This window comes from Chiloscyllium plagiosum, unplaced genomic scaffold (genome assembly GCF_037043375.1).
Source record: "Chiloscyllium plagiosum isolate Xiang-an unplaced genomic scaffold, Cpla_swu_hap1 HiC_scaffold_27, whole genome shotgun sequence".
NCBI lineage: Eukaryota > Metazoa > Chordata > Chondrichthyes > Orectolobiformes > Hemiscylliidae > Chiloscyllium > Chiloscyllium plagiosum.
In genome coordinates this window covers 38,769,370-38,841,458 of record NW_028270165.1, presented here as the reverse complement: position 1 = coordinate 38,841,458, position 72,089 = coordinate 38,769,370, and the positions used below count along the sequence as shown (strand labels likewise).

At 47.5% G+C, this 72,089-nt stretch overlaps 1 non-coding gene across 1 annotated transcript; it reads left to right on the top strand.

The window, feature by feature from the left end:
• The first annotated feature begins 51,712 nt into the window (after positions 1-51,712).
• Positions 51,713-51,784, top strand: trnam-cau (transfer RNA methionine (anticodon CAU)). Its single transcript has one exon. It is a non-coding gene; the product is annotated as a tRNA-Met (tRNA).
• The last annotated feature ends 20,305 nt before the right edge of the window (positions 51,785-72,089 follow it).

The following is a 72,089-nucleotide window of genomic DNA, read 5'->3' as shown; positions in this document are numbered from 1 at the left end:
CTGGTCTCCTTCCTATCGGAAAGATGTTGTGAAGCTTGAAAGGATTCAGAAAAGATGTACAAGGATGTTGCTAGGATTGGAGGATTTGAGCTATATGGAGAGGTTGAATAGGCTAGGGCTGTTTTCCCTGGACCGTCAGAGGCTAAGGGGTGACCTTACAGAGATTTATAAAATCATAAGGGGCATGGATAGGATAAATGGACAAAGTCTTTCCACTGGGGTGGGGGAGTCCAGAACTAAAGGGCATAGGTTTAGGGTGAAAGGGACCTAAGAGGCAACTTCTTCACTCAGGGGATGGTATTTGTATGGAATGAGCTACCAGAGGAAGTGGTGGAGGCTAGTCTGGATGGACATATGGACAGGAAGAGTTTGGAGGGATATAGGCAAGTTGCTGGCAGGTCGGACTTGATTGGGTTGGGATATCTGGTCAGCATGGATGAGTTGGTCTGAAGGGTCTGTTTCCATGCTGTCCATCTATGACTGTATAACTCCAAATGCACAATGTGCTGGCAGTCAATGCAGGCAGCCAATACATGTAATATTTTGTAAATTCCACTTTGCAAATCGAAGCGGGCTGACTCAAGATTGGGATACAGACAGACTCTGACCTCATTCCTTTCATGCATTATCTGAGCTGAGATGTCACCTTTTCTTATAAAACCTTAAGTTATCTCGAGAAGGAGCCTGACAGGAAGTTCTGGGACTTGCATATTATTGATACCTGCAACCCATTCTAAAAGATGAAAGACTTAACAATCCAGGTTTGTTCAGTATATAATTTCAGTGGCAGGACACTGTAATGTTTTTCCATAAATTCTGTGTCTTATGATCTTGTACGCCACAACCAACTGAATAAGACGCAGCACTCCGGAATAAACTTATTGGACTGTAACTTGGTTTTGTGTTATACGTAACCTTGTCCAGGTTGGGGTGTATTCGCCATGTTAAATGACCCATAGTGTTCTGTTTTGGACGGGTTCAGGTGGATTGGCAGTGTTCAGTTACCCAAATCGTCGAGGGATGTGCAGGTTAGGGTGGATTGGCTGTGCTAACTTACCGATAGTGCCCAGGGATGTGCAGGTTAGCATAGATTGGCCGTGCTAACTTAACCTACACACCCCTGGGCACTATGGGTAAGATGGATTCACTGTGCTAAATTCACTCTTTCATGGGCGGCACGGTGGCACAGTGGTTAGCACTGCTGCCTCGCAGCGCCAGAGACCCGGGTTCATTTCCCGCCTCAGTCGACTGACTGTGTGGAGTTTGCACGTTCTCCCCGTGTCTGCGTGGGTTTCATCCGGGTGCTCCGGTTTCCTCTCTCAGTCCAAAGATGTGCAGGTCAGGTGAATTGGCCATGCTAAATTGCCCGTAGTGTTAGGTAAGGGGTAAATGTAGGGGTATGGGTGGGTTACGCTTCGGCGGGTCGGTGTGGACTTGTTGGGCCGAAGGGCCTGTTTCCACACTGTAAAGTAATCTAATCTAATCTAATTAAGAGAGTGGTATGTGCAAGGAATGAGCTGCCAGAGGAAATGGTGGATGCTTGTACAATTATGACATTTGAAAGGCATCTGGATGGAAATATAAATTGGAAGGGTTTAGAGGGATGTGGGCCAAATGCTGGCAAATGGGTCTAGATTAATTTAGAACATCTGGTTGGCATCGACAAGTTGGACTGTTTCCATGCTGTGTATCTCTGACTCTGGCTTGCCACATCTGTACGTTCAGTTTCTCCCTGATGTCGGTGTTAATGCCTTTGATGTCTCATTTTGCTCTCTCCTTTCCAGGGATGTTAACCATTTCATGTCTGGTTGTTCCTCAAGAACGTGCATTGCAGGTTCACCCTGAACTGACACTATTTTTTGCGCTTTCCAATGTCAGACCTGCTCACTCTCAGCGGTGGAGTTATCCAAAATTCAGAGAGATGTCAGTCTTGACGTTTTTGAGGTTCTGCCCCTGGAAGATCCTGAATCCACACCTTCAGGAGAATTAGTTAGAGCGGTGTGAGAACAGAGGGAGAGAGAGAGAGAGTGTGTGGGATGGTGCTTTCAATTTTCAGTGTGGAATAACAAAAGAAAAGAATGCTCTGCAGAAAATAGAATTGCTTGTTCTGAATTTCTATCTTGCACTGACAGTCATGACTTTTGTAATCTCTTTTTACAAAGCATTTGATGATCTGAAGACACAAGTTTCAAAATCAACAGATGAAGGGCTGATGCCCGTAACATCAACTTTCCTGCTCCTCGGATGCTGCCGGACCTGTTGTACTTTTCCAGCACCGCACTGTTCAACTCTGACTCTCCAGCTTCTGCAGTCCTCACTTCGACATCAATGTCCGACAGTCACTTAATCCATCAGGACAGCAACAATTTTTGACTGTGATTCTGTGAGAAGGAGCAAAGCCTTTTGGTTCCTGTTGGAGCACGTCTTCAGCATCAATGCGACTGGATGAGAGACCCTACTGTTGCAGCGCACTGATTGTGGAACCGGAAGCAGTTATACGGCCTGGAAAGAGGAATTCATGGCAGGGAGGGGCTGTACATGCGTTTGTGTGCAGCAGAAGCTTCTGCCATGGAGAAACCCAATGGACCCCGCCCCATGCAGAAACCGTGGAAGTGTGCCGACTGCGGAAAAGGCTTCTGTGTCCCTTCTATCCTGGAGACTCATCGGCGCAGTCATACTGGGGAGAGGCCATTCACCTGCCCCGAGTGCGGAAAGGGCTTCAGCTATGCCTCCGACCTTGTGAGGCACCACTGGGTCCACACCAGGGAGAGGCCCTTCTGCTGTCCCGAATGCAGGAATGCCTTCAGCAATTCCTCTGACCTGGTGAGGCACTAGCGGGTCCACACAGGGGAGAGGCCCTTCAGCTGCCCGAGTGTGGAAAGGGCTTTACCCAGGCCTTGACCCTGCTGGCCCACAGGCAGGGGCACACCGGAGAGAGGCCGTTCTTCTGCACTGAGTGTGGGAAGGCCTTCAGCAATTCCTCCATCCTGCTGGCCCACCGGCAGGTGCACACTGGGGAGAGGCAGTTCACCTGCTCTCAGTGTGAAAAGGGCTTTACCCGCGCTTCCCATCTGCGGAGGCACCAGCGAGTTCATGTGCCATCGCAGGGGGATTAAAGGAGGGATAGCCAACTGCCTGATTGACTGGACTATCAACCCAGTTCCGGGGACTGCCAGGTTTGAATCCCGCCATGGCAGATGGTGGAATTGGATTTTGGTCAGAAATCTGGAGTTCAGAACCTCATGAAGAAATGATTGTTTGGGGGTCATCACCCATCTGATTCACTCACATCCCTTTTTAGGGAAGGAAACTGCTGTTGGGGAAGGATCACTCAGTCGTCCCAGCTGCATCCTTTACCCGGTCTGGCGTACACGTAACTCCAGACCCACAACAGCATGGTTGACTCTTCATTGCCCACCACTGCCACCGGTCATTGAGTGGGGAAAGACTTACTTGTTTCCAAGGTATGGGTTGAAATTGCTGAGTGAGGCAATACTTCCTACAGTTAAGGCTGTACCAAGGATCCAATTACAAACTGACAACTCTGTGGCGACCATAGTAAAGAAGGTGAGGTGGTGTGGGATGGGGGTGCACGCTTTGACCTTAAGCTATTTAAAAAGCAGCTACTTTTTCTATACCTTTTTGCTGGGGGGGGGGGGGGCGAATCTGAAGCTGGAACAACTTTGGGTCACAATAAAGGTTACCTGAACTTATAGCCGGGCTCAGACTCTCATTGAAGGCTTTGAGCGCCAAGAGGTTTTTGTTTTAAAGCTGCTCATTTCATTTCAGCCTCCTGCACTAAGTTTCCAATGTCATGTATCAGATGGAGCAGTGAATGAGTAGCTAGTATCATTAGAAATGGTAACTGTTTCAGAAGTGCAGGTACTTCACCGTTTCATCAGCATTGTATAGTTTACTGGCAGCAGCGGGAGATGTGGGCTGCGTTCACTGAAAACGGTGTGGAGGTGCCGGTGTTGGACTGGGGTAGATAAAGTTAAAAATCATACAACACCAGGTTATAATCCAACAGGTTTGTTTGGAAGCAGTAGCTTTCAGAGTGCTGCTCCTTCATGGGTAGCTGTTGGCCGGGGAATAATACACCGATTGTATAGCAAAAGATCACAGTGTCATGCGACTGATAGGATATATTGAACAAACCTAGATTGTTGTTGGACATCTACTACAAACCGACCGACTCCCACAGCTACCTGGACTACACCTCCTCCCACCCTGCCCACTGTAACAATGCCATCCCATTCTCTTAATTCCCTCGTCTCCACCGCATCTGCTCCCAAGAGGACCAGTTCCAAAAACGTACAACCCAGATGGCCTCCTTCTTCAAGGACCGCAATTTCCCGCCAGACGTAGTCGACGATGCCCTCCACCGCATCTCTTCCACTTCCCGCTCCTGCGCCCTTGAGCCCCGCCCCTCCAACCGCCACTAGGAGAGAACCCCACTGGTCCTCACCTACCACCCCACCAATCTCCATGTACAGCGTTTCATCCGCCGTCATTTCCGCCACCTGCAAACGAACCCCACCACCAAGGATATATTCCCCTCCCCTCCCCTCCCCTCCCCTATCAGCATTCCGTAAAGACCACTCCCTCCGTGACTCCCTCGTCAGATCCACACCCCCCACCAACCCAACCTCCACTCCCGGCACCTTCCCCTGCAACCGCAGGAGGTGCAAGACTTGCGCCCACACCTCCCCCCTCACCTCCCTCCAAAGCTCCAAAGGAAACTTCCATATCCGCCACAAATTTAATTGCACCTCCACACACATCATCTATTGCATCCTCTGCACCCGATGTGGCCTCCTCTATATTGGGGAGACAGGCCGCCTACTTGCGGAGCATTTCAGAGAACACCTCTGGGACACCCGGACCAACCAACCCAACCACCCTGTGGCTCAACATTTCAACTCCCCCTCCCACTCCACCAAGGATATGCAGGTCTTTGGACTCCTCCATCGCCAGACCACAACAACGCGACGGTTGGAGGAAGAGCGCCTCATCTTCCGCCTAGGAACCCTCCAACCACAAGGGATGAACTCGGATTTCACTAGTTTCCTCCTTTCCCCTCCCCACACCTTGTCTCAGTCAAATCCATCGAACTCAGCACCGCCTTCCTAACCTGCAACCTTCTTCCTGACCTCTCCGCCCCCACCCCAGTCTGACCTATCACCCTCACCTTGAGCTCTTTCCACCTATCGCATTTCCAACACCCCTCCCCCAAGTCCCTCCTCCCTACCTTTTATCTTAGCCTGCTGCACACACTTTCCTCATTCCTGAAGAATGGCTTATGCCCGAAACATTGATTCTCCTTTTCCATGGATGCTGCCTGACCTGCTGCGCTGTTCCAGCAACACATTTTCAGCCTAGTTCTTCATAGACAACAGACCCATGTTAGTGAGACAGTGTGATGGCCGTCATGTTCCACTCCAGCTCTGCAGTCTGTCGGTTGTTCGGCTCTGTTTCTGTCTTCCAGTCCGTTGTCTGTATGTTCCACTCAGTTTTCAGAATTACCATAATTTTTTTTTTGCTTTATTCATCAGTTGAGCTTCTGCTTATGATACGGTATGAATCTTGACAGGCATGAATTTCAGCCCCTCAAGTAGTATCCAAGTGACAGTCGACCCCCAAAATTTAACCTTAAAAAGTAGTCAAAAATTTGACTATTACTTGCGTATATACGATATAAATGAATTAATGTTCATTGCTTCTTCGCTTTATGCTATTTTGCCTTATGAAAGATTTCATAGGAACGCTCCACTTTTGGATAGTGCGGAAAACCTGTATCAGTACAATACAACACAGTCACAAGCCCTTCTTATTTGGTTTAGGCACCCCCGTCAACCCTGTGCCAATTCTTAATTCTCACTTGGACCTGCTATTTATTGCCCATGTGCGGTTTCTATCCTTCTGTTCATCTCGCGTTCATGTGTCTATCAAGATACACCTTAAACGTTGCTAAGTTGCCTCCTTCCACCACCCATCACCCCTCTGTGTGAAAAACCTTCCCCTCCACTTCTCTTGTAGACTGTCCTCCTCTTGCCTTGAACCTGTGTCCTTTTGTTGTTGATCTTTTCACCCGGGGGAATAAAAAAGCCTTCTGAGTAACATAGAATCCCTCGTGTGGAAAAGACCATTCGGCGCAACATGTGCACACTGACCCTGTGAAGAGTAACTGACACAGACTTATTCACCGACTCCTATTACGCAACATTAGCCCTTGACTAAAGCATCCTCTCCCAGATCATCCACGTCCTTCTGATAGCGTGGTAACCAGAACTGCATACAATATTCCGAATTGGTTGAAATAAATAGCTGTAACGTAACTTGCCAACTCTCACACCCAGGAAAGGCAAGCGTCCTATGTGCCTTCTTGACCACCATACCCACCTCTGTTTCCACTTCCAGATCCCTCTGCATGCCAGTGCTCCTAAGACTTCTGTCATTTATTGTACAGTTCTTGTATTTCTTTCTCCCTTGTGGCTGTATCCAGCTTCCCCTTAATTCTACTCCCCCTTCATCTCTTTGCCCACTCATCACCCCTCCACACATCAGCATATCATAAGACCATAGGAGCTGAAATTAGGCCATTCATCCCATTGAGTCGACTCCACCATTCAGTCGTGACTGTTAACCTTCTCAAGCCCATTTGTCCCGGAACCCTTGATCCCCTTGATACTCAAGAACATTTCTGTCTCCATCTTAAATCTGCTCAATGACCTGGCCTCCACAGCCTTATGTGGCTGTGAATTCCATAGATACACCACTCTCTGGCTGAAGAAGGTTTTCCTTATCTCCCAACTAAAGGGTCTTCCTTTTCTTCTTAAGGCTGTACTCTCGGGTCCTACTTTGTCCTAACAATGGAAACATCTTCCCAACATCCACTCTGTCCAGGCCGTTCAATATCCTGTCGGTTTCAATTGTAACCCCCCTCATCCTTCTAAACTTCATATAGTCCCAGAGTCCTCAAAAGTTCCTCATATGCTAAACGTTTCATTCCTGGGACCATTCTCGTGAACCTCCTCTGAACATTCTCCTGGGGCACATCCTTGCTAACAGGAGGCCCAAAACTGCTCTCAATGCTGCAAATGTGGCCTGACCAGAGCCTTATAGAGTCTCAGAAGTACATCCCTGCTTTTGTATTCAAGTCCTGTCAAAATAAATGCGATTATTGCATTTGCCTTCCTAACTACTGACTCAACCTGCAAGTTTACTTTGAGAAAATCCTGGACTTGAACTCCCAAGTCTCTTTGCACTTCGAATTTCTGTATTTTCTTCCCATAATCCTTCTGATCCAACAGTGACTGTCTGGTGTCAGGGCAGCACTAGTGATTTCCTGACATGTGGATTGTATTTGGGGATACCAAGGAATGTCAGGAATTGCGAGTATCTCAGGAACAGTCGTTATTCCTGGAAGAGGCAGACAGGAATGTGGTGTGGTCCTGGAAACTCCAGAACTTTGATAACTTCATGAGTCAGCAATAACGCTTTCTGGACCAAGAAACAAAAGGGCCAATGAGAAACTGCTACAAGGGAGTTAACAAATAACATACATTAACTATCGCTGGGGAGGAGGAGGCAAAACAATGAGCTGTTTCTTTGGACAGATGAGATAATGGTGTTTAATAACTGTGTGACAAAAGGACAATTAATTCTGCTTGTCGAAGGAAGGCCTTGGTGTAAAGGGCATACAAGGAGCAGGAAAATCAACATTTCGGGCAAAAGCCCTTCATCAGGAATCCCGTATTCCTGATGAAGGGCTTTTGTCCGAAACGTCAAATTTTCCTGCTCCTTGAATGCTGTCTGAACTGCTGTGCTTTACCAGCACCACTCTAATCTCGACTCTGGTTTCCAGCATCTGCAGTCATTGTTTTTACCTTGGCGTAAAGGGGTTAATTGCAGGACAGGCTGTTTCAAACAGGTGGAAAACCCTCAAGGATAAGAAGGTAAGCTACAGACCTGAGGTCTCCAGAAGTGTGGGGAGATGGTGTTAGAATCTAAAGAAACGTTACACCACAAATCTGAAAGTGACGGAACTCCATCAGAATTCAACTCCAGAACGTTTCAGCTGCAGTGCTTGGAAGAACAACCCTGCATCAGACCCCTGTAAACTTCCAGGGATGGGCACGGTTGGTAGAAACAATGTTAAATTCCGCCATCATTTGGGTGATAGCCAAGATTTGGGGGGTGAGGGTGAACTTGCTTACTTGAGGGGTTTTATATTTTGGTTCCTACCTACAATAAAGTGTAAATTATGATTCAACAGTTGGTTGTCTGTGCAGTTTCTGAGTCAGTATTCAAATTAAAGCAATCAGAGTGAGAGGCAAGGATTAATAATGACTCCTTTGCATTCAGCAGGACGGCACATCAATACTGTTTTAAAGCGAATGCTGAATCCCCTCCCCTCTCTGAGATCTCAAACCGAAACACCAAAAGAGGAGTGCATTGCCCCATAATCGGAAAATTAGTGTGAAAAGTAGTGTCATCTGCTCTTGTCTTAAACAAAAATAAATCCCTGACACTTTAAAAATCAACAAAAAGCAATTTACATATCCAACTTGAATGGTGAACAACTGAACTAAACTATTAACAAACCTAATAAATCCCTTCGAACTACTGACGATTCTGGCATGAAACAGGATTTTTGTCATATGCTGTTCCAATAAATACAAGACCCACTAAAACAACAAGAAATAGAATTTAGTCTCTCAGATTACATCTTCCAGAATATTCTAAGCATCCTTCTATTGAGTCTTTTGTCAGGAATGCCTCCTGCAATTCCTGCTCTTCTGGTTTTTTTGTAAATGATGCTGTCTCATTCACAGCTGACTGTCAGAGCTGATGTCTCTCTCTAGTGCTGAGGACTCTTAGCTCTAGCAATGGGGAGTTAGCTCTGGGGTTCTGTCCAACTGTCCCCTTCTTTTATACCCTTGATGCCATATTGAGTTTTTACAATAGGATCGGTCCTCTGTTGTCAAAACCATCACATTTAAATTTAATAGATATTGGTAGCCAAAGGACCGGATTTAAATTGATTGGCTAAATTGAAAAGTCATTACCTTGGCCTGTTAACTGTACAACCTTGTGATAGAAATGTTTCTGTTTGTGTGCTCTCTGTTGTGATGATGTTACTCCTTTAAGAAGATGTCATCTTGAATTTTTTTCCCAAGAGGGGTTGTAAAAGGCAGAGGGTCCGATTCGACTGGGCTAAGGGACTTCACTCATGGCCAGATGTTGGCAAAGGCAACAATCGGAAAAAGGTTTGAGATTTTTTTTTCTGAAACACTTCTACAGCGAAACAGTCTGTAAGGTCACCCCCCAGCCTCTGACCCTCCAGGGAAAATAGCCCCCGTCTATTTCAGCCTCTTGCAACAGCTCAAACCCTCCAACCCTGGCAGTATCTTTGTAAATCTTTTCAGAACCCTTTCATGTTTCACAACTTGTTACAAACATGTCAACTAATTCAGAGAAGCCTCTCAATTACAGCTGTAAATGGAGAAAGTGTGTTTAATCATGAGTCATGAATAAAGGCTGTATTAATCTTTTATTGTGAAGTTTTACTCCTACATCTCCAAACAGATAATACAAACCTGGTCAGAGGGGAGTGATTGAAAAAATATGTGGGGCAAAAATTTTAGAGTGTGGTTTGTGTATGGAATGAGCTGCCAGTGGAAGTGGTTGAGGTAGGTACATTAACAACATTTAAAAGACATTTGGTCAAACACATGGAGAGGAAAGGCTGAGAAGGATAGTGGCCAAGTGCAGGGAAATGGGGTTACTGTTGATGGACATTTTGGTCGGCATGGACCAGTTTGGGCCGATGGGCCTGTCTCCGTGCTGTAGCACTGACTCGTGTCTCTTTGTCTCTCCAACAGTTTTGAGTTTTCAGATGAGCAGCTCACTTAATCACACTGAATAAAATCCGATCTCACGAGTCAACTCTGATGTGGAAGTGCTGGTGTTGGATTGGGCTGGACAAGGTCAGAAGTCAAATGGCACCAGGTTAGAGTCCAACAGGTTTATTTGAACTCACGAGATTTCAGAGCACTGCTCCTTTGTCGGTGAAGTGATGAAGCAGCAGCATTGAAGAAGGAGCAATGCTCCTAAAGCTTGTAATTTCAAATAAACCTGTTGGTCTCTAAGCTGGTGTTGTGTGATTTCTGATATCTTCAGCTGTGGGTTTGTGTCGAACTTAATGGGATATTTTGTCCAACTCGGCATTTTTAAACAGTATCACTTGGAAGGATTCACTTGAAACCTTTCAAGAGGTGAGTTCAACAAGACTGAACTATTCAAAGTTACTTGGACTCAATTTTAAAACTTACATCAGGACCGGTAGACATAGATGTACAGCACGGAAACAGACCCTTCAGTCCAACTCATCAACGCTGACAAGACATCCTAAATTAATTTGATTCCATTTGTCAGTATTTGGCCCATTATCTTTCTGTAACCTTCCTGTTCATGTCCGAAACCAGATGCCCTCTCAGTGGTATAATTGTACCAGCCTCCACTTTCTCTGGAAACTCATTCCATACATGCACTACCCTCTGCGTGAAAACATTGCCCCTTACGTCCCTTTTAAATCTCTCACCCAGCCAAATAGCCTCTCCCTGCAGCTCAAACCCTCCAACCCCCGGCAACATCCTGGTAAATTGTTTCTGATACAGAAGTCAATGTTTTTGGAAGAACCCTTCTTCAGTCCTGAAGGAGGGTTAATACCCGAAATGCTAACTTCACCTCCTAATGCTACCTGGCTTGCTGCGTTCTCCCAGCCTCCTGCTTGCCAACTTTGGATTCCAGCAACCGCAATTATTTTTTGTTTCTAACAAATGGTGGAGCAGACTCAATGGGCTGAATGGCCTCATGTCTGCTCCAGTGCTCTTGTGGTCTAAGGTTTCTGCGGATTCTTAGCAACGTGCAGTCCCAGACTCCGAGTAATGTCGCCCACTGGAAGTAAAGTTTATGGAATCACAGAATCCCTACAGAATGTAAACAGACCTTTGGGACCAAAAAGGCAACACCAACCCTCCGTACAGTTACCCACCCAGACCTATTCTCTTAACCCTGTTACTTTACATTTACTTGGAGAAAGTGAGGACTGCAGATGCTGGAGATCAGAGTCAAGAATGTGGTGCTGGAAAAGCACAACAGATCAGGCAGCATCCGAAGACCAGGAGAATCCTGATGAAGGACTTATGCCCAAAACGTCGATCCTCCTGCGCCTCAGATGCTGTCTGACAGGCTATGCTTTTCCAGCACCACACTTTTGACCAGTCTACATTTACCCCTGACTACTGCACCACACTTACACATCCCTGAACACTATGGACAATTTAGCTCGGCTAACTCACCCTAACTTGTACATCATTGTATTGTGGGAGCAAAAGCGGAACATCCGGAGGAAACCCATGCAGACACGGGAGAATCAAACAGTAGATTCAAACCCGAATCCATGGCTCTATGAGGCAGCTGTTATAACCACTGAGCCACCATGTCGCCCCGAGCCACTTTAGAGTTGCACTTGGGGGTGTGAGGCAGTGTGCAGTCCAGACATTTTTTTAAAAGCCCACCAACCTTCCCACTGCACCCATTGTCAGAGTGGGGCACAAGGTTTAATCCACAGTGGCGTCACTTGCAGTATCCGATTGTTGGGAGCACTGGTGCCCCCGCTGGTGTCTTCGCAAGTTCCTGGAAAATGTGAACCTCTTGCCACACACAGGGCAGCTGAATGGCCTCTCTCCTCTATGGACCCGCTGGTGGGTCAGCAGAGCAGAAGAATTGCTGAAGCCCTTCCTGCACTCAGGACAGTAGAACGGCCACTCTCCCATGTGGACCCGCTGGTGGGTCAGAAGGTGGGAGGAGTGGTTGAAGCGTTTCTCGCAGTCTGGGCAGGAGAACGGCTTCTCCCCTGTGTGGACCCGCTGATGCCTCAGCAGGTGGGAGGAATTGCTGAAAGCCTTCCCGCACTCGCGACAGCTGAAGGGCCTTTCCCCCGTGTGGAACTGCTGGTGGGCCACGAAGTTGGAGGAGACCGCAAAGCCCTTCCCGCACACTGAGCAGGAGAATGGCTTCTCCCCGGTATGGACCCGCCGGTGGGTCAGCAGTTGGGAGGGCTGGGGAAAATTCTTCCCACACTCAGGGCAGGCAAATGGCCTCTTCCCAGTGTGGACCCGCTGGTGTGTCAGCAGGGAGGAGGAACTGCTGAAGCCCTTCCCACATTCAGGGCAGGGGAACGGCTTCTTGCCTGTGTGGACCCACTGGTGCCTCAGCAAGGCAGAGGAATCGCTAAAGGCCTTCCCACAATCAGAGCAGGGGAATGGCCTCTCCCCGGTGTGGACAAGCTGGTGCGCCAGCAAGTGGGAGGAGTGGGTGAAGCTGTTCCCGCACTCGGGGCAGGTGAATGGTCTCTCCCCAGTGTGGACTCGGCGGTGGTCCAGCAGGTGGCAAGAGCGGATAAATCCCTTCCCACACTCTGGGCAGGAGAACGGCCTCTCCCTGGTGTGACTGCGCTGATGAATTTCCAGGGCAGATGGGACACTGAAGCCTTTCCTGCAGTCACCACACTTCCACGGTTTCTCCATGGGGCGAGATTCCTCTGGTTTCTCCATGGCCAAAGCTTCAGCTGCACACAAACGCATGTACAAACCCTCCCTGCCGTGAATTCCTCTTTCCAGGCTGTATAATTGTGACAGGCTGCACATTCAATGCGCTGCCACAGTAGCGTCTCTCATCCAGCTCCACTGATGCTGAAAGCGTACTGAAACAGAAACCAAAGAATTTTGCTCCTTCTCGCAGAATCATAGTCAAAAATCATTACAGTCCCAATGGATTGATCGACTGTCTGTCATTGACATGAAAATGACGCCTGCAGATGCTGGAGAGTCAGTCAAAATGTGTGGTGCTGGAAATACACAACAGGTCAGGCAGCATCCAGGGAGCAGGAGAGTTGCTGTTTCGGGCATAAGCCCTTCAACTACTGAATTTGAAACTTCAGTCTTCAAATCTTCAAATGCACTGGAAAAAACAGATTATGAAAGTTATCACTGTCAGTCAGGGTAGAAATTCAGAACAAGCAATTCTCCTTTATGCGGAACATTCTTTTCTTTTGTAATTCCATGAAATTGAAAGCACCATAACCCTACTCTGATTGCTCTACATTTACACCTGATTAATGCATCTAACCTACACATCCTGGACATTATGGACAATTTAACATGGCTAATTCACCCAAACCTGCACATCTTTGGATAGTGGGAAGAAACAGGTGCACTGGAAGAAATCCGCAGCAAACACCAGACGGAGAATGTGCAATATCCACACAGACAACGGCCCCGAGGCTGGAATTGTATCTGGCTCTCTGGTGCCGCGAGACAGCATCACTAACCACAGACACTGTACCTTCCTTTTCCAGTCCTGCCACCAAGTCACTCAGCTTGAGCTCAAGCAAAGCACTACGTTTAATTTTCACTTCACACACACTGAACTTTCGGCCCGTCCCCACTTCCCCCACAGGAAATGCAAACAGCTGGGGGGTTGCCACATCGAATCCCTACAGTGCGGAATGAGGCCATTTGGCCCTACAACTCTCCATTTACCTCCGACTAATATACCTAATCCACACATCCCTGAACTCTATGGGGCAATTTAGCATAGCCAATTCATCCTAACCTGTACATCTTTGGACTGTGGGAGGAAACCGGAGCATCTCGATGAAACCCACACAGCTACGGGGGAGGGGGGAAGACAATGTTCAAACTCCACACAGACAGACAGTCACCTGAAGCTGGAGTCAAATCCTTTTCCCTGGTGCTGTGAGGCAGCAGTGTAACCACTGAGCCACGTGCTGAAAGAGATGCAATGTGGAACTTTATTGACTGTACCGCACAGTGGATTGTTGAGTAAGGTTGAGTCTCGAAGGATCTGGAAAGAGGTAGCTAACATTTAGGAGAGCATTGCGACAGATGCTGGAATCCGTCCTGAAAACAACAAATGCTGTAGATCACAGCTGGTCAGACAGTGTCCACATAGAGAGCAAGCTAACATTTCAGGTCTTCTTTGAGATTTATAAAATCATGCTGGATACAGAGAAGATGAATGCCAGGAGTCATTTCCCTGGAATGAGGGATTTCAAGACGAGCGGACATATTTTTAAGGTGAGAACAGAAAGATTTAAACACAAAATAAGGGGCAACATTTTTACACAGAGTGCTTCACGTATGGAATGAATTTCCAGAGAAAGTGGTAGATGCGCTTACAGTCACAACATTTAAATGACATTTGGATAAGTACATGAATAAGAAATGTTCAGAGGGATATTGGGCCAAGCACATGTAGGTGGGACTAGTTTAGTTTGGGATTATAGTCAACATGGACTGGTTGGACCGAAGGATCGGTTTCCGTCCTGCGTGACTCTGACTGGATACAGTGGATGTGGGGAAGATGTTTCCACCAGTAGGAGAAACGAGGACCAGAGGATACAGGCTCAGGGTGAAGGAATGCCTTCAGAACTGAGATGAGGAGGAAATTCTGCAGCCAGAGGATGGTGAATCTATGGATCTCATTGCTGGAGAGCACTGTGGAGGCCAAGTCATTGAGGGCATTTAAGACAGGGATAGATATGTCTTTGATAAGTAAGGGGATCAAGGGTTACGAGGAGAAGGCAACAGAATGGGGTTGAGAAACATATCGGCCATGATCGACTGGTGGAGCAGACTCAGTGGGCCAAATGGCCTCATTCTGCTCCTGTATATTGTAGTCTTAAAACTGGGCAGATTACTGAAGTGGTTTTCATGAACAATTTCAGAGTCCTGAAGTAAAGTCGTAGAGGTGTACAGCACGGAAACAGACCCTTTAGTCCAACTCGTCCATGCCGACCAGTTATCCTAACCTAATCTCGTCCCATTTGCCAGGACTTGGCCACTATCGCTCTAAACCCTTCCTATTCGTATACCCATCCAGATGCCTTTTAAATGCCGTAATTGTACCATCCTCTATCACTTACTCTGACACTCATTCCATACATGCACCACCCTCTGCATGAAACACTTGTCCCTGAGGTCCCTTTTAAAATCTTTCCCCTCTCACTCTAAACCTAGTTCTGGACTCCACAACCCAGGGAAAAGACCTTGTCTGTTTATAAAATCATGAGGATTATGGATAGAATAAACGTGTGGAAGGTCACCCCCCACCCAAAAGCTTCTGACGCTCCAGGAAAACAGCCCGAGTCTATTCTGCCTCTCCAGATAACTAAAATCCTCCAAACCTGGCAACATTCTTGGAAATCTTTTCTGAACCCTTTCAAGTTTCACAGCATCCTCCTGTTAGGAAGGAGACCAGAATTGCACACAATATTCCGAAAGTGGCCTGACCAGTGTCCTATACAGCTGCAACGTGACCTCTCAACTTTACTACCCAATGCTCTGACCGATAAAGGAAGGCATACCAAATGCCTTCCTCACTGTTCTATCTACCTGCGACTCTACTGTCAAGAAGCTATGAACCTCACTCCAAGGTCTCTTTGTTCAGCAACACTCCCTCGGACCTTACCCGATTTGCTTTTCCAAATGTAGTACCTCACATTTATCGAAATTAAACTCCATCTGCCATTCCTTAGCCCATTGGCCCATCCGATCAAGATCCCGTTGTCATCTGAGGTAACCTTATTTGCTGTCCACTACACCTCCAATTTTGGTGTCATCTGCAAAATTACTAACTATACCTCTTATGCTCACATCCAAATCATTCATATGAATGATGAAAAGTAGTGGGACCAGCACTAATCCTTGTGGCACAACACTGGTCACAGGCCTCCAGTCTGAAAATCAACCCTTCACCACCACCCTCTGTCTTCTACCTTCAAGCCAGATCTGTATCCAAATGGCTAGTTCTCCCTGTATTTCTCGAGATCTAATCTTGCTAACCAGTCTCTCATGAGGAACCTTATTGAATGCCTTTCTGAAGTCCATGGAGATCATGTCTACTGCTCTGCCCTCATCAATCCCTTGTTACTTCTTCAAAAAACTCAATCAAGTTCGTGAGGGCATGATTTCTCACGCACAAAGCCATGCTGACTATCCCTAATCAGTCCTTGACTTTCCAAATACATATAAATCCTGTCCCTCAGGATTACCTCCAACAACTTGCCCTCCGGCAATGTCAGGCTCACTGGTTGATAGATCCCTGGCTGTTTCTTGCAATCTTTCTTAAATATTGGTACCACGTTAGACAACCTCCAGTCTTTCATCACCTCACTTGTGACTATCCATGGTACAAATACCTCAGCAAGGGACCCAACAATCACTTCTCTAGCTTCCCACAGAGTTCTAGGGTACAACTGTTCAGGTTCTGGGGATTTATCCACTTGCATGCAATTCAAGACATCCACCACCACCTCCTTTGTAGTATGGACATTTTTACATTTTTCAAGATATCATCATCTGTTTCCACACATTCTATTTCTTCCATGTCCTTCCCTACAGTAAACACTGATGCAAAATACTTGTTTATTATCTCCCCCAACTCCTGCAGCTCCACACATAGACTGTCTTGCTGATCTTTGAGGGGCCCTGTTCTCTCCCTAGTTACCCTTTTCTCCTTAATGTATTTATAAAAACCCTTTGGATTCTCCTTAACTCTACTTGTCGAAGCTATCTCATGTTCTCTTTTTCCCCTCCTGAGTTTACTTTTAAGTAGACTCCAAATGCCTTTGTACTGTCAGGATTCACTCGATCTCTCCTATCTATACTTGTCATATGCTTCCTTCTTTTTCTGAACCAAAAGCTCAATTCCTCTAGTCATTCAGCATTTACTACACCTACCAGCCTGCCCTTTCATCCTAGGTTTTAGATTAGAGTGGTGCTGGAAAAACAGCAGTTCAGGCAGCTTCCAAGGAGCAGGAAAATCGACGTTTTGGGCAAAAGCCCTTCATCTAATCAAGAATCTGGTTTCCAGCATTTGCAGTCCTTGTTTTTACCTAGTTTTTCACCTTTCACCCTAACAGGAATATACTGTCTCTGGACTCTCAGTTTCTTATTTTTGAAGACTTCCCATTTTCCAGCCATCCCTTTACCTGCGAACATCTGCTCCCAGTTAGCTTTTGAAAGATCTTGCCTAATACCAAGTTAGCCATCCTCAAAGTATAGACCAGATCTAAATTAGATTAGATTACATTACATTACAGTGTGGAAACAGGCCCTTCGGCCCAACATGTCCACACCGACCCGCCGAAGCGCAACCCACCCATACCCCTTCATTTACCCCTTACCTAAGACTACGGGCAATTTAGCATGGCCAATTCACCTGACCTGCACATCTGTGTGGGTTTCCTTTGGGTGCTCCGGTTTCCTCCCACAGTCCAAAGATGTGCAGGGTCAGGTGAATTGGCCATGCTAAATTGCCCGTAGTCTTAGGTAAGGGGTAAATGTAGGGGTATGGGTGGGTTTCGCTTCGGCGGGTCGGTGTGGACTTGTTGGGCCGAAGGGCCTGTTTCCACACTGTAATGTAATGTAATCTAATCCAATCTTTGGACTGTGGGAGCACCCGGAGGAAACCCATGCAGACACAGGGAGAATGTGCAAACTCCACACAGTCAGTCGCCTGAGGCGTAATTGAACCGGGTCTCAGGCACTGTGAGGCAGCAGTGCTAACCACTGTGCCACCGTGCCGCCCAAATTGGTCATCATTCTTTTATAGCTCATAGAATTATGGTCACTGGCCCCAAAGTGTTCCTCCACTGACAGCGCAGTCACCTACCCTGCCTTATTTCCCAAGAGTAGGTCACGTTTTGCACCTTCACTAGTCAGAACATCCACTTACTGAATCAGAAAATTTTCTTGTACATATTTAACTTCCTCTTCATCTAAACGCTTAACACTATGGCAGTCCCAGTCTATGTTTGGAAAGTTAAAATCCCTGACCATAACCACCCTATTATTATTACAGATAACTGAAATCTCCTTACAAATTTTTTCTCAATTTCCCTCTGACTATTAGGGAGTCAATAAATAAAATCCCAATAAGGTGATCATCCTTTTCTTATTTCTCAGTTCCACCTAAATAAGCTTCCTGCATGGATGTTGTGGTTCTGTTCGCCAAGCTGGGAATTTGTGTTGCAGACGTTTCGTCTCCTGTCTCGGTGACATCCTCAGTGCTTGGGAGTCTCCTGTGAAGCGCTTCTGTGATCTTTCCTCCGGCATTTATTGTGGTTTGAATCTGCCACTTCCGGTTGTCAGTTCCAGCTGTCCGTTGCAGTGATCGGTATATTAGGTCCAGGTTGATGTGCTTATTGATTGAATCTGTGGATGAGTGCCATGCCTCTAGGAATTCCCTTGTCCCAGGACATGCCAAACAGAACAGCCAGGGAATTCCTAGAGGCATGGCACTCATCCACAGATTCAATCAATAAGCACATCGATCCGGACCCAATATACCGACCACTGCAACGGACAGCTGGAACTGACAACCGGAAACGGCAGATTCAAACCACTATAAATACCGGAGAAAAGATCACAGAAGCGCTTCACAGGAGGCTCCCAAGCACTGGGGATGTCATTTAGACAGGGGACGAAACATCTGCAACACAAATTCCCAGCTCGGCGAACAGAACCACAACAACGAGCACCCAAGCTACAAATCTTCTCACAAACTTCCTTCATGTATTCCCAGGAATATCCTCCCTAAGCACAGTAATATATCAGTTGTCAAAAAAGCCACTCTCCCTCCTCTCCTGCCCCCCCTTTCTATCCTTCCAATAGCATGTGTGTTCTCGAACATTAAGCTACCAGTGCTGTCCATCCTTGAGCCATGTTTCTGTAACTGCCATGATATCTCAGTCCCAAGTTCCTAAACATCATCTGCCTTCCCTGTTTGGCCTCTTGCAATTGAAATACATGCAGTTTAATTTACCAGTCCTACCTTGTTCTCTGCTTTGTTACTTCCGGCTTTGATTGTTTGACTCAATCCCTTTCCCAACTGGACCAGTCACAGATTGATCTCTTTCCTCACTATCTCTCTGGGTCCCAGCAACACCTGCCCCCCACCCACCCCCACCTTACTAGTTTAAATCCTCCTGAGCAGCTCTCGCAAATCTCCCAGCAATATATTAATCCCCTTCCAATTCAGGTGCGATCCATCCTTCTTGTGCAGGTCTTTTCTACCCCAGAAGAGATTCCAATATTCACATTTTTGGATCCTTTCTCCCATGCACCAGTTCCTCAGCCACGCATTCATCTGCCCTGTCCACCTATTCTCACCCTCACGAGCAACATTCCCCATTAACTGGTTAAGTCCTGGATTGCTTTCCTAAAATGCATCACCTCACGTTCGTCTAAATTAAACTCAATCTGTCAATCCTCGGTCCATTATCCCATCCAATCGATTATAATTTATAGAAAACTCTCTTTCCTCTCTTATTCCCTGAAAGCTGAAAATCTCCATCCCACACACTCTCCTTTTATTCTCATTTTACTGAACCTAATCCCTGCTCTGCCTCATCCTGAAAAGTCTGGTTCATGCTGATTAACAGGCCTACACTCAGGGGGGATTTAACTGAAACATAAGAATGCTGAATGGCTTGGACAGAGTGCGTGTTGGGGGAGATGTTTCCACTGGTAGGAGAGATGGGGACTCGAGGGCACAGCCTTCGAGTAAACGGAAGATCTTTTCGAACGGAGATAAGGAGAAACTTATTCAGCCAGACAGTGGCGAATCTATGAAATTCACTGCCACAGAAAGCTGTGGTAGCCAAGTCACTGAGTATATTTAAGACTGAAACAGATAAATTCTTGAGTATCAAGGGAAGAAAGCTGGAGAATGGTGTTGAGAAACTTATCAGCCATGATTGAATGGTGGAGCAGACCCAGTGGGCCGATTGGCCTAATTTCTGCTCCTATGTCTTATGGTCTCTTGCTGTCCTGGACACAGTGAGAGAAACTTGAGAGCAGGAGTAGGCCATTTGGTCTTTCAAGCCTGCACCAGCATTCAACAGATCATGGCTGGATATGAATCTACCTACAATTAGGTGGATAAACTGGGATTTTTTTTTCACTTGAGCCATAGGATGTTGAGTGGTGACTTTACAGAGGATTATAAAATCACGAAGGATAGAGATGTCCTTTCCCTCAGATGTGAGCTTCAAGATGAGGGAGCACAGTTTTAAGGCGAGAGGTGAAAGATTTTAAAAAGACATCAGAAGCACCCTTTTTTAAGAGAGTAGTTTGTGTGTGGAATGAATGTCCAGAGAAAGCCCAGAGGTCAGATCAGTTTTCCTTCGTGTGAATCCAAGGAAAGCGATGGGACCAGACGTAGGACCAGGTCGTGCACTCAGAGCATATGCAGACCAACTGGCAGAGGTCTTCTCGTACACCTTCAACCTCTCCCTGCAGCAGGCCATTGTCCCTGCCTGTTTCAAGAGGGCCAACATCATCCCTGTGCCTCAGAAGACTCATGCAGCACGTCTCAATGACTACCGCCCAGTTGCCATAACTTTGATGGTCATGAATTGCTTTGAAAGGCTGGTCATGGCATTAATCAACTCCAGCCTTCCCACTACTCTTGCCCCACTCCAATTTGCCTATCGGCAAATTGGGATACACATCAGATACCATATCATTTGCCCTTCCCTCCTCCCTAGAACATCTTGACACCAAGAAACGATACGTAAGAATCCTACTTATTGACTACAATACAGCCTTCAACACTATTATCCCCTCGAGACTGATTACTAAACTTAGTGATCTCGGACTAAGCCCCACTCTCTGCAACTGGATCCTCAGTTTCCTGACCCACAGGCCACAATCAGTGAAGACTGGGGACAATATTTGATCCTCACTAACACTCAACACTGGAGCCCTCCAGGGGTGCATACTCAGCTCCCTACTGTACTCAATGTGTACCCATGACTGCGTCACCAAATACCAGACTAATGCCATTTACAAGTTCACTGGCACCATCACAGTCAGTCAAATCTCAGATGGCAACAAAACAGACTGCAGATGGGAGGTGGAAAACCTGGAAAAATGATGCACTGAAAACAAACTAGATCCCAATGCTAGCAAAACCAAGAAACTCGTTATTGACTTTTGGCGGGATGTTACTCATGCACCCATACACATTAACAGCACAGAGGTGGAATGAGAGAAGAGTGTCAAGCTCCTGGGAGTGGTCATCCACAACAAGCTGTCTTGGATTTATCACTACCTGGTATGGCAACTGTACCATTCAAGTTTGGAGACGGTTACAGAGAGTGGTGAACTCAGCCCGGACAATCACAAACGCCAACCTCCCATCTATAGAATCCATCTACCAGGCCTGCTGTCAAGGGAATGCCGCCAGCATTCTTAAAGATCCATCCCACTCTGGCAATGTTTGTCTACAACCTCTACCATCAGGGAGAAGGTACAGAAGTCTGAACACACGCACCAGCCAGTTTTGTAACAGTTTCTACCCTACTATTGTGAGAACACTGAATAGATTCTCAAACTCTCAGCATTTGCCTGAACCTATGTTTCTGTTTTTGCCGCTGTTTACCTATTATTTACTATGTATGCTATTTACTGTGATCTGCCTTTTTGATCGCAAGACAACGCTTTTCACTGTGCCTCAGTACATGTGACAATAAATAAATTCAAGTCAGTTCAAGTGGTGGATGTAGGTCCAGTTAAAAGGGTTAAAAGGCATTTGGATCAGCACATGAATAGGAATGGTTCAGAGGGATATGGGCCAAACACTGGCAGGTGCAACTAGTTTAGTTTGAGAACATAGTCAGCATGGACTAGTTGGACAGAACAGTCTGTTTCTGCACTGTCTGACTGTCGAACTGTTCTATACTGGTCTTAAACCCATTTTCTTGCCTCCCCCCATAACCATCCACTTCCTTGTTGTCGAAAACTCAAAGGAACGCAGCATTGAATATATTCAGTGACCCCCCCCCTCCCAAACTGCAGGAACACATCTCCACCTCTGAACTCAATTCCTCTTGCTAATGTACCACTTGCCTTGCTCATTGCTTGCTGGTTTCGAAGGACGCTGAGGCCTGTTTGTACATCTGTTAGAATACAGTGATAGTTTCACTTCTTTCATGTGTAAATCACAAAACCCTTTTTTTAAAGTTGTATTCTCAGGTTAGCTGTTAACAATGGTGATAGCTCGACAATACGTTGAAGGTGTTAGCCCCCTGTGTTCTCTGTCTATGACCTGATGTTTAGATTGATTCCAATCTTTTTAGAAAATTGAACCCCAGAATGAAAAAAAAATGGAAGAGGGTGAGAAAAGAAAGTGCCGTACTCACAGATGTTGGACAAAGGAAAGAAGTTGCAGTCTGGGGTGAAGCTCAATCTTCATTCAGAGAGGAACAACAGCAGCAGCAGCTTCAGAAGCTCATGGTCAAACTTCCGTATTCAGACAATAGCGGGGCTCTGATTGACAAAAGAACCAGGCTCCTTCCGGTCATCCAGAGCTCCCCATTGGCCGATCAAAAGAAGGTCGCGGTCCGTAATTGCGGACAGCGAGGAGCATGCGCAATTCTTGTTGACACCGCTGAACATGTGCAGTGTGGTCGGTGGAGATGCCGGTGTGGCTGACAAGATTTTGTACCTGAATGTCAAATGTCAACAGGAGTTTTAAAAACAGCTGAAGCCACATTTTTTTTTTACCTGTAGCTCGACATTTTATTGCGTTTGCATTTTGTGTGACTCCTCGACTTTTGAATGTCTTTTCCCCAGGGTAGGGGAATCCCAAGCGAGAGGGCAGAGATTTCGGTTGAGAGGGAAAACATTTAAAAGGGACCTCAGGGTCAGAAAAAAATTTTGAAAGTTAATTCACCTCAACAAATGCCCCCTCTTATGCCCTGAACAAGATAGATTGTTCACAGCCTATTAATCATGAGTAGCAATGATGTTGTGAAACTTAGAAGGGTTCTAAAACGATTTATAAATATGTTGCAAGGGTTGGAGGGGTTCAGCTGCAGGGAGAGACTGAATACGCTGGGGCTGTTTTACATACAGCATTGGATGCTGAGGGTTTATAAAGCCTTATAAAATCATGAGGGGCATTGATAGGTTAAATACACAAGGTCTTTTCGCTGGGGTGGGAGAGTCCAGAACTAGAGGGCATTCATTTTGGGTGAGAGGGAAAAGATATAAAAAGGACCGAAGGGGCAAATCTTTCACGCAAAAGGTGGTGGATGTATTGAATTAGCTGCCAGAAGAAGTGGTAGAGGCTGGTACAATTACAAAATTTGAAAGGCATTTGGGTGGGTACATATGGACCAAGATTAATTTAGGATACCTGGTCAGCATGGACCAAAGGGTTTGTTTCCATACTTTACAACTCTACGGTTCTATTTCTGCATAGTCAGAATCAATTTCACAAGACTAGGAATAGGCCATCCTCAACTTATAGCCTGTCCTCAACTGTGGGCTAACTGGACATATTTGAATGCAAGTTTCAGAAAGATGTCTGCAGCTTTTCTATAAAGTTGAACATGCTTTCATGATGTTTCTGAATATATCATTTTACCTAATCTCAATTTTAAAGATCAGTCATTTCTCTTGAAGCCGTGTCTACCAGGTAGAGTCATCAACATCCATTCTCTTTCTCTCTTCCTAGAAGGGTTTGATCCAGCGATCAAAGATGGTTTGAGGCATCCACAAGGACAGGGAGTGGGTGGAAGAGAAGGAGAGAGAATGGACATAGGGGCAGAGTGTCAGGGGGTGACAGAGATAATTGACAGGGGGACAGAGGGTGGGAGGATGAGAATACTGGGGGGAAACAGAGGGTGATAGGAATGGAGAAGATTGTGGGGACCGATGGTGAGGGAAAGAGAAAGACTGGTGGGCAGAGGTGGGGAAGAAGAGAATGCAGGGCAGAGGGGTGAGGGTTGAGAGAGAATGGAAGGGGGACAGTGGGTGGGTAGAGATTGGACAGGGGAGCAGAGGGTGGTGGAGAGAAACTGCCCAAATCCCACTTTCCCTTGGACCGGTGTTGATATCTCATGAACTGGAACCCACTCCTCCCACAGCAGACATGGGTCATTTCTCAATATATACGTGGGGCGAAGGCAGTAGAGTCATATAATTCTGACAGGCCATTCGGCCGATCGAATTCACACCGACCTTCCAAACAGCATCCCACCCAAACCGACCTGCTGACCCTACAGCACTGCAGTTCCTCATGGCTAACCCACTCTAATCTGCACACTTCAGCATGGCCAATCCACCCTAAACTGCAGATCTTTGGACTGTGGGAGGAAACCAGATCACTCCCAGGTAACCCACAGAGACACAAGGAGGAGGACGCACCAAAGTCCACACAGACAGTTGCCCAAGGATGGAATCAAACATGGACCCCTGGCACTGTGAGGCAGTGGTACTAACCACTGAGCCACTGTGCTGTCCAGAGTTAGCTTCTAACTTTTCACGCACCCTCAGCAGAGGCTCTCTCCTGACATTTGTGGACCATGCCTGCTGTAACCTCCCTTTCCCACATCTTCAGCCCTGAGCACATTGGTTCCCAAATCCTGGCATCAGATAGACACCGATGTCATCTGGCCTCTTGCAACCAACTGCGGAGACCGGAGACAATCCCTGTCACTATTCTGTCCCCTACCACCACCTCCCCAATGTTGATCTTACTCCCAGCACCCAGCCAGTTCGCTCCTCCACCCCCTTGCAGCCCTCTCTCAGATCCCCTTTACCTGCCTGATCCACGCTCACACCTCCTGACCCTGTCCACTGACTCAATCAGAAGGGTGTGTCCGGAGAGAAATGACCAACTCCTGGAATAAAATGTATGGTTATCTTTATCCCCAAAGGTCTGCAGCCTGGCTTCCAGCTCCATCTCTCTGAGCCGAATGCCCACCAGCATGTGTTTGCCCTGGATCACAGCATCCAGAGCCTCCCACCTTCTGCAAATCAAAAGACAAGTCCCACCTGACACGCTCCAAAGTGTGTTGTGTAACTGCTTAATCATTTCTGGCGGCCGAGCAGAGGCCAAGTTCAACTTGGCTATTGATACCCAAGTTTGGAATCCATGAGGATGGCTTCAAATGGACCTTGGGTTGATGTCAGTGACTCCACTACACTATACAGTCTGTCTCTCTGTCTCTCTCTCTCTGTCTCTCTCTCTGTCTCTCTCTCTGTCTCTCTCTCTGTCTCTCTCTCTCTCTCTCACACACACACACACTTATACACACACACATACACGTAAGTCAATAGGGTGAATTTGCGGAATTATATTTGCAGATACATTCTATTTTGCTCAAAAAGTGCACAATCTGCAGGCAGTCAATGCATGTAATATTTTATGAATTTCTACTTTGGAAATAGAACGAGTCTGACTCAAGATGGGATACTGACAGACTCAAACCTCACACCTTCCATACATTGTCTGAGCTGTTGCCTCTTTTTATAAAATAGAGTCATAGAATCTTAGAGATGGACAGCATGGAAACAGACCCAACGGTCCAATCCGTGTATGCCGACCAGACATCCCAACCCAATCTAATCCCACCTGCCAACACCCAGCACATATCCCTCCAAACCCTTCCTATTTACATACCCATCCAAATGCCTCTTAAATGTTACAATTGTACCAGCCTCCACCACATCCTCTGGCAGCTCATTCCATACACGTACCACCCTCTGCATGAAAACGTTGCCGCTTATGTCTCTTTTATATCTTTCCCCTCTCACCCAAAATGAATGCCCTCCTGTTCTGGACTCCCCAATCCCAGGGAAAAGACTTTGTCTATTTATCCTATCCATGCCCCTCATAATTTTGTAAACTTCGAGAAGGTCACCCCTCAGCCTCCAACGCTCCAGGGAAAACAGCCAATCCTGTTCAGCCTCTCCCTATAGCTAAAATCCTCCAACCTGGCAACATCCTTGTAAAGGAGAAAGTGAGGTCTGCAGATGCTGGAGATCAGAGCTGAAAATGTGTTGCTGGAAAAGCGCAGCAGGTCAGGCAGCATCCAGGGAACAGGAGAATCGACGTTTCGGGCATAGGCCCTTCTTCAGGAATGTGGAAAGTTTGTCCAGCAGGCTAAGATAAAAGGTAGGGAGGAGGGACTTGCGGGAGGGGTGTCGGAAATGCGATAAGTGGAAAGAGGTCAAGGTGAGGGTGATAGGTCAGACTGGGGTGTAGGCGGAGAGGTCAGGAAGAAGATTGCAGGTTAGGAAGGCGGTGCTGAGTTCGATGGATTTGACTGAGACAAGGTGGGGGGAGGGGAAATGAGGAAACTGGTGAAATCCGAGTTCATCCCTTGTGGTTGGAGGGTTCCTAGACGGAAGATGAGGCGCTCTTCCTCCAACCGTCGTGTTGTTGTGGTCTGGCGATGGAGGAGTCCAAAGACCTGCATATCCTTGGTGGAGTGGGAGGGGGAGTTGAAGTGTTGAGCCACAGGGTGGTTGGGTTGGTTGGTCCGGGTGTCCCAGAGGTGTTCTCTGAAACGCTCCGCAAGTAGGCGGCCTGTCTCCCCAATATAGAGGAGGCCACATCGGGTGCAGAGGATGCAATAGATGATGTGTGTGCAGGTGCAGGTGAATCTGTGGCGGATATGGAAGTTTCCTTTGGGGCCTTGGAGGGAGGTGAGGGGGGAGGTGTGGGTGCAAGTCTTGCACCTCCGGCGGTTGCAGGGGAAGGTGCCGGGAGTGGAGGTTGGGTTGGTGGGGGGTGTGGATCTGACGAGGGAGTCACGGAGGGAGTGGTCTTTACGGAATGCTGATAGGGGAGGGGAGGGAAATATATCCTTGGTGGTGGGGTCCGTTTGGAGGTGGCGGAAATGACGGCGGATGATGCGCTGTACATGGAGATTGGTGGGGTGGTAGGTGAGGACCAGTGGGGTTCTGTCCTGGTGGTGGGTGGAGGGGCGGGGATCAAGGGCGGAGGAGCGGGAAGTGGAAGAGATGCGGTGGAGGGCATCGTCGACTACGTCGGGGGGGAAGAATTGCGGTCCTTGAAGAAGGAGGCCATCTGGGTTGTACGTTTTTGGAACTGGTCCTCCTGGGAGCAGATGCGGCGGAGACGAAGGAATTGGGAGAATGGGATGGCGTTTTTACAGGGGGCAGGGTGGGAGGAGGTGTAGTCCAGGTAGCTGTGGGAGTCGGTCGGTTTGTAGTAGATGTCCGTGTTGATTCGGTCACCTCAGATAGAAATAGAAAGGTCGAGGAAGGGGAGGGAGGAATCTGAGACTGTCCAGGTGAATTTGAGGTCGGGGTGGAAGGTGTTGGTGAAGTGGATGAACTGTTCAACCTCCTCGTGGGAGCACGAGGCAGTGCCGATACAGTCATCGATGTAGCGGAGGAAAAGGGTGGGGGGTGGGGCCAGTGTAGTTGCAGAAGATGGACTGTTCCACATAACCGAAGAAGAGGCAGGCATAGCTGGGGCCCATGCGGGTGCCCATGGCTACTCCTTTTGTTTGGAGAAAGTGGGAGGATTGGAAAGAGAAGTTGTTCAGGGTGAGGAACAGTTCAGTCAGTCGAAGGAGGGTGTCAGTGGAAGGGTACTGGTTGGTACGGCGGGAAAGGAAGAAGCGGAGGGCTTTGAGTCCTTCGTGACGGTGTACAGGGACTGGTTGTCCATGGTGAAGATAAGGCATTGGGGACCGGGGATGCGAAAATCATGGAGGAGGTGGAGGGGATGGGTGGTGTCCCGAACGTAGGTGGGGAGTTCTTGGACTAAGGGGGACAGGACCGTGTCGAGGTATGCGGAGATGAGTTCGGAGGGGCAGGAGCAGGCAGACACAATGGGTCGGTCGGGGCAGTCAGGTTTGTGGATTTTGGGCAGGAGGTCGAAGCGGGCGGTGCGGGGTTGTGGGACTCTGAAGTTGGAGGCGGTGGATGGGAGATCCCCCGAGGTGATGAGGTTATGGATGGTCTGGGAGATGATGGTTTGGTGGTGGGGGGTGGGGTCATGGTCAAGGGGGCAGTAGGAGGAGGTATCTGCGAGCTGGCGTTTGGCCTCAGCGGTATAAAGGTCGGTGCGCCAAACTACTACCGCGCCTCCCTTGTCTGCTGGTTTGATTGTGAGGTTGAGGTTGCAACGGAGGGAGTGGAGGGCTGCACGTTCTGAGGGTGAGAGGTTGGAGTGGGTGAGAGGCTCGGGGAGTTCAGGTGGCGGTTAATATCGTAGCAGCAGTTGGCTATGAAGAGGTTGAGGGCAGGTAGGAGGCCAGCACGGGGTGTCCAGGTGGATGGGGTGTGTTGGAGGCGTGAGAACATACTTGTAAATCTTTTCTGAACCCTTTCAAGTTTCACATCTTTCCGATAGGAAGGATACCAGAATTGCACGCAATATTCCAACAGTGGGCTAACCAATGTCCTGAACAGCTGCAACATGACCTCCTAACTCCTGTACTCAATACTCTGACCAATAAAGGTAAGCATACCAAACGCCTTCTTCACTATCCTATCTACCTTAAATTATCTCGAGGATGTGACTTAAAAGAAGTTCTGGGATTTGCATATTAATGAACCGAAACCTGCAACCCATTATAAAATGTGAAAGACTTAACAGCAATCTTGGTTTGTTCAATATATCATTTCAGTTGCATGACACTAATCTTTTGCTATAAATTCTGTATCTTACGACCCTGCTCCACAGCAGCGCTCTGAAAGCTAGTGCTTCCAAATAAACCTGTTGGACTATATCCTGGTGTTGTGTGATTTTTAACGTTGTTTCTCATGAACACAGCCACAACACTTCCGGCTGCTGCCAGTAAACATTAGAATGCTGATGAAACGATGCAGTACCTGCAGAGATGAAAATCTTAACAGTTTCTAACGATACTTGCTCCTGATTCACTGCTCCTTCTGATACACGACTTTGGTAACTTAGTGCTGGAAGCTGAGTGAGCAGCTTTAAAACAGAAACCTGTTGGATTTTATATCTTTCAATGTCTGAGTCCGAATTTAGGTAATCTTTATTGCGACCCAACTTTGTTACAGCTTCATGATCTCCCCAGCAAAAAAATTACAAAAAGTAGCTTTCCTTTTCTTCAACAGCTGAATCTCAAAGCACACACACACACACACCTGACCTCCCCTACCACCCCAGTTGCTTTACTATTGGTAAGCAGTGAGGTGTCCCTTTGTAACTGGATCCTTGGTACAGTCTTAATCCGGAGGAAGTAATGCCTCACTCAGCAATTTCAACCCATATACTGTATCCAAGTAAGTTTCTCCCCACTCATTTTCTGGGGGCAGGAGTGGGGACAGGGGATTTAAACACGACCGCATTACTGAGAGTTTGCAGTCATGTGTAGGCCAGACCGGGTAAAGGATGCATCTGGGACGACTGAGTGAATCCTTTCCCACAACAGCAGTTTCCTTCCCGAAAAAAATCATGAGTGAATCAGATGAGGATGTTTTCCCGGTGAAAATGGTTTCATCATTAGATTCTGATCTCCAGATTTCTGACCAAATTCCAATCTCCCATCTGCCGCGGTGGTGTTCAATCCTGGGAGTTCTCAGAGTTGAGTCGGTAATCCCATTGATAATACCACTCGGCCATTGCTCCTTCGATCCCAGTGATGGCACATGAACTCATGAACCCCTTCCTGAAGTGACAGTAGGTGAACGGCCTCTCCCCAGTGTGGACCCAAGGATGTTTCAGCAGGCCAGGAGAATTGATGAATGTATTCCTGCACTTGGAGCAAGTGAATGGCTTCTTTCTGCTGTGAACATGCCAGTGCATCAGCTGGTTGCACAGCAAACTGAATCCCTTCCCACACACATAGCAGGAGAATGGCCTCTCCCCTGGGTGAGTGCTTCGATGAGTCTCTAGCACTGATGGGGAAAGGAACCCTTTCCCACAATCCCCACATTTCCAAAGTTTCCCCATGGGGAGAGCTTTCCTTGTGTCGCTCTGGGTTTGAAATTACCAACAGAATGGGTACACAGTCTCTCTCCAGTGTGAGGGGTGAGACTTTGATTCCCCAAACTGAGTAACTGGTTTCAAGGTGACTGCTTACCCAGTCTGGTAAACCTCTCCTCATAAGACAATCCTCTTCATGCCAGGAAGAGTTGAGTGAACCTTCTCTGAACTGCTTCCAATACAAGTACATCCCTCCTTAAGGAAATGACCCAGAAATGCACAGAATATTTGAGCAGTGGTCTCACCAATACCATGAGCAGCTGGAACAAGCCCTCTCATCCTATAAACTCTACCCCACTTACATCTCCTGCAAAGTCAACAAGTTAACCTCAGAATGAGAAAATAAATGGAAAAGGAGCGTGAGAAAGAAGTGTGTGGTACTCACAGATATCATACAGAGGAAGGAAGTAGCAGTCTAGGGTGAAGCTCAATCTTCATTCAGAGAGAGAGGCGCAGCAGCAGCACCTTCAGGAACTCATGGTCCAACTTCTGCAATCAGACAATAGGGGGTTCTGATTGACAGGAAGACCTAACAGCCTTCCGGTACTCCAGGAATTCCAATTGGTCACTCTCCAGGCACAGCTCACAATGGTCTTTATGATGCGAGGGCGGTTGACCAATGCGAGACAGGCAGTTTAAAATACATGGACATCACTGGCTGGCACCGCGGCTGCAAGGCCTTCAAATTTCTTCCTCTCCTGGGGTCCCGACAGGTACCCCTCCAGTGACATACTCATTCATTTGGCTGAACTGGTTCTCACCCTCAATAATTTCGCCTTTGAGTCCTCCCACTTTCGCCAGACCAAAGGGGTAGCCACGGGCACAGACGTGGGCACCAGCTATGCCTGTCTCTTCGGCGGGTACACAGAAAAGTCAGTCTTCCGCAGCTACACCGGGACCATTCCCCACCTTTTCATCCGCTACATTGACGACTGTATCAGTGCCACCTCGTCCTCGCACGAGGAGGTTGAACACTTGATCAATTTCAACAACACATTCCACCTTTCGGTCGGCTTCAATTAAACTTCGGTACTTTTCGGTTTAAAAAAAATTCCAATTGCTTAAGCTTCGTTTATTTTGGAGTCGCCAGTGGAGAGAGCCCGGTTCCTGGGGACGGGGCAAACAGCAGCAGGGAGACTGAATGAGAAGCAGCTGTTCGGGAAACTCTTTGCCGCTTGCAATTCTCAGAGCAATCTCAAATGTATTTTATACTGAGCAAGTCTCAGGTCACGCAAGCGGCGTGGGTCGTCAGTACCGCTCTGGCCCTCTGGCTCGTTGGTCTAGGCGTATGATTCTCGCTTAGGGTCCTTTCTAGTGCCGAGTTGCGAGAGGTCCCGGGTTCAAATCCCGGACGAGCCCGCGTTTTTTAACTTGACTTGTGCAAAACTGCCTGATTAATTTTCTCAAAAAACGCCTTCGTGAAACGAGGTTGGGCTGTCTGGAGTACGAATGAGGCAGAAGACAGGGAAGTGAAATGGTTGGAGATAGTGTTCAACAGGTTGACGTGAGTGGTGCGGTGTTTGAGGAATGTCAGCAATCAAGGTAGATTGGAAAATTGGGACAGCTCTACTCGGAGAAGCGAACTTTTCCAAGTCATGAGGGATCTAGAAACAGGAAATAATGTTGTGAAAATGCTCCCACACCTGAAAGGATCCACAACGATTCGGCAGAATTTTAAAGTCACGAGGTAAAGAAGGAAAAGTGACATGAGGAAGAACGTTTTCGTTACAGGGAGTGGTTAGGGTCAGTAAGTCCCTGTCTGACACTGACAAAGAGGAAGATTCAATAGACACAAAAGGGAATTCGGTGGTCACGTTCAGATGTGCAGATTGACACTGAGAAGGCGAGAGAATGAAACGAATAGAGACACACGTTTACTTAAGTGTAGAACCAGCAGAGCGAAGGTGGGCCGCATGGCCTCCGTCTGCGCTGTGACACATGTTGTGATTCAGTGTGAAATCACAGTTCGACCAACAGAATGTGGGAATTTAGAAATAAGTTTATATTTACACAGCCTCCATACGTCTGCGAAACAGCATATTACACGACAGCAGTGGAGGTCTTTGACATCAGGCTCGAAGGTGCCTGCCGTGTGCCAGACGAAAACCTGAAGTGTTCTGTGGAAGGCGCGCCGCGTGCGGCAGCAGAGTGGCGCAGCGGGAGCGTGCTGGGCCCATAATCCAGAGGTCGATGGATCGAAACCATCCTCTGCTATTGTTCAATGTCGCCTCGTGCTGCTCTCTTCTACAAACCGCCTTTGCATCTACTTAATGGCATTTAGCATATCGATGCACTCGCCAAATCCACTCAATTCAAGTGGCATGATTTTAGAGGTCTCAATGGTTTTCTGTCCTTCGTCTGTTTCCTCTGAACTGAATCGCAAACCCAGTTCTCTGCGATGCCAATCAGCTGGTAAAGTTGAAACACATGCCTTGCGGTTTCGTCCATTCCTTGCACTAATTCGCCACCCTGGTCCAGACGAGAATGACAAGCATGTCAGAAACCGCATCACGACTCAGACATAGTCCCCTACTATTAGGACGGATACCACCGATTGTGAATAACCTCAGAGAGAGAGACAAGTGACAGACAGTCGCCGTGGACTCGATGGGCTGAACGGCTTCTGTCTGCGCGAGAATGATGCTACGTGTTTATGCCGTCCCACTGCCTGTCTCTGGGACAGAGAGGCTGAGGGAGCAAAACTGCTTCATTTTTAACCGTCCCTTCCGTGTTGGATGCCTGCAGTCCCTCAGCTCAGGGCCGTGGGGATGACTCTCAGTGAGTGAAGGTTTCACTCGGATTCTCTTCATCTGGGACACTTGGGGCTCAGATGTTAACTGCTGCGCGATCGCAGCAAAGAAAGCGATGCCCACTTTGCAATAGACTTTCCGTAAGATTGCTGGGTGAAGACGATTTCTGAACACCAAGAAGGCTGCACAACAATGTGAATTTACCTGGGCGAAGAGTTCTCGGTGTCCATTTCTTTCTGTCCTGCCAGCACAGCATCTTTCTATCTCTCCGATAACAGACCCTTGGACAAAGTTCACAATCAAAGTTGTTCATGTTCCCCGCATTAATGTAACTGACACCTCTCACCCCAAGGGTTTCAGAGAGAGACAGAGAGAGAGAGCAGAAGATCGAATGGACTCTACCCGCCCCCACCCTACACCCCGTCCCACCCCCCAGAACAACGTCCAAGTAGAAATAAAATGGTGTAATTATCCACCAGTGGAGGTAGTCCAGTTCCTGGGGATGAGACAAATATCAGCGCCCCGGGGACAGAATGACAAGCAGATGTTCTGGAAACGCTTTGCTGCTTGCAATTCTTGCAGCAACGTGGTATGTACTTCATACTGAGCAAGTTTCAGCTGGCTCAGAGTCTCCGATGTACATTGCTGTGTTTGCCGCCAGCTCAGAGAGAGAACAATAGGAAGGACGTGGGAGTGAATAACGATCCGCGTGAGAGGGCGAATAACTGTTAATGGAGACTGTTAGCGGCTAACAATACGTAGTGTGTCATAGCAGACGAGGTGATAACAAGGAGTCGTTTGTGTGGTAGGGGTCAAGGACATGGGGGAGTTCAGGCCCTAAAGTTATGGAACTCGATATTGAAGACCGGAGGGCTGTAAGGTCTCCAAGTGGAAAATGAGGTGTTGTTCTTTCATCTGGAGCGAGAACACTGCTGCAAGCCTGAGACAGAGATGTTGGCCAGGGCACAGGGTGATGTGTTAAAGTGGCAGGCAACCGCAAGGCCAGGGCCTTTTTTTCCGCGGGCAGAACCGGGATGTTCTGCGAAGCAGTCACCCAGGTTATGCTTCATGCTACATTGGGGAAACGACACTGTGAGCAGCGAATGCAGCGGACTAGGTTGTGGCAAAAGTGCTGCTTCACCTGGCAGGTATGTTTGAGCCCTTGGATATTCAGGAGGGAGCAGGTAAATGGGCAGGTGTTACACATTCGGCGGTTGCAGGGGAAAGTGCCTTGGCACTATGGGAGGTGGGTGTGGGGTGTTGCGAGTGAAGGAAGAGTGGAACCGAGGTGGAACCCCTGGCACAACGGGTGCGTGTTGGGACCATAACCCAGCTGAGAACGCATTCTCTCCTATTCATTCAATGTCGTCTTTAGCAGCTTTCCGGTATAACAGCGCTCTGTTCTGCACCTCGCCTTCTCATCTGCTTCCGAAAACAGCTTGGACATAAATATTTCCCAGTGATATACTGGCCCAATGTGCACAGTCGCGTTGATACACTCGTGGAGGTTTGCGTGGTCTTCTCCTGTTCTCTGTATCCTATGTTGAGGAGGGCAATGCTTTGTCACTGGCCACTCGGGTGTCAGAGAAAAGTTTCGAAGCAAAATGGTTGAATTATCTGCCAGTGGAGAGAGCCCGGTTCCTGGGGACGGGGCAAACAGCAGCAGGGAGACTGAATGAGAAGCAGCTGTTCGGGAAACTCTTTGCCGCTTGCAATTCTCAGAGCAATCTCAAATGTATTTTATACTGAGCAAGTCTCAGGTCACGCAAGCGGCGTGGGTCGTCAGTAGCGTTCTGGCCCTCTGGCTCGTTGGTCTAGGCGTATGATTCTCGCTTAGGGTCCTTTCTAGTGCCGAGTTGCGAGAGGTCCCGGGTTCAAATCCCGGACGAGCCCGCGTTTTTTAACTTGACTTGTGCAAAACTGCCTGATTAATTTTCTCAAAAAACGCCTTCGTGAAACGAGGTTGGGCTGTCTGGAGTACGAATGAGGCAGAAGACAGGGAAGTGAAATGGTTGGAGATAGTGTTCAACAGGTTGACGTGAGTGGTGCGGTGTTTGAGGAATGTCAGCAATCAAGGTAGATTGGAAAATTGGGACAGCTCTCCTCGGAGAAGCGAACTTTTCCAAGTCATGAGGGATCTAGAAACAGGAAATAATGTTGTGAAAATGCTCCCACACCTGAAAGGATCCACAACGATTCGGCAGAATTTTAAAGTCACGAGGTAAAGAAGGAAAAGTGACATGAGGAAGAACGTTTTCGTTACAGGGAGTGGTTAGGGTCAGTAAGTCCCTGTCTGACACTGACAAAGAGGAAGATTCAATAGACACAAAAGGGAATTCGGTGGTCACGTTCAGATGTGCAGATTGACACTGAGAAGGCGAGAGAATGAAACGAATAGAGACACACGTTTACTTAAGTGTAGAACCAGCAGAGCGAAGGTGGGCCGCATGGCCTCCGTCTGCGCTGTGACACATGTTGTGATTCAGTGTGAAATCACAGTTCGACCAACAGAATGTGGGAATTTAGAAATAAGTTTATATTTACACAGCCTCCATACGTCTGCGAAACAGCATATTACACGACAGCAGTGGAGGTCTTTGACATCAGGCTCGAAGGTGCCTGCCGTGTGCCAGACGAAAACCTGAAGTGTTCTGTGGAAGGCGCGCCGCGTGCGGCAGCAAAGTGGCGCAGCGGGAGCGTGCTGGGCCCATAACCCAGAGGTCGATGGATCGAAACCATCCTCTGCTATTGTTCAATGTCGCCTCGTGCTGCTCTCTTCTACAAACCGCCTTTGCATCTACTTAATGGCATTTAGCATATCGATGCACTCGCCAAATCCACTCAATTCAAGTGGCATGATTTTAGAGGTCTCAATGGTTTTCTGTCCTTCGTCTGTTTCCTCTGAACTGAATCGCAAACCCAGTTCTCTGCGATGCCAATCAGCTGGTAAAGTTGAAACACATGCCTTGCGGTTTCGTCCATTCCTTGCACTAATTCGCCACCCTGGTCCAGACGAGAATGACAAGCATGTCAGAAACCGCATCACGACTCAGACATAGTCCCCTACTATTAGGACGGATACCACCGATTGTGAATAACCTCAGAGAGAGAGAGAGACAAGTGACAGACAGTCGCCGTGGACTCGATGGGCTGAACGGCTTCTGTCTGCGCGAGAATGATGCTACGTGTTTATGCCGTCCCACTGCCTGTCTCTGGGACAGAGAGGCTGAGGGAGCAAAACTGCTTCATTTTTAACCGTCCCTTCCGTGTTGGATGCCTGCAGTCCCTCAGCTCAGGGCCGTGGGGATGACTCTCAGTGAGTGAAGGTTTCACTCGGATTCTCTTCATCTGGGACACTTGGGGCTCAGATGTTAACTGCTGCGCGATCGCAGCAAAGAAAGCGATGCCCACTTTGCAATAGACTTTCCGTAAGATTGCTGGGTGAAGACGATTTCTGAACACCAAGAAGGCTGCACAACAATGTGAATTTACCTGGGCGAAGAGTTCTCGGTGTCCATTTCTTTCTGTCCTGCCAGCACAGCATCTTTCTATCTCTCCGATAACAGACCCTTGGACAAAGTTCACAATCAAAGTTGTTCATGTTCCCCGCATTAATGTAACTGACACCTCTCACCCCAAGGGTTTCAGAGAGAGACAGAGAGAGAGAGCAGAAGATCGAATGGACTCTACCCGCCCCCACCCTACACCCCGTCCCACCCCCCAGAACAACGTCCAAGTAGAAATAAAATGGTGTAATTATCCACCAGTGGAGGTAGTCCAGTTCCTGGGGATGAGACAAATATCAGCGCCCCGGGGACAGAATGACAAGCAGATGTTCTGGAAACGCTTTGCTGCTTGCAATTCTTGCAGCAACGTGGTATGTACTTCATACTGAGCAAGTTTCAGCTGGCTCAGAGTCTCCGATGTACATTGCTGTGTTTGCCGCCAGCTCAGAGAGAGAACAATAGGAAGGACGTGGGAGTGAATAACGATCCGCGTGAGAGGGCGAATAACTGTTAATGGAGACTGTTAGCGGCTAACAATACGTAGTGTGTCATAGCAGACGAGGTGATAACAAGGAGTCGTTTGTGTGGTAGGGGTCAAGGACATGGGGGAGTTCAGGCCCTAAAGTTATGGAACTCGATATTGAAGACCGGAGGGCTGTAAGGTCTCCAAGTGGAAAATGAGGTGTTGTTCTTTCATCTGGAGCGAGAACACTGCTGCAAGCCTGAGACAGAGATGTTGGCCAGGGAACAGGGTGATGTGTTAAAGTGGCAGGCAACCGCAATGCCTTTTTCCTGCGGGCAGAACCGGGATGTTCTGCGAAGCAGTCACCCAGTTTATGCTTCATGCTACATTGGGGAAACGACACTGTGAGCAGCGAATGCAGCGGACTAGGTTGTGGCAAAAGTGCTGCTTCACCTGGCAGGTATGTTTGAGCCCTTGGATATTCAGGAGGGAGCAGGTAAATGGGCAGGTGTTACACATTCGGCGGTTGCAGGGGAAAGTGCCTTGGCACTATGGGAGGTGGGTGTGGGGTGTTGCGAGTGAAGGAAGAGTGGAACCGAGGTGGAACCCCTGGCACAACGGGTGCGTGTTGGGACCATAACCCAGCTGAGAACGCATTCTCTCCTATTCATTCAATGTCGTCTTTAGCAGCTTTCCGGTATAACAGCGCTCTGTTCTGCACCTCGCCTTCTCATCTGCTTCCGAAAACAGCTTGGACATAAATATTTCCCAGTGATATACTGGCCCAATGTGCACAGTCGCGTTGATACACTAGTGGAGGTTTGCGTGGTCTTCTCCTGTTCTCTGTATCCTATGTTGAGGAGGGCAATGCTTTGTCACTGGCCACTCGGGTGTCAGAGAAAAGTTTCGAAGCAAAATGGTTGAATTATCTGCCAGTGGAGAGAGCCCGGTTCCTGGGGACGGGGCAAACAGCAGCAGGGAGACTGAATGAGAAGCAGCTGTTCGGGAAACTCTTTGCCGCTTGCAATTCTCAGAGCAATCTCAAATGTATTTTATACTGAGCAAGTCTCAGGTCACGCAAGCGGCGTGGGTCGTCAGTAGCGCTCTGGCCCTCTGGCTCGTTGGTCTAGGCGTATGATTCTCGCTTAGGGTCCTTTCTAGTGCCGAGTTGCGAGAGGTCCCGGGTTCAAATCCCGGACGAGCCCGCGTTTTTTAACTTGACTTGTGCAAAACTGCCTGATTAATTTTCTCAAAAAACGCCTTCGTGAAACGAGGTTGGGCTGTCTGGAGTACGAATGAGGCAGAAGACAGGGAAGTGAAATGGTTGGAGATAGTGTTCAACAGGTTGACGTGAGTGGTGCGGTGTTTGAGGAATGTCAGCAATCAAGGTAGATTGGAAAATTGGGACAGCTCTCCTCGGAGAAGCGAACTTTTCCAAGTCATGAGGGATCTAGAAACAGGAAATAATGTTGTGAAAATGCTCCCACACCTGAAAGGATCCACAACGATTCGGCAGAATTTTAAAGTCACGAGGTAAAGAAGGAAAAGTGACATGAGGAAGAACGTTTTCGTTACAGGGAGTGGTTAGGGTCAGTAAGTACCTGTCTGACACTGACAAAGAGGAAGATTCAATGGACACAAAAGGGAATTCGGTGGTCACATTCAGATGTGCAGATTGACACTGAGAAGGCGAGAGAATGAAACGAATAGAGACACACGTTTACTTAAGTGTAGAACCAGCAGAGCGAAGGTGGGCCGCATGGCCTCCGTCTGCGCTGTGACACATGTTGTGATTCAGTGTGAAATCACAGTTCGACCAACAGAATGTGGGAATTTAGAAATAAGTTTATATTTACACAGCCTCCATACGTCTGCGAAACAGCATATTACACGACAGCAGTGGAGGTCTTTGACATCAGGCTCGAAGGTGCCTGCCGTGTGCCAGACGAAAACCTGAAGTGTTCTGTGGAAGGCGCGCCGCGTGCGGCAGCAGAGTGGCGCAGCGGGAGCGTGCTGGGCCCATAAGCCAGAGGTCGATGGATCGAAACCATCCTCTGCTATTGGTCAATGTCGCCTCGTGCTGCTCTCTTCTACAAGCCGCCTTTGCATCTACTTAATGGCATTTAGCATATCGATGCACTCGCCAAATCCACTCAATTCAAGTGGCATGATTTTAGAGGTCTCAATGGTTTTCTGTCCTTCGTCTGTTTCCTCTGAACTGAATCGCAAACCCAGTTCTCTGCGATGCCAATCAGCTGGTAAAGTTGAAACACATGCCTTGCGGTTTCGTCCATTCCTTGCACTAATTCGCCACCCTGGTCCAGACGAGAATGACAAGCATGTCAGAAACCGCATCACGACTCAGACATAGTCCCCTACTATTAGGACGGATACCACCGATTGTGAATAACCTCAGAGAGAGAGAGAGACAAGTGACAGACAGTCGCCGTGGACTCGATGGGCTGAACGGCTTCTGTCTGCGCGAGAATGATGCTACGTGTTTATGCCGTCCCACTGCCTGTCTCTGGGACAGAGAGGCTGAGGGAGCAAAACTGCTTCATTTTTAACCGTCCCTTCCGTGTTGGATGCCTGCAGTCCCTCAGCTCAGGGCCGTGGGGATGACTCTCAGTGAGTGAAGGTTTCACTCGGATTCTCTTCATCTGGGACACTTGGGGCTCAGATGTTAACTGCTGCGCGATCGCAGCAAAGAAAGCGATGCCCACTTTGCAATAGACTTTCCGTAAGATTGCTGGGTGAAGACGATTTCTGAACACCAAGAAGGCTGCACAACAATGTGAATTTACCTGGGCGAAGAGTTCTCGGTGTCCATTTCTTTCTGTCCTGCCAGCACAGCATCTTTCTATCTCTCCGATAACAGACCCTTGGACAAAGTTCACAATCAAAGTTGTTCATGTTCCCCGCATTAATGTAACTGACACCTCTCACCCCAAGGGTTTCAGAGAGAGACAGAGAGAGAGAGCAGAAGATCGAATGGACTCTACCCGCCCCCACCCTACACCCCGTCCCACCCCCCAGAACAACGTCCAAGTAGAAATAAAATGGTGTAATTATCCACCAGTGGAGGTAGTCCAGTTCCTGGGGATGAGACAAATATCAGCGCCCCGGGGACAGAATGACAAGCAGATGTTCTGGAAACGCTTTGCTGCTTGCAATTCTTGCAGCAACGTGGTATGTACTTCATACTGAGCAAGTTTCAGCTGGCTCAGAGTCTCCGATGTACATTGCTGTGTTTGCCGCCAGCTCAGAGAGAGAACAATAGGAAGGACGTGGGAGTGAATAACGATCCGCGTGAGAGGGCGAATAACTGTTAATGGAGACTGTTAGCGGCTAACAATACGTAGTGTGTCATAGCAGACGAGGTGATAACAAGGAGTCGTTTGTGTGGTAGGGGTCAAGGACATGGGGGAGTTCAGGCCCTAAAGTTATGGAACCCGATATTGAAGACCGGAGGGCTGTAAGGTCTCCAAGTGGAAAATGAGGTGTTGTTCTTTCATCTGGAGCGAGAACACTGCTGCAAGCCTGAGACAGAGATGTTGGCCAGGGAACAGGGTGATGTGTTAAAGTGGCAGGCAACCGCAATGCCTTTTTCCTGCGGGCAGAACCGGGATGTTCTGCGAAGCAGTCACCCAGTTTATGCTTCATGCTACATTGGGGAAACGACACTGTGAGCAGCGAATGCAGCGGACTAGGTTGTGGCAAAAGTGCTGCTTCACCTGGCAGGTATGTTTGAGCCCTTGGATATTCAGGAGGGAGCAGGTAAATGGGCAGGTGTTACACATTCGGCGGTTGCAGGGGAAAGTGCCTTGGCACTATGGGAGGTGGGTGTGGGGTGTTGCGAGTGAAGGAAGAGTGGAACCGAGGTGGAACCCCTGGCACAACGGGTGCGTGTTGGGACCATAACCCAGCTGAGAACGCATTCTCTCCTATTCATTCAATGTCGTCTTTAGCAGCTTTCCGGTATAACAGCGCTCTGTTCTGCACCTCGCCTTCTCATCTGCTTCCGAAAACAGCTTGGACATAAATATTTCCCAGTGATATACTGGCCCAATGTGCACAGTCGCGTTGATACACTCGTGGAGGTTTGCGTGGTCTTCTCCTGTTCTCTGTATCCTATGTTGAGGAGGGCAATGCTTTGTCACTGGCCACTCGGGTGTCAGAGAAAAGTTTCGAAGCAAAATGGTTGAATTATCTGCCAGTGGAGAGAGCCCGGTTCCTGGGGACGGGGCAAACAGCAGCAGGGAGACTGAATGAGAAGCAGCTGTTCGGGAAACTCTTTGCCGCTTGCAATTCTCAGAGCAATCTCAAATGTATTTTATACTGAGCAAGTCTCAGGTCACGCAAGCGGCGTGGGTCGTCAATAGCGCTCTGGCCCTCTGGCTCGTTGGTCTAGGCGTATGATTCTCGCTTAGGGTCCTTTCTAGTGCCGAGTTGCGAGAGGTCCCGGGTTCAAATCCCGGACGAGCCCGCGTTTTTTAACTTGACTTGTGCAAAACTGCCTGATTAATTTTCTCAAAAAACGCCTTCGTGAAACGAGGTTGGGCTGTCTGGAGTACGAATGAGGCAGAAGACAGGGAAGTGAAATGGTTGGAGATAGTGTTCAACAGGTTGACGTGAGTGGTGCGGTGTTTGAGGAATGTCAGCAATCAAGGTAGATTGGAAAATTGGGACAGCTCTCCTCGGAGAAGCGAACTTTTCCAAGTTATGAGGGATCTAGAAACAGGAAATAATGTTGTGAAAATGCTCCCACACCTGAAAGGATCCACAACGATTCGGCAGAATTTTAAAGTCACGAGGTAAAGAAGGAAAAGTGACATGAGGAAGAACGTTTTCGTTACAGGGAGTGGTTAGGGTCAGTAAGTCCCTGTCTGACACTGACAAAGAGGAAGATTCAATAGACACAAAAGGGAATTCGGTGGTCACGTTCAGATGTGCAGATTGACACTGAGAAGGCGAGAGAATGAAACGAATAGAGACACACGTTTACTTAAGTGTAGAACCAGCAGAGCGAAGGTGGGCCGCATGGCCTCCGTCTGCGCTGTGACACATGTTGTGATTCAGTGTGAAATCACAGTTCGACCAACAGAATGTGGGAATTTAGAAATAAGTTTATATTTACACAGCCTCCATACGTCTGCGAAACAGCATATTACACGACAGCAGTGGAGGTCTTTGACATCAGGCTCGAAGGTGCCTGCCGTGTGCCAGACGAAAACCTGAAGTGTTCTGTGGAAGGCGCGCCGCGTGCGGCAGCAGAGTGGCGCAGCGGGAGCGTGCTAGGCCCATAACCCAGAGGTCGATGGATCGAAACCATCCTCTGCTGTTGTTCAATGTCGCCTCGTGCTGCTCTTTTCTACAAACCGCCTTTGCATCTACTTAATGGCATTTAGCATATCGATGCACTCGCCAAATCCACTCAATTCAAGTGGCATGATTTTAGAGGTCTCAATGGTTTTCTGTCCTTCGTCTGTTTCCTCTGAACTGAATCGCAAACCCAGTTCTCTGCGATGCCAATCAGCTGGTAAAGTTGAAACACATGCCTTGCGGTTTCGTCCATTCCTTGCACTAATTCGCCACCCTGGTCCAGACGAGAATGACAAGCATGTCAGAAACCGCATCACGACTCAGACATAGTCCCCTACTATTAGGACGGATACCACCGATTGTGAATAACCTCAGAGAGAGAGACAAGTGACAGACAGTCGCCGTGGACTCGATGGGCTGAACGGCTTCTGTCTGCGCGAGAATGATGCTACGTGTTTATGCCGTCCCACTGCCTGTCTCTGGGACAGAGAGGCTGAGGGAGCAAAACTGCTTCATTTTTAACCGTCCCTTCCGTGTTGGATGCCTGCAGTCCCTCAGCTCAGGGCCGTGGGGATGACTCTCAGTGAGTGAAGGTTTCACTCGGATTCTCTTCATCTGGGACACTTGGGGCTCAGATGTTAACTGCTGCGCGATCGCAGCAAAGAAAGCGATGCCCACTTTGCAATAGACTTTCCGTAAGATTGCTGGGTGAAGACGATTTCTGAACACCAAGAAGGCTGCACAACAATGTGAATTTAGCTGGGCGAAGAGTTCTCGGTGTCCATTTCTTTCTGTCCTGCCAGCACAGCATCTTTCTATCTCTCCGATAACAGACCCTTGGACAAAGTTCACAATCAAAGTTGTTCATGTTCCCCGCATTAATGTAACTGACACCTCTCACCCCAAGGGTTTCAGAGAGAGACAGAGAGAGAGAGCAGAAGATCGAATGGACTCTACCCGCCCCCACCCTACACCCCGTCCCACCCCCCAGAACAACGTCCAAGTAGAAATAAAATGGTGTAATTATCCACCAGTGGAGGTAGTCCAGTTCCTGGGGATGAGACAAATATCAGCGCCCCGGGGACAGAATGACAAGCAGATGTTCTGGAAACGCTTTGCTGCTTGCAATTCTTGCAGCAACGTGGTATGTACTTCATACTGAGCAAGTTTCAGCTGGCTCAGAGTCTCCGATGTACATTGCTGTGTTTGCCGCCAGCTCAGAGAGAGAACAATAGGAAGGACGTAGGAGTGAATAACGATCCGCGTGAGAGGGCGAATAACTGTTAATGGAGACTGTTAGCGGCTAACAATACGTAGTGTGTCATAGCAGACGAGGTGATAACAAGGAGTCGTTTGTGTGGTAGGGGTCAAGGACATGGGGGAGTTCAGGCCCTAAAGTTATGGAACTCGATATTGAAGACCGGAGGGCTGTAAGGTCTCCAAGTGGAAAATGAGGTGTTGTTCTTTCATCTGGAGCGAGAACACTGCTGCAAGCCTGAGACAGAGATGTTGGCCAGGGAACAGGGTGATGTGTTAAAGTGGCAGGCAACCGCAATGCCTTTTTCCTGCGGGCAGAACCGGGATGTTCTGCGAAGCAGTCACCCAGTTTATGCTTCATGCTACATTGGGGAAACGACACTGTGAGCAGCGAATGCAGCGGACTAGGTTGTGGCAAAAGTGCTGCTTCACCTGGCAGGTATGTTTGAGCCCTTGGATATTCAGGAGGGAGCAGGTAAATGGGCAGGTGTTACACATTCGGCGGTTGCAGGGGAAAGTGCCTTGGCACTATGGGAGGTGGGTGTGGGGTGTTGCGAGTGAAGGAAGAGTGGAACCGAGGTGGAACCCCTGGCACAACGGGTGCGTGTTGGGACCATAACCCAGCAGAGAACGCATTCTCTCCTATTCATTCAATGTCGTCTTTAGCAGCTTTCCGGTATAACAGCGCTCTGTTCTGCACCTCGCCTTCTCATCTGCTTCCGAAAACAGCTTGTACATAAATATTTCCCAGTGATATACTGGTCCAATGTGCACAGTCGCGTTGATACACTCGTGGAGGTTTGCGTGGTCTTCTCCTGTTCTCTGTATCCTATGTTGAGGAGGGCAATGCTTTGTCACTGGCCACTCGGGTGTCAGAGAAAAGTTTCGAAGCAAAATGGTTGAATTATCTGCCAGTGGAGAGAGCCCGGTTCCTGGGGACGGGGCAAACAGCAGCAGGGAGACTGAATGAGAAGCAGCTGTTCGGGAAACTCTTTGCCGCTTGCAATTCTCAGAGCAATCTCAAATGTATTTTATACTGAGCAAGTCTCAGGTCACGCAAGCGGCGTGGGTCGTCAATAGCGCTCTGGCCCTCTGGCTCGTTGGTCTAGGCGTATGATTCTCGCTTAGGGTCCTTTCTAGTGCCGAGTTGCGAGAGGTCCCGGGTTCAAATCCCGGACGAGCCCGCGTTTTTTAACTTGACTTGTGCAAAACTGCCTGATTAATTTTCTCAAAAAACGCCTTCGTGAAACGAGGTTGGGCTGTCTGGAGTACGAATGAGGCAGAAGACAGGGAAGTGAAATGGTTGGAGATAGTGTTCAACAGGTTGACGTGAGTGGTGCGGTGTTTGAGGAATGTCAGCAATCAAGGTAGATTGGAAAATTGGGACAGCTCTCCTCGGAGAAGCGAACTTTTCCAAGTCATGAGGGATCTAGAAACAGGAAATAATGTTGTGAAAATGCTCCCACACCTGAAAGGATCCACAACGATTCGGCAGAATTTTAAAGTCACGAGGTAAAGAAGGAAAAGTGACATGAGGAAGAACGTTTTCGTTACAGGGAGTGGTTAGGGTCAGTAAGTCCCTGTCTGACACTGACAAAGAGGAAGATTCAATAGACACAAAAGGGAATTCGGTGGTCACGTTCAGATGTGCAGATTGACACTGAGAAGGCGAGAGAATGAAACGAATAGAGACACACGTTTACTTAAGTGTAGAACCAGCAGAGCGAAGGTGGGCCGCATGGCCTCCGTCTGCGCTGTGACACATGTTGTGATTCAGTGTGAAATCACAGTTCGACCAACAGAATGTGGGAATTTAGAAATAAGTTTATATTTACACAGCCTCCATACGTCTGCGAAACAGCATATTACACGACAGCAGTGGAGGTCTTTGACATCAGGCTCGAAGGTGCCTGCCGTGTGCCAGACGAAAACCTGAAGTGTTCTGTGGAAGGCGCGCCGCGTGCGGCAGCAGAGTGGCGCAGCGGGAGCGTGCTGGGCCCATAACCCAGAGGTCGATGGATCGAAACCATCCTCTGCTGTTGTTCAATGTCGCCTCGTGCTGCTCTCTTCTACAAACCGCCTTTGCATCTACTTAATGGCATTTAGCATATCGATGCACTCGCCAAATCCACTCAATTCAAGTGGCATGATTTTAGAGGTCTCAATGGTTTTCTGTCCTTCGTCTGTTTCCTCTGAACTGAATCGCAAACCCAGTTCTCTGCGATGCCAATCAGCTGGTAAAGTTGAAACACATGCCTTGCGGTTTCGTCCATTCCTTGCACTAATTCGCCACCCTGGTCCAGACGAGAATGACAAGCATGTCAGAAACCGCATCACGACTCAGACATAGTCCCCTACTATTAGGACGGATACCACCGATTGTGAATAAACTCAGAGAGAGAGACAAGTGACAGACAGTCGCCGTGGACTCGATGGGCTGAACGGCTTCTGTCTGCGCGAGAATGATGCTACGTGTTTATGCCGTCCCACTGCCTGTCTCTGGGACAGAGAGGCTGAGGGAGCAAAACTGCTTCATTTTTAACCGTCCCTTCCGTGTTGGATGCCTGCAGTCCCTCAGCTCAGGGCCGTGGGGATGACTCTCAGTGAGTGAAGGTTTCACTCGGATTCTCTTCATCTGGGACACTTGGGGCTCAGATGTTAACTGCTGCGCGATCGCAGCAAAGAAAGCGATGCCCACTTTGCAATAGACTTTCCGTAAGATTGCTGGGTGAAGACGATTTCTGAACACCAAGAAGGCTGCACAACAATGTGAATTTACCTGGGCGAAGAGTTCTCGGTGTCCATTTCTTTCTGTCCTGCCAGCACAGCATCTTTCTATCTCTCCGATAACAGACCCTTGGACAAAGTTCACAATCAAAGTTGTTCATGTTCCCCGCATTAATGTAACTGACACCTCTCACCCCAAGGGTTTCAGAGAGAGACAGAGAGAGAGAGCAGAAGATCGAATGGACTCTACCCGCCCCCACCCTACACCCCGTCCCACCCCCCAGAACAACGTCCAAGTAGAAATAAAATGGTGTAATTATCCACCAGTGGAGGTAGTCCAGTTCCTGGGGATGAGACAAATATCAGCGCCCCGGGGACAGAATGACAAGCAGATGTTCTGGAAACGCTTTGCTGCTTGCAATTCTTGCAGCAACGTGGTATGTACTTCATACTGAGCAAGTTTCAGCTGGCTCAGTGTCTCCGATGTACATTGCTGTGTTTGCCGCCAGCTCAGAGAGAGAACAATAGGAAGGACGTGGGAGTGAATAACGATCCGCGTGAGAGGGCGAATAACTGTTAATGGAGACTGTTAGCGGCTAACAATACGTAGTGTGTCATAGCAGACGAGGTGATAACAAGGAGTCGTTTGTGTGGTAGGGGTCAAGGACATGGGGGAGTTCAGGCCCTAAAGTTATGGAACTCGATATTGAAGACCGGAGGGCTGTAAGGTCTCCAAGTGGAAAATGAGGTGTTGTTCTTTCATCTGGAGCGAGAACACTGCTGCAAGCCTGAGACAGAGATGTTGGCCAGGGAACAGGGTGATGTGTTAAAGTGGCAGGCAACCGCAATGCCTTTTTCCTGCGGGCAGAACCGGGATGTTCTGCGAAGCAGTCACCCAGTTTATGCTTCATGCTACATTGGGGAAACGACACTGTGAGCAGCGAATGCAGCGGACTAGGTTGTGGCAAAAGTGCTGCTTCACCTGGCAGGTATGTTTGAGCCCTTGGATATTCAGGAGGGAGCAGGTAAATGGGCAGGTGTTACACATTCGGCGGTTGCAGGGGAAAGTGCCTTGGCACTATGGGAGGTGGGTGTGGGGTGTTGCGAGTGAAGGAAGAGTGGAACCGAGGTGGAACCCCTGGCACAACGGGTGCGTGTTGGGACCATAACCCAGCAGAGAACGCATTCTCTCCTATTCATTCAATGTCGTCTTTAGCAGCTTTCCGGTATAACAGCGCTCTGTTCTGCACCTCGCCTTCTCATCTGCTTCCGAAAACAGCTTGGACATAAATATTTCCCAGTGATATACTGGCCCAATGTGCACAGTCGCGTTGATACACTCGTGGAGGTTTGCGTGGTCTTCTCCTGTTCTCTGTATCCTATGTTGAGGAGGGCAATGCTTTGTCACTGGCCACTCGGGTGTCAGAGAAAAGTTTCGAAGCAAAATGGTTGAATTATCTGCCAGTGGAGAGAGCCCGGTTCCTGGGGACGGGGCAAACAGCAGCAGGGAGACTGAATGAGAAGCAGCTGTTCGGGAAACTCTTTGCCGCTTGCAATTCTCAGAGCAATCTCAAATGTATTTTATACTGAGCAAGTCTCAGGTCACGCAAGCGGCGTGCGTCGTCAGTAACGCTCTGGCCCTCTGGCTCGTTGGTCTAGGCGTATGATTCTCGCTTAGGGTCCTTTCTAGTGCCGAGTTGCGAGAGGTCCCGGGTTCAAATCCCGGACGAGCCCGCGTTTTTTAACTTGACTTGTGCAAAACTGCCTGATTAATTTTCTCAAAAAACGCCTTCGTGAAACGAGGTTGGGCTGTCTGGAGTACGAATGAGGCAGAAGACAGGGAAGTGAAATGGTTGGAGATAGTGTTCAACAGGTTGACGTGAGTGGTGCGGTGTTTGAGGAATGTCAGCAATCAAGGTAGATTGGAAAATTGGGACAGCTCTCCTCGGAGAAGCGAACTTTTCCAAGTCATGAGGGATCTAGAAACAGGAAATAATGTTGTGAAAATGCTCCCACACCTGAAAGGATCCACAACGATTCGGCAGAATTTTAAAGTCACGAGGTAAAGAAGGAAAAGTGACATGAGGAAGAACGTTTTCGTTACAGGGAGTGGTTAGGGTCAGTAAGTACATGTCTGACACTGACAAAGAGGAAGATTCAATGGACACAAAAGGGAATTCGGTGGTCACATTCAGATGTGCAGATTGACACTGAGAAGGCGAGAGAATGAAACGAATAGAGACACACGTTTACTTAAGTGTAGAACCAGCAGAGCGAAGGTGGGCCGCATGGCCTCCGTCTGCGCTGTGACACATGTTGTGATTCAGTGTGAAATCACAGTTCGACCAACAGAATGTGGGAATTTAGAAATAAGTTTATATTTACACAGCCTCCATACGTCTGCGAAACAGCATATTACACGACAGCAGTGGAGGTCTTTGACATCAGGCTCGAAGGTGCCTGCCGTGTGCCAGACGAAAACCTGAAGTGTTCTGTGGAAGGCGCGCTGCGTGCGGCAGCAGAGTGGCGCAGCGGGAGCGTGCTGGGCCCATAAGCCAGAGGTCGATGGATCGAAACCATCCTCTGCTGTTGTTCAATGTCACCTCGTGCTGCTCTCTTCTACAAACCGCCTTTGCATCTACTTAATGGCATTTAGCATATCGATGCACTCGCCAAATCCACTCAATTCAAGTGGCATGATTTTAGAGGTCTCAATGGTTTTCTGTCCTTCGTCTGTTTCCTCTGAACTGAATCGCAAACCCAGTTCTCTGCGATGCCAATCAGCTGGTAAAGTTGAAACACATGCCTTGCGGTTTCGTCCATTCCTTGCACTAATTCGCCACCCTGGTCCAGACGAGAATGACAAGCATGTCAGAAACCGCATCACGACTCAGACATAGTCCCCTACTATTGGGACGGATACCACCGATTGTGATTAACCTCAGAGAGAGAGAGAGACAAGTGACAGACAGTCGCCGTGGACTCGATGGGCTGAACGGCTTCTGTCTGCGCGAGAATGATGCTACGTGTTTATGCCGTCCCACTGCCTGTCTCTGGGACAGAGAGGCTGAGGGAGCAAAACTGCTTCATTTTTAACCGTCCCTTCCGTGTTGGATGCCTGCAGTCCCTCAGCTCAGGGCCGTGGGGATGACTCTCAGTGAGTGAAGGTTTCACTCGGATTCTCTTCATCTGGGACACTTGGGGCTCAGATGTTAACTGCTGCGCGATCGCAGCAAAGAAAGCGATGCCCACTTTGCAATAGACTTTCCGTAAGATTGCTGGGTGAAGACGATTTCTGAACACCAAGAAGGCTGCACAACAATGTGAATTTACCTGGGCGAAGAGTTCTCGGTGTCCATTTCTTTCTGTCCTGCCAGCACAGCATCTTTCTATCTCTCCGATAACAGACCCTTGGACAAAGTTCACAATCAAAGTTGTTCATGTTCCCCGCATTAATGTAACTGACACCTCTCACCCCAAGGGTTTCAGAGAGAGACAGAGAGAGAGAGCAGAAGATCGAATGGACTCTACCCGCCCCCACCCTACACCCCGTCCCACCCCCCAGAACAACGTCCAAGTAGAAATAAAATGGTGTAATTATCCACCAGTGGAGGTAGTCCAGTTCCTGGGGATGAGACAAATATCAGCGCCCCGGGGACAGAATGACAAGCAGATGTTCTGGAAACGCTTTGCTGCTTGCAATTCTTGCAGCAACGTGGTATGTACTTCATACTGAGCAAGTTTCAGCTGGCTCAGAGTCTCCGATGTACATTGCTGTGTTTGCCGCCAGCTCAGAGAGAGAACAATAGGAAGGACGTGGGAGTGAATAACGATCCGCGTGAGAGGGCGAATAACTGTTAATGGAGACTGTTAGCGGCTAACAATACGTAGTGTGTCATAGCAGACGAGGTGATAACAAGGAGTCGTTTGTGTGGTAGGGGTCAAGGACATGGGGGAGTTCAGGCCCTAAAGTTATGGAACTCGATATTGAAGACCGGAGGGCTGTAAGGTCTCCAAGTGGAAAATGAGGTGTTGTTCTTTCATCTGGAGCGAGAACACTGCTGCAAGCCTGAGACAGAGATGTTGGCCAGGGAACAGGGTGATGTGTTAAAGTGGCAGGCAACCGCAAGGCCAGGGCCTTTTTCCTGCGGGCAGAACCGGGATGTTCTGCGAAGCAGTCACCCAGTTTATGCTTCATGCTACATTGGGGAAACGACACTGTGAGCAGCGAATGCAGCGGACTAGGTTGTGGCAAAAGTGCTGCTTCACCTGGCAGGTATGTTTGAGCCCTTGGATATTCAGGAGGGAGCAGGTAAATGGGCAGGTGTTACACATTCGGCGGTTGCAGGGGAAAGTGCCTTGGCACTATGGGAGGTGGGTGTGGGGTGTTGCGAGTGAAGGAAGAGTGGAACCGAGGTGGAACCCCTGGCACAACGGGTGCGTGTTGGGACCATAACCCAGCTGAGAACGCATTCTCTCCTATTCATTCAATGTCGTCTTTAGCAGCTTTCCGGTATAACAGCGCTCTGTTCTGCACCTCGCCTTCTCATCTGCTTCCGAAAACAGCTTGGACATAAATATTTCCCAGTGATATACTGGCCCAATGTGCACAGTCGCGTTGATACACTCGTGGAGGTTTGCGTGGTCTTCTCCTGTTCTCTGTATCCTATGTTGAGGAGGGCAATGCTTTGTCACTGGCCACTCGGGTGTCAGAGAAAAGTTTCGAAGCAAAATGGTTGAATTATCTGCCAGTGGAGAGAGCCCGGTTCCTGGGGACGGGGCAAACAGCAGCAGGGAGACTGAATGAGAAGCAGCTGTTCGGGAAACTCTTTGCCGCTTGCAATTCTCAGAGCAATCTCAAATGTATTTTATACTGAGCAAGTCTCAGGTCACGCAAGCGGCGTGGGTCGTCAGTAGCGCTCTGGCCCTCTGGCTCGTTGGTCTAGGCGTATGATTCTCCCTTAGGGTCCTTTCTAGTGCCGAGTTGCGAGAGGTCCCGGGTTCAAATCCCGGACGAGCCCGCGTTTTTTAACTTGACTTGTGCAAAACTGCCTGATTAATTTTCTCAAAAAACGCCTTCGTGAAACGAGGTTGGGCTGTCTGGAGTACGAATGAGGCAGAAGACAGGGAAGTGAAATGGTTGGAGATAGTGTTCAACAGGTTGACGTGAGTGGTGCGGTGTTTGAGGAATGTCAGCAATCAAGGTAGATTGGAAAATTGGGACAGCTCTCCTCGGAGAAGCGAACTTTTCCAAGTCATGAGGGATCTAGAAACAGGAAATAATGTTGTGAAAATGCTCCCACACCTGAAAGGATCCACAACGATTCGGCAGAATTTTAAAGTCACGAGGTAAAGAAGGAAAAGTGACATGAGGAAGAACGTTTTCGTTACAGGGAGTGGTTAGGGTCAGTAAGTACATGTCTGACACTGACAAAGAGGAAGATTCAATGGACACAAAAGGGAATTCGGTGGTCACATTCAGATGTGCAGATTGACACTGAGAAGGCGAGAGAATGAAACGAATAGAGACACACGTTTACTTAAGTGTAGAACCAGCAGAGCGAAGGTGGGCCGCATGGCCTCCGTCTGCGCTGTGACACATGTTGTGATTCAGTGTGAAATCACAGTTCGACCAACAGAATGTGGGAATTTAGAAATAAGTTTATATTTACACAGCCTCCATACGTCTGCGAAACAGCATATTACACGACAGCAGTGGAGGTCTTTGACATCAGGCTCGAAGGTGCCTGCCGTGTGCCAGACGAAAACCTGAAGTGTTCTGTGGAAGGCGCGCCGCGTGCGGCAGCAGAGTGGCGCAGCGGGAGCGTGCTGGGCTCATAACCCAGAGGTCGATGGATCGAAACCATCCTCTGCTATTGTTCAATGTCGCCTCGTGCTGCTCTCTTCTACAAGCCACCTTTGCATCTACTTAATGGCATTTAGCATATCGATGCACTCGCCAAATCCACTCAATTCAAGTGGCATGATTTTAGAGGTCTCAATGGTTTTCTGTCCTTCGTCTGTTTCCTCTGAACTGAATCGCAAACCCAGTTCTCTGCGATGCCAATCAGCTGGTAAAGTTGAAACACATGCCTTGCGGTTTCGTCCATTCCTTGCACTAATTCGCCACCCTGGTCCAGACGAGAATGACAAGCATGAGACAGAGATGTTGGCCAGGGAACAGGGTGATGTGTTAAAGTGTCAGGCAACCGCAAGGTCAGGGCCTTTTTAGTGAAACTGACACCTCTCAACGAAATGATTCAGAGAGAGGGAGACAGCAGAAGAGCAGGTGATTGGAGACAGCGCTGAACAGGTTGTCGTGAATTGTGCCGTGTATGAGGAATGTCAATAATGAAGGCAGATTGGAAAGTTGGGACAGCTCTCCTTGGAGACAGAAGTTTGAAATCTGGCCCAGTTGACATTTTCCAAGACATGAGGGGTTTAGACAGAGAAAATAATATAGTGAAAATGGTACCACGCCTGAAAGGATCGCGAACAATTAGGCAGGGTCTTGAGGAGAGGAAGTAAAAATAACATTATGAAGAACGTTTTCGTGCAGAGAGTGGTTAGGGTCAGATTTACACAGTTGCGCTGGCACCCTTGTGGAGCTCTGAGTTGCCTCGTCCTCTTCTGTCGGTGTGTTCTGATCTCAAGTGTGAAACCTCTTCCCTCAGATGGTAATGAACTGGTGAAGTTGAAACACATGACTTGCTTTTCTTTGTCCATTTCCTGCGGTAAAGAATCAGACGCCCGTGTAACAAAAGACTTTCTGCAGGATTGCTGTGTCAAGGCAAATTCTGAACACCAAACAGGCTGCACAAGAAGGCACTCATATCAATTTACCTGAGGGAAGAGTCTCCGGTGTCCGTTTCTGTCTGTCCCGATAGCACACCACCTTGCCATTTCTCCGATAACAGACCTTTGGAACAAGTTCAAAGTTGCCATTTGATGCATTCGTGTCAATGACGTCTCCGACCCCAAGTGATAGTGAGAGAGAGCAGAAGAGTGAATGGGCTCTGCCTTCCACCAGCACAGCTTGCAAGTAGAAACAAAATGGTTCAATTATCCGCTAGTGGAGAGAGCCCGGTCCCTGGGGACGGGACAAACAGCAGTGTTCTGGGAGCAGGAGACAGACTGAGAAGCAGATGTTCTTGAAACTCGTTGCGGCTTGAAATTCTGGGAGCAATGTACAATGTATTTCGTACTGAGCAAGTCTCAGCTGCTTCTGGAGCTGGCTGCGCCCACGGAATGTGGCTCGTTGGTCTCAGGGTAGGAACAGGTTGACGTGGATGGTGCCGTGCCTGAGGAGTGTCAGTTCTGAAGGTAGATTGGAAAGTTGGGACAGTTCTCCTTGGACCTGTAGTTGCTGTGGAGGAGGATCATAAGACACAGAATATAGAATAAAAGATTATAGTGTCATGCAACATAAATGATATATTGAAGAAACCTAGATTGCTGTTGAGTCTTTCATCTTTTAAAACGGGTTGTAGATTTCGGTTCATTAATCTGTAAATCCCAGAACTTTTTAAAAATCACATTCTCCAGGTAACTTAAGGTTCTATAAAAGGAGGTGACACCTCAGGTCAGACAATGCATGAAAGCTGTGAGGGTAGGGTCTATCTGTATCCTAATCTTGAGTGAGACTGGTTCTATTTCCAAGTATATAATTCTGCAAACGCAGATTCACCCCAAAGACTTCTATATGTGAGTGCATGCATGAGAGAGAGCGTGTGTGTGCGTGTGCATGCTGGGTACAGTGTGTGTGTGTGTGTGTGATGGAGTATTAGTATGTGAGATGGTGTATGCGTCGGGTTGAGTGTGGGGATGTATTACTGTGTGTCTGAGAGAGAGCATGTCCATCAGAGAGGGTCTGCACGAGCGTGTGAGTATGTAAGAGAGTGTGCTTGTGTGTGTGAGAGTGTATTGTGTAGCTGGGTCTCCTGTAGTGTGATGTGAACCCAGGGTCTCGGCTGAGGCCATTATCATGTGTTCTAAACTTGGCTATCAGCCTCTGCTCGGCCACTAGATCAAAGAGGGCTGAGGCACGAGAAAGGACGGGCGGGGGCACTGGTGGTGGTGAAGAAGGGAGAGAAATGGAGAGGGGACAGAGGTTGTGGAGTAGAGAATGACTGGGGTTCAGAGGGTTGGGGAGAGAATCGGGGTGCAGTGTGAAGAAGGGAGAAAGGGCGGGGCAGTGGGTGGGGAGAAAATGGACAAGGGGCAGAATGGGAAGCGAAAGACAGCACAAATCCCACCTTCCCCAGGACTGGTGTCAGTGTCCCACGAACTGGAACCCACTCGTCCCACAGCAGATTTGGGGCAACCATTTCTCAATATACGCATGGCTGAGGCATATCATCCCTGCAGGTCATTCACACCAACCTTCCCAACAGCATCCCACCCAGACCCACTCGATTACGCTACAGCCCTGCAGATCCCCATGGCTATTTTCTGATGAAGGGTTTTGCCCAAAACGTCGATTCTCCTGCTCCTCAGATGCTGCCTGACCTGCTGTGCTTTTCCAGCACACACTCTCGACCCTAATTTCCAGCATCTGCAGTCCTCACTTTCGCCCTGTAAGGGGTGAATGTTATATTCCGAGTCTTTTAAATCTTTTAAAATCTTTTCCCCTCACCCTAAACCTATACCCTGTGGTTTTGCAATACCTCTACCCTGGGGAAACGACAGAAACGTTGAGCAGACAGTCAAAATGCAAAAGGAATAACATGTCGAGGCACAGGGGAAAAAGATTTCGACAAAATTTGCTTTGGTATTTTTCTCTCGTATTCGCATTTGGACACTTAAAATTTGTCATGATGTGGAGGTGCCCGTGTTGGACTGGGGTGTACGAAGTTAAAAATCACACAATACCAGGTTACAGTCCAATCGGCTTGTTTGGAAGCACTAGCTTTAGGAGCGTGGCTCCTCCATCAGGCGGTTGTGGAGTATACGATCATAAATTCTGTGTCTTACGATCTTATACTCCACAACCACCTGATGGAGGAGCAGCGCTCTGAAAGCTAGTGCTTCCAAATAAGTCTGTTGGACTATAACCAGGTGTTTTGTGATTTTTAACTTTAAAATTTGTAACAAATTCCTGCACACTGAGCATGCTCCGCGGTGTCAGCAAGCACTGCGCACGACCGCCAGTATCAGCAAAGCACTGTGCATATTCCTTGGTGCCCGCAGAAACTGCGCGTCAGCTCCTTTCCATGGACCAATGGAGAACCTTGGAGGACCGGAAGGAGACTGGTCCTCCTGCCAATCAGAGCCGGCCATTGTCGAAATGTGGAGGTTGGACCGTGAGCTCTGAAGCTGCTGCTGCTCCTTTCTGTGAAAACTTCACCCCAGACTTTAACTTCCTTCCTCTGTCTAACTTTTGTGAGTACAACAGTCTGTTTCTCACCACTTTTTCCATTTTTTGTTTCAAACTGGGGTTCAATTGTTAACTTGCAGCAACTGAAAGGAAAGAGTGAATCGGGGGGCGGCGGGGGAATAAATTCTGGAAAAGTTGATCCAGGTCTGTGTCTCAGTTTGCAAACACATGGCAAATGCAGTGACACAATTTATAGCCTTTGATGTTTTTAAAAAACGCAGAGAGGAGGCGCATTGTTTAAATGGTGATATGTTGAGATGTGATGAAAGTGAGATGATGGAGATCAGAGTTGAATATTGTGGCGCTGAAAAAGCACAGCAGGTTAGGCAGCAACTGAGGAGGAGGAGAGTCAATGTTTTGGGCACGAGCCCTTCATCAGGAGTGATGTGTGGATGGACAAAGGGGCCTCAGCGTCCTTCTACACCAGTCACTGCCAGTTGTCAGAGAGGAGCAGCAAGCAATCAGCAAGGCAAGTGGTATATTAGCAAGAGAAGCTTCGAAATCCTCATTTCCCCTTCCCCCACCTCATCCTAGTTTCTCACCTCCAGCAACACTGTCCCCTTGACTTGTCCGGACTTGTCCGACCTGCCTAGCTCCTTTTCCACCTATCCACTCCACCCTCTCCTCCCTGACCTATCACCTTCATCTCCTCCCCCACTGACCTATTGTACTCTATGCTACTCTATCCCCACCCCCACCCTCCTCTAGCTTATCTCTCCACGCTTCAGGCTCTCTGCCTTTATTCCTGATGAAGGGCTTTTGCCCGAAATGTCGATTTCGAAGCTCCTCGGATGCTGCCTGAATTGCTGTGCTCTTCCAGCACCACTGATCCAGAATCTGGTTTCCAGCATCTGCAGTCATTGTTTTTACCTTATTAGCAAGAGAAGTTGAGTTCAGAAGTGGGGATGTCTTCCTGCAGTTAGGTCAATCACTGAATGTATTCAAGGCTGAGTTCATTTGACTTTGAAGAACAAAGAAGTGGGGGAAGGTAAGAAAATGGTTTTAAGACCAGTATAGAACAGTTACAGTCATACAGCACAGAAACAGATCGTTAAGTCCAACTAGTCCATGCTGACTGTGTTCTGAAACTAAACTAGTCCCACCTGCCAGTGTTTGGCCCAGACTCTCTGAACCTTTCCTATTACAATTGCAACATTTAAGAGGCATTTGGATGGAAATATGAATAGGAAGGTTTTGGAGGGATATGCTGGCAGGTGGGACGAGATTGGTTTGGGATATCTGGTCAGCATGGACGGGTTGGACCGAAGGGTCTGTTTCCATGCTGTACATCTCTATGTACTTATCCAAATATCTTTTAAACACTGTAACTGTACCTGCATCCATCACCTCCTCTGGACATTAATACCACATGAGAACTATTCTCTGTCTTAAAATAAAAAGGTGCCCCTCATGTCTTTTTAAATATTTCTCCTCTCATCTTCAAAGTTTGCTCCCTCACCTTGAAACACCCATCCCAGGGAAAGAATACCTGCTGTTCACCTCATCGATACCCCTGAAGATTTTATAATCCTCTCTAAGGTCATCACTCAACCTCCGATGCTGCAGTGAAAAAAATCCCACCCAGTCCACCTAGATGCCGGTATATTTATATCCAGTTATGAACTGTTCAATGCTGGTGCCGACTGAAAGATCAAATGACCTATTCCTGCTCCAAATTCTCTCACCCTGTGTCCAGGACAGCAAGAGACCATATGACAAAGGTGCAGAAATTAGGCCATTCAGCCCATCAGATCTACTCCACCATTCAATCACAACTGATACGTTTCTCAATCCCATTTTGAAATTTTGATTTTGGAAAGGCAGATCAGGGAAGGATCTGCAAAGTTAATGGGGAGTGTTGTTGACCAAAGATACCTTGGAGTGCCGGTTCATAGTTTCTTGAAAGTGGAGTCACAGGTAGACAGGATAGCGAAGGGGGTGTTTGGTATGCTTGCCTTTATAGGTCAGTGTCTTTCAATACAGATTTTGGGAGGTCATGTTGCCCCTGTACTGGACATTGATTCCGCCACTTTTGGAATACTGCGTTCAGTTCTGGTTACCCTGCTACAGGAAAAGTGTTGTGAACCTTTGACAGGGTTTGGCAAAGATTTACAAGGTTGGAGGTTTGAGCTATAGGGAGAGGCTGAATAGGCCGGGGCTGTTTTCCCTGGAGCATTGAAGGCTGAGGGGTGACTTTATAGAGGTTCATATGGAACATGGATAGGGTGAATAGCCAAAAACATTTCCACATAGTAGGGAAGTCCAAATCTAGAGGGCATAGATTTGAGGTGAGAGGGGAAAGATTTAAATGGAACCATATGGACAACATTCTCACACAGAGAGTGATGCAAGCATGGAATGAGCTGCCAGAGGACGTGGTGGAGGCTGGTATAATTACAGCATTTTAAATGGCATCTGGTAACAGGGTGAATTGAGACGGATATAGGCTAAGTGCTGACAAATGTGACAATGTTAATTTGGGATATCTGGTCAGCACAGACAATTTGGACTGAAGGAAAGCAGAAGTATTGTTGTGAATACTGGACTTTTAGAGCAGCTTCCAAAGATATTTTATCCTTATGCTGGGAGTAGAGCTACAATGAAATCTTTCATTTGCGAGATGGCAACTGAGTAAGTGAGGATATCCAGGATTTTGATGGAATGTGGGAATTTGTTGCAATGTGGGGTTGAAGTGTTTTAAGTAAAGTGTCCTGAGTGGGAAGCCTAGTGAAGGGTTTCGGTGGGTTTTTGTTTTAAACTGCTCATTTCTTTCAGCCCCCAACAATGTACTTCCAATGCTGTGCATCAGAAGGAGCGGTGAATCAGTAACTGGTATCATCAGAAGCCTTACGGTTTTCAGGACTGCAGGTATTGCATTGTTGCATCAGCATTGTAAAGGTTATCGGCAGCAGTGGGAGGTGTGGGCTGTATTCACTGGAAGCGATGAAGCAGTTAGATAACACACATATGAGAGGGCAGGGTGGGACTTGTCTTTCAATTTGCAGAAGTTGGGAGGTTCTGGGAGTTGTGGTTCTGGGCAAACACAACTGCAGTAAATCATAGAAGCCCTACAGTGTGGAAGGAGGCCATTCAATCCATCAAGTACACACTGACCCATCGAACAGCTTGCCACCCAGACTCACCCTATCTCGTCGTTTCTGCTGGTGGGTTAGACTAGGTAACAAGATTAGGGGTAGTTTAAGGCAGAGGAGGAGGGACTACATTTCCTGGAGAGTGGTGAATCTATGGAATTCTTTGCCCAAGGAAGCAATAGAAGCAGGCATATTCAAGACACAGTTCGATGGGATTTTGGATGGTAGGTGAATTTAAGGTAGTCAGGATAATGTTGGTAAGTGGAGCTGAGATGATGGATAGATCAGCCATGATCTTAAAGAATGGTGGAGTAGACTCGATGGGCCAAATGGCCTCTTTCTGCACTGCAGGGATTTTATGATTGCTTCATATGGTGTATATCTGATATTCGCTGTTGTACAAGCTGCATGGCTATGATTTTTCACCTTCTAATATAGTAATGGAATTACATCCTGTATTTCTTGTATTCATTTGTATTTTAACAGGTCAGCAGGAAGTCTTTCAGCAACTTTACTGGCTTTCTTTCCTGAAGCAGCCTTGACATTTCATTTTCATATCCTTCATTCAGCTCCATTTCCAGCACCTTTGTAGGAAGGCTGTTCCAGGTCATTGTCACCTAAATGAAGTTTTCCTCTTTATATATTTAATGCTATCTGGCTGAATGAGGGTTTTCAGGTTTCTGTGTCATGGATAATATATGATCAGCAGGTATCTGGCAATCTAAGGAATTGTCACCGATGTTATGTTCATTTGACTGTACTGAACGTGACTTATTTCATGGTTTTATTTGCAGGAAGACATGGGGAAAGAAATCTGAAACCAAAAGATACATCAGCTTCCGACAGAGTCACTTGATTCATTGGGACTTGAATATCAGCAGCCATTCCAGTCGAGAAGAAATGTTTGCTTTTGTCTGCTTGGGCACTGGTGTGGCAGGAAGAATACTGATACGCCCGAATGAGAGAGATTCAGTGTGGTGACCGTGAAAAGTACAGGACTTCACACCATTTACTCAGCTTGGAGGATCAAAGAGAGCGTTCACTTGATCTCTGTGCGGGAAGGGCTTCACCTGCTCCTCCCACCTGCAGAGACATCAGTGAGTTCACCTCCCATCGCAGGGGGATTGAAGGAGCTTCGGCCGAGTGCCATTATCGACTGCATTAATAACCCAGTTCTGGGGACTCCCGGGTTTGAATCTCACCATAGCAGATGGCGGATTTGGAGTTCAGTCAGAAATCTGGAGTTCAGAATCTCATTATGAAACCATTTTCGGGAAACAAACACCCCAATCTGATTCACTCATGCTTTCGGAGAGGAACCTGCCGATGTGGGAAAGGATTCACTCAGTCGTCCCAGCTGCATCCTTTCCCTGGTCTGGCCTATATGTGACTCTAGACCACAACAGTGTGGTTGACTCTTGACAGACCATCTGCAAATGCGCGGGGGGAATCTTACTTGCATGCAGGCTATGGGTTGCAATTGCTGAGTGAAGCAATACTTCTTCCAGGCTAAGGCTGCACCAAGGATCGAATTACAAAGGGACAACTCAGCTGACCAATAGTGAAGAAAGTGGGATGCAGGGGAGTGTGTGTATGTGTGTGTATAAAAAAACGCTACGTTTTGTGCACCTTTTTGCTGGGACGATCTGAAGCTGCAACAAAGATGGGTCCCAACAAAAGTTACCTGAACTTACCGTCGGACTCAGACATTGAAGGCTATGAGATCCAACTGGTTTTTCTTTTAAAGCTGCTAATTTCTTTCAATCTCCGGCGCGAGGTTTCCAATGTCTTATATCAGAAGGAGCAGTCAATGTGTAGCTCGTATTATTAGAATTGTACATTTTTCAGGACTGATGGTTCATTGTTTCCTCAGCATTGTAAAGTTTACTGGCAGCAGTGGGAGGGGTGGGCTGTTTTCACTGGAAACATAGTTAAAAATCCAGTTATAGTCCAACAGGTTTATTTGGAAGTACTAGCTTTCGGAGTGTTGCTCCTTCGTCAGGTAGCTGTACAGCAGGATCATAAGACACAGAATTTGTAGCAAAATGATATATTGAACAAATCTCGACTGCTTTTAAGTGTTTCATCTTTAGAATGGGTTGCAGGTTTCAGTTCATTAGTATGTAAATCCCAAAACTTCTTTTAAGTCACAGTCTCGAGATAACTTCAGGTTTTACAAAGAGGTGTCATCTCAGCTCAGACAATGCATGAAAGATGTGAGATTCGAGTCTGTCTTGCGTCAAAGTAGGAATTTATAAAATATTACATGGATTGACTGTCTGCAGATTGTGCACTTTTTGAGCAAAATAGAATGTATCTACAAACATAATTCTGCAAATGCAAATTCACCCCATAGTCTCATCTATGTGTGCATGCATGAGAGTGAGTGAGTGTGTGCTGCCCCGTGAGTCTGGTGAGAGAGTGTGTGTTTGCGTGTGTGCATGCTTGGTAAAGTGAGAGTGTGCAGGAGTATAAGTCTTTGAGAGGATGTGTGTGTGGGTGTGCATCTGAGAGAGCGCGAATATCTGAGAGAGTGCCTGTGTGAGTATGTGAGAATGTATGGCTGTGTGTGAGAGACAGAGAGACAGAATGTGTACAGTGTAATGGGGTCACCTGTAATGTAACATGAACCCAAGATCCTGGTGGAGGCCATCCTCATGGGTTCCAAACTTGGCTATCAGTCTCTGCCCGGCCACGAGAAATGATTAAGCAGTTCCACAATAGACACTGGAGAGGGCAGGGTGAGACTTGTCTTTCAATTTGCAAAAGGTGGAAGGCTCTGGATGATGTGATCAAGGGCAACCACAACTTGGAGGACCTTCGACTCAGAGAGGTGGAGTTGGAAGCCAGGTTGCTGACACGCTGGGAGGGCAAGCCGGAAAGTGAATCAGATGTTTTTTATTCCGGGAGATGGTCTTTCCCTCCGTACAGAGCCTTCCGATGGGGTCAGTGGGGTGTGAGCCCGGGTCAGGCAGGTAAAGGGGATCTGAGAGAGGGCTGGGGGGGAGGGGAACTAACTGTGGGGTGGTGGGAGTAAGAACAACGTTAGGGAGGGGGAGGTATGGGACAGAATAGTGACGGGGCTTGCCTCTGTTCTCTGCAGTTGGCAGCAGGAGCACAGATGGTATCGGAATCTGGTGCCAGGATTCAGGAACCGCTGTGCTCTGGGCTGGAGAAGTGGGAAAGGGAGGTGCAATGGGTGTGGTCCAACGATGTCAGCAGGACACAGCCTCTGCTGAGGGCGCATGAGAAGTTAAAAGCTGCAAAGACAAAGCAGAACCTCAAAGCACTGGGTGGGATGGTGGCTCAGTGGTTAACAATGTTGCTTAATAACGCCAGGAGCCTGGGTTTGATTCCATCCTCGGGTGACTGTCTGTGTGAAGTTTGGCATGTTCTCCCCCTTGTGTCTGTGTTGGTTACCTCTGGGTGTTCTGGCTTCCTCCCACAGTCCAAAGATCTGCACTTTAGGGTGGATCAGCTGTGCTAAAGTGTGCAGGTGAGCTTGCATCTTTTAGGATGACCATGTTAGTTTCGGTTCCTTCATTTGTAAATCCCAGAACTCTTTTAAATTTACATTCTCAAGATAGCTTTTAACAATAGGTGTCATCTCAGCTCAGATAATGCATTGAAGGTGAGACATTAAAGCCTGTGTCCCAATGTTAGGTCAGACTGATTCTATTTCTAAAGTGGGAGCTACAGAATCTTACATGGATTTATGCAATTTTTGAGTAATTCGGAATAGAATGGACTTCTGCAAGGAAGTGTACAAACAACTGACCAGGAACACGACAGGCAACTACCAGCTGATCTGACCAAAGAACACAACCGTGAACTGACAGCATTCATCAAGACTTCTGATCCAATCCTTCCAGAAGCTCAGCACCCACGGACGAGTTGAATCCGTGGATGTGTCAGTACTCTACACCAGCATTCCTCACGATGATGGCATCACGGTAAGAGCCTCAGTACTCAATGCCAACAACTGCCAATCTCTGAGCACTGTCCTACAACTCATCCACTTCAACCTTGACCACAACATTTTCACCTTTGTCAACCAGTTCTTCATCCAGACACATGGAACAGCCATGGGGACCAAATATGCACCCCAGTATGCCAACATTTTCACGCAGAGGTTCGAACAAGGCTTCTTTTCTGCACAGGACCTCCAACCAACACTATACATCAGATATATTGATGACATTTCTTCCTGTGGACCCATGGTGAGGAGTCACTGAAACAACGATACTGTGACATTAACAAGTTTCATCCCACTATCACATTCACCACACTCTTTAGTATCTGTCTCATTTTTGAACACATGCAGCTCTATCAAGGATGGATATCTCAGCACTTCTCTGTACCGCAAACCCATGGATAACCTGACAGTGCTATACTTCTCTAGTGAAACATATTAAAACAGCCACCCCCTCTGGATAAGCCTTTCGCATACATCGGATCTGTTCAGGTGAGGAGGAACATGACAGACACATGGAAGTATACAAGCATGCTCTCATAAGAACGGGGTACAATGTTCAACTCATCAACTGCCAGTTCGAATGTGTCACAGCAAGAAACTGTAATGACTTCCTTTGGGAGACAGACATGAGCTGCAACCAAAACTGTATCCTTTGTTGTCCAATACTTCTCAGGAGCCGAAACACTATGCAATGTTCTTCACAGCCTGCAACACATTATTGATGAGGATGAGCACTTCGCCAAGACCTTCCCCACGCCTCCACTTCCCGCCTTCAAACAACTGCCAAACTTTAAACAGATAATTGTTCGCAGCAAACTGCCTGGCCTTCAGCACAACACGATACAACTCTGTCATGGCAGATAATGAAAGACGTATCAGAATGTTGACACGATTACCACCATTACACGTGGGGACACCACCCGCCATGAGTGCAGCAAGTACTCATGTGACTCAGCCAACATTGTTTATCTCATAAGCTGCAGGCAATGATGCCCTGAGTCTTGGTATATTGGTGAGACCGAGCAGAGGCTACAGCAACAGATGAATAGACACTGCACAACAATCACCAGCCAGGAGTGTTCCCTCCCAGTCGGGGAACACTACAGCGGTCCGGGGCATTCAGCCTTGGACCTTCGGGTGACTATCCTTCAAGGTAGACTTCAGGATAGGCAACAAGGGAAAGTGGCTGGGCAGAGGCTGATAGCCAAGTTCGGTACCCATTGAGACGGCCTCAACCGGAACCTTGGGTTCATGTCACACTACACTATACATTCTCTCGCTCTCTCATACACACACACGCGCGCGCGCGCATGCATTCACACACACCCTCTCACAGACTTATACTCCATTATACACTCTCTCTCACACACACACTCACACACCCACACCCTCTCAGACTTATACCCCATTACACTCTCTCACACACACATGATCACTTGGTTTCTCCTGCACACAAACACACACATAAATGTTTGTGGGTTGAATTTGTACTTGCAGAATCGCATTTTATTTTGCTCAAAAACTCATACACGGTAAGATTCTGTAATACAACGATAGAAATAGAATCCGTCTGACCTAACATTGGGACACAGACAGACTTTAAATTAACACCTTCAATGCATTATCTGATTGAGATGACACCTATTGTTAAAAGCTAGCTTGACAACGTAACTTTTGAAAAGTTTTAGGATTTAAATGTGAAGGAATCGAAACTAACATGGTCATTCTAAAAAATGGTAGAGGTAAGCTAAAGTTGTTTAATATTCCATCCTATGACACTGCAATCCTGTTGCTATAAAGTCTGTGTGTTATGATTCTGCTCCACAACCAACGATGAAGGAGCAGCGCTTCGAAAACTAGTGATTCCAAATAAACCTGTCGGGCTATAACCTAGCATTGTGTGATTTTTAACTTTGAAAATCTGCAGTAATACCAGCATCTCCATATTGCGCATGCTACTCGGTGTCAGCAACGCAGTGCGCATGTTCCACGGTGTCAGCAAAGTATTACGCATGCTCACGCAACAAGCGGAAACACTCCATGACCTTGTTTTGATGGACCAATGAGAAGCTCTGGAGGACCGGATGTAGACTGGTCCTCCTGCCAATCACAGCAAACCCATCGTCTGGATGCGGAAGTAGGACCATGTGTTTCTGAGGTGGTTGCTGCTCCTCTCTCTCTCTGAATGAAGATTGAGCTTCACCCCAACTGCAAGTTCCTTCCTCTCTCCAACATCTGTGAGTTCAACACACTCTTTTCTCACCCCCTTTTCCATTCCGGGGTTGAGCTGTTGACTTGCAGTAACTGAAGGGAAACGAAGTGAATCCACGGAGGGGACAGACTCTGGGAAAGTTAGTCCAGGTCTTTTTTTCAATGGCAAATACAGGAGAATTGACAGTTCAGGCTCGAACCTTTCATCAGCAATGATGTGTGGATGAACAAAGGGGCCTCTGCGTCCTTCTAATCCAGTCAATGCAAGTTGTCAGACAGGTGCAGCAAGTAGTGAGCAAGGCAAGTGGTATATTAGCAAGAGGAATTGAGTTCAGAAGTGGGGACGCCGTCCTGCAGTTTGGGCGTAATTGAATATATCCAAGGCTGAGTTCATCTGATTTTTGAACAACAAAGAAGTGATGATTATGGGGGAGGCAAGACCAGTACAGATCACTTACTATGCTGACTATGTTCTCAAACTAAACTGGACTCACCTGCCTGTGTTTAATCTATATCCCTCTGAACCTTTTATATTGGAGTCATAGAGATGTACAGCACAGAAACAGACCCTTCGGTCCAATTTGTCCATGCCTATCAGTATTCCTAATCTAGTCTATTTGCCAGCCTTGGGCCATATCCCTCGAACCCCTTCTATTATAGACCAATCCAAATGCCTCTTAAATTCTGTAATTATACCAGTCTCCACCACTTCCTCTGGCTGGTCATTTCATATATGCACTACTCTGTGTGAAAAGGCTCCCCTTTGAGCTCTTTTATGTCTTTCCCCGTTCGCCCAAAACCTTTAGTTCTGCACTACCCCACCCCAGGGAGAAGACTTTGTCTATTTACCCTATCCATGCCTCTCATGACTTTATAAACCTCTAAGGTCATCCCTCAGCCTCCGACGCTCCAGGGAAACAGCCGCAGCCTATTCAGCCTCTCCCGAGAGCTAATTTTTTCAAATCTGGCAACATGCTGGTAAATCTTTTCTGAACCCTTTCAAGTTTCACATCGTCCTTCTGATGGGCAGGAGACCAGAGTTGCATGCAATATTCCAAGCACGCAATATTCCAAATGTGGTCTCACCAATGTCCTTTTGAGCTGCAACATCACCTACCTCCCAACTCCTTTACTCAGTGCTGTACCCGATAAAGGAAAGCATGCCAAATGCTGCCTTCACTATCCTCTCTACCTGGGACTCGACCTTCAAGGAACTATGAACCTGCACTCCAAGGTCTCTTTATTCAGCAACACTCCCCAGGACCTTATACACTTTATGCTAAGTCCTACTTTGATTTGCTTTTCCAAAATCCAGCACTTCACATTTATTTAAATTAAACTTCATCATTCATATACTAATCCAAATGTATTTTAAATGTTCTAACTGTATCTGCATCCATCCCTTTGTCTGGAAATTCATTCCACACACAAACCACTCTCTGGGGGGAAGAAAATGGCGACCCTCATGTCCTTTTAAAATCTTTCTCCTCTCTCTCTTTCAAAATTTGCTCCGTAATCTTGACCCCCAGCCTAGAGAGAGGATTTTGGCCGTTCACCTCATCTATACCCCTCACGATGTTATAATCCTCCTCTGCTCCAGTGGAAAAATTTCCAGCTTATTAACCTGAATGTAGGTATATTCATGGCCGGTCAGGCAGCATCCGAGGAGCTACCTGGTCTGCTGTGCTTTTCCAGCACCACTCTAATCTAGACTCTGGTTTCCAGCATCTGCAGTCCTTGTTTTAGCCTTTTACGTCGGTATACTCAGATCTACTTATGATCTGTTCAATGTTGGTGCAAGCTCGACAGGCTAAATGCCCTATTCCTGCTCCCAATTTGCACACTCCTAGTCCAGAACAGCAAGAGACCATAAAACACAGGAGCAGACATTCGGCTTCTGAGCCCATCAGGGGTGCTGCACTATTAAGTTCTGGCTGATAAGTTTCTCAATCCCATTCTCCCACTTTCTCCCTGTAACCCTCGATCCCCTTGATACTCAAGAACCTATCTATCTCCATCTTAAATCTACTCAGTGACCTGGCCTCCACAGCCTTCTGTAGCAATGAATTCCACATATTCACCACTCACCGGCTGAAAATGTTTCGCCTTATCTTTGTTCTAAAAGATATTCCTTTTACTCTGATGCTGTGCCGTCGGGTCCTAGACTCTCCTACCAATAGGAACATCTTCCCCATGTGCACTTTGTCAAGGCCATTCAGAATTCTGTCTGTTTCAATTAGATCTCCACCTCCCCCGAGTGTGGGTCTGTTAATCAGCATGAACCACACCCTTCAGGATGAGTTACAGCAGGAATTAGATTCAGCAAAGTCAGAACGGGGGGAGTGTGTGTGGGATGGAGATTTTCAGCTTTTAGGGGATGAGAGAGGAAATAAAGTTCAATATAAATTAGAATTGATCGGATGGGCTGATGGGCCGAGGAATGGCAACATGAATTTAATTTAGATAAATGTGAGGTGTTACATTTTGAAAGTCAAATCAGGGCACGACTTACATAGTTAATGGGGAGTGTTGCTAAACAGTGTCCTTGCAGGTTCATAATTCCTTGAAAGTGGAATTGCAGGGAGACAGGATTGTGAAGAAGGCATTTGGTACGCTTTCCTTTATTGGTCAGAGCATTGAGTACAGGGGTTGGGAGGTCATGTTAGGCCTCTTTTGGAAAACTGTGTGCAATTCCAGTTGCCCTCCTCTAGAAGAACGTTGTGAAACTTAAAATGGTTCAGAAAAGATTTACAAAGATGTCGGCAGAGTTGGAGGGTTTGAGCGATAGGAAGATGCTGAATACGCCAGGGATAATTTCCCTGTAGCATTAGAGGCTGATGGGTGACCTTACAGAAGTTTATAAGGGGTATGGATAGGTTGGACAGACAAAATCCTTTCCCCATGGTAGGCAACTTCAAACCTAGAGGGCATAGGATTCGCGTGAAAAGGGAAAGATTTAAAACGGACCTGAGGGGCAACTTTTTCACAGAATTGATCGAATGCGCTGATGGGCATGTTTGGAATGAGCTGCCAGAGGAAATGGTGGAGGTTGCTACAATTACAACATTTAAAAGGCATCTGGATGGGTATGTAAATAAGAAGGATTTAGAGGGATCCAGGCCAAATGCTGACAAATGGGATTAGATGAGTTTAGGATATCTGGTCGGCATGGATGAGTTGGACAGAAGGCTGTGTTTCTGTGCTGTATGACTTTAATCATCTTGTGTGAAAGCAGAAGTGTTGTTGTGAAGATTGGACTTTCAGAGCAGCTTTCAAAGATGTTTTGCCTTTACTGGAAGCAGAAGAAGTGACAATGAAATATTTCATTGGTGAGACAGCAACTGAGTACGTGAGTACGTCTAGGATTTTGGTGGAAATTGGGAATCATTGCACTGTGGGGGTGAAGTGCTTTAAGGCTTACCAGCAGTAAGGACGGTGTGCTGATTGGCGTGCCCAGTGAAGGGTTAGGTGGGATTTTGTTTTAAACTGCTCATTTCTGCCAGCCTCCAACATTGTATTTCCAATGCTGTCCATCAGAAGGAGAGATGAATCAGTAACTGGTATTGTTAGAAGCCTTACGATTTTCAGTACTGCAGGAATGGCATTGTTTCATCAGCTTTGTAAAGGTTACTGACAGCAGCGGGAGGTGTGGGCTGTATTTACTAGAAACAATTAAGCATTTAGATAACGTACATATGAGAGGGCAGGGTGGGATTTGTCTTTTGATTTGCAGAAGGTGGGAGATTCTGGGAGCTGTGATTTGAGGCAAACACAACTTCGGTAAATCATAGAAGCCCTAGAGTGTGGAAGCTGGCTATTCAGCCCATCAAGTCCATTCTGACCCCTCCGAAGAGCATCCTGCTCATACACCCCTCGCGCCCCCACCCCTTAGGGAATCAAGAGTTTGAGATAACACAAGTAAGAAGAGCTGAGATGATGGATAGATCAGCCACGATCTTAATAAATGGTGAAGCAGGCTCAACAGGCCAAACGGCCTACTCCTACTTCTATTACTATGAAACAATAACCCTGCATTTCCCATTGGCTAACCCACCTAACCTGTACATCCCTGGGCACTATGGGCAATTTAACATGGCCAATCCAAATCAAGGTTGGTAAGCAATTTAGTGATGTGGAAAATGGACGTCAGAGAAAAATAGAAAGGAACAAGGAGAATAAACGTACCAGCAATTAATACTGGATTCAAAAGATTACAACCAATAAAACTAAAAGCTCAGTATCTGAATGTGTGCTTGTTATGAAGGGGTAGAGGTACTGTACCTTGAAGGTGTAGAGGTACTGTACCTTGAAGGGAGTTAAAAAGCTGAGCAGAACAAAGTGTTCTAAACAAGATGAGAATGTAATATTTGGTCAACACAAATAGAGCAACTGGGTTGCCATGAGGCATAAACAAATTCAAATTTGGCCAATCAGTTTAAATTTTGCCCCAAAATACCAAAGTCCAATCAAGTTTGAATTAAGTATTTTGATAATATTAACACCAATAAAATGATCCGATGTTATGGAGTATAAAACCAGGCATTTTTGTGAGTTTTAATACTCTGTGTTGGACATAAAGAGTAAAGTTGTTAATTCTTACTTTAAATATTTACCTCTGGGATAGTACTTTGCCTCTCAAACTTTTACATATTACTGCGTGGAGTGAATCATTTCTGTGTTTCTGGTTTAATTTAGCAGAGTGGGTTACTCTGTGTCGTAATAGCGCTGCAACGTAACAAAAGTGAATGAATTGACTGCACACATTGAAGAGAATAATTATGATCTGGGACTCCTTACAGAGACATAGCTTCAGGATGACAAGGATTGGATCCTAAATATTGAGGGGAGATGTGGCATTCAAGTCGAATGGGAAGCTAGGTAAAGGTAGCGGGTTGACGCTGCTAATCAAAGCACTGATCACAGGGTAGTCTGGTGTCAGCTCGGATTTCAGGTCCTGGTTTCTTTGTCCTCTATTGATCTCCCTGTTCCCACACAGTTGTTGTCCGTTCTCAGCTCTGCTTCATTTCTGCTGAAGCTTTAACCTCCTTTGACACCTTCCGGAACAATAAAAGTCAATCAAAGTCCAACCCACAATCTCCCAGCCTGTCAACCATCCAGACACAGAGTATCGTACCAGAAAATATAACAAAAAAGGCGAAAAGTTAGAAATAAATAGGTGCTTGTGTCTGTTCATTGGCAAGTAACCTAGAAATAGGGGTCTACCAGGATTCTTATAGTGTCCTAATTGAAGAATTGTCTCTCCCTTACATCTAAGTATTAGTACCCAGCTACGATTTATAACAATATTTACATCAACAGAAATAAAGCATCTGTTATGCAATAGACATCGAGATATACAGTATGGAACTAGACTTTTACTCTCTCTCGTGTGTGTGCGCGCGTGCACACACACACCGAGGTCTATGGGGTGAATTTGTATTTGCAGATACCATCTATTTTGCTCAAAAAAAGCACAATCTGCAGGCAGATAATACATGGAATATTTTATAAATTCCACTTTAGAAATAGAACCAGTATGACTCAAAAAGTGGGATACAGACAGACTCTGGCCTCACACCTTTAATGCATTGTCTAAGCTGAGTTGTCATCTTTTCTTATAAAACCTTAAGTTATCTCGAGTAGGTGTCTTATAAGAGGTTCTGGGGTTTACATATTAATGACACCAGCAACTCATTCTAAAGATGAAAGACTTTACAATCCAGGTTTCTTCAATGTATCATTTCAGTGGCATGACTCTGTAATGTTTTGCTGTAAACTCAGTGTCTTATGATCTTATACTCCACAACCACCTGATGAAGGAGCAGTGCTCCGAAAGCTAGTGCTTCCAAATAAACCTGTTGGACTGGCGTCATGTGATTTTTATCTTTGCCCAGGTTCGGGTGGATTGGCCCTGCTAAATTACCCATGGTGCTCAGAGTTTTGCAGGTGTGGGAGAATTGTTAGAAGTGATTTGATTCCACCTTCTCGTGACTGTCTGTGTGAACTTTGGTATGTTGTCCCCCTTCTGTCTGCGCGGGTTACCTCTGGGTGCTCCGGTTTCCTTCCACAGTCCAAGGATCTGCAGTTTCGGATGGATCGGCTGTGCTAAAGTGTCCAGGAATGTGCAGGTTAGAGTGGGTTAGCCATGGGGAACTGCAGAGCTGTCGGGTAAGTGGATGAGTCTGGGTGGGATGCTGTGTGGAAGGTCGGTGTGAATTTGATAGGTGAAATGGCCTGCAGGGATTATATAATTCTTCTCCTTTAGCCATATGTGGATTGAGAAATTACCTGCTGTTGGAGGAGTAGGCTCCAGTTCATGGGACACTGCCCCAGTCCAGGGGAAGGTGGGAATTTTGCTGTGTCTCTCCCCACCCACTGCCCCCATCCATTCTCTCTCACCCCGCAACTCTCTGCCCCCCATCCATTCTCTCTCAACCCGCAACTCTCTGCCCCCCATTTTCTCCCTCTCCCCCTCATTCTCTTCCTCCACCCTTTGCCCCCCGAGTCTTTCCTTTCCGCTCCCACCACCCTCTGTTCCCCCCAGTCTCTCAATGGCCCCCACACTCTGTCACCCTGTCCATTCCGTCTCTCTTCCAACTCCCACTGAACTTTCTCATGCCTCAAGCTCTCTTTGATCGCTGTATCAAGCTCTTAGAAGAGAGAGAGAGAGAGAGAGAATGGTTGGTGATGAAACTGCCTGGGAGATGGGGGTGCACGAGAATGGCTGATCTTTCAAATTGAGAATAGCTAAAATAATATATTCAGAAACAGCATTAAAGTTTGAACGCATGTTCAATTTTATATTAAGACAAAGCTGCAGCCATCTTTCTCAAACTTGCTTTGAACTATGTGCAGTTGAGGACAGGCTGTTCGGGGTGAATGAGGCTTTTGCTCGAAATGTCAATTTTCCCGAAATGTCAATTTTCCTGCTCCTCGGATGTTGCCCGACCTGCTGTGCTTTTCCAGCACCACATTCTTGACTCTAATCTCCAGCATCTGCAGTACTCACTTTCGCCTGTTAGGAGTGAATGGCCGATTCCTAGTCTTGAAAAATTGGTTCTGTTAGAAGGTGTAGAGGTGTATTCTCCCTTCAAGAGAGTTGAAAAGCGAGCAGAACCACCTGACATAGCACCAAACGTTCTGAACAAGGTAACAATTTAACATTTGATCGAACAGCTCTGTAGCTGGGTTGCCTGGAGACAAAAACATACTCAATTTTGGCCAATCGATTTAAATCTTGCCCCAAAATACTGAATTCCAATCAAGTTTGAATTTAGTATTTTGACAATATTGGTTAGCACTGCTGCCTCACACCACCAGGGTCGATTCCAGCCTTGGGTGACTGACTGTGTGGAGTTTGCACATTCTCCCCGTGTCTGCTTGGGTTTGCTCTGGGTGCTCCAGTTTCCTCCCACAGTCCAAAGATGTGCAGGTCAGGTGAAGTGGCTATGCTATATTGCCCGTAGTGTTAGGTGCATTCGTCAGAGGGAAATGGGTCTGGGTGGGTTACTCTTTGGAGTGTCAGT